At 36.0% G+C, this 72,089-nt stretch overlaps 1 protein-coding gene across 3 annotated transcripts; it reads left to right on the forward strand.

Moving 5' to 3' along the window:
• Positions 1-36,938: 36,938 nt before the first annotated feature.
• Positions 36,939-54,820, forward strand: DEPDC1 (DEP domain containing 1; the record flags this gene model as incomplete). 3 transcript variants are annotated; one of them, XM_081054659.1, is made up of 12 exons in its annotated part: positions 36,939-36,992; positions 38,830-39,095; positions 41,816-41,972; positions 42,389-42,507; positions 42,947-43,077; positions 44,524-44,571; positions 47,227-47,367; positions 48,643-49,497; positions 49,916-50,088; positions 52,094-52,270; positions 53,330-53,515; positions 54,229-54,820. In XM_081054659.1, 12 exons carry the CDS (start codon positions 36,945-36,947, stop codon positions 54,367-54,369), a joined length of 2,442 nt encoding a protein of 813 aa, XP_080910785.1. In that variant the 3' UTR covers positions 54,370-54,820. The 3 variants fall into 3 exon arrangements, with proteins under 3 accessions (XP_080910785.1, XP_080910784.1, XP_080910786.1); XM_081054658.1 differs by having other exon boundaries at positions 36,945-36,992; positions 54,235-54,820; XM_081054660.1 differs by lacking the exon at positions 48,643-49,497 and having other exon boundaries at positions 36,945-36,992.
• Between the last annotated feature and the right edge of the window lie 17,269 nt (positions 54,821-72,089).

The raw sequence follows: 72,089 nt of genomic DNA on the forward strand, positions 1-72,089 counted from the left end.
AGCAACACCACATTTTGTTGAGCATAACAGCAAACCCGTTCCTTTGCTAGGGACCTACAGTGAATAGAGGCTGCCTTGATGGACATCCTTAGAGACACTGGAGAAACTGCATGGCCATCTGTTCTGGATGAGGCAGAAGAAATTACTGCATGCAAATAGAGGGTCACATTAGACTACTTCCAAGTTGGCTTCTAACTTGAAATCCGCTAGAAAAGATTACATAGAACATAATCAATGTAAGTGCAATTTAAAAGGTCTCTGCTTCAAGATAAATATCTACATCAACTTATGAGGAAACAAATTACATGGGTCAACCCAGTTAAAAGGGACAGTAGTTTAAAAGACAATATCTAAAACAAGATTCCCTTAAGAAGGGAGATGAGAATGTTTCTGCCTTGCAAAGATCTGTTTCCTAAAGAAGAAATGGCACTTCTCCTCAGGAAACACTGGCACTGATGTTTCCTGCTCTTTAAAAATAACATAAATGTGTAGGAGTCTTTTTTTCTTTATGAAACTAATGTTTTACTGTTAGGTCTCCTTGGAGAAATATAATTTTTTTACGATTTTAACTGGCATCTGAAATCTACTTTTGTGGCTTAACAAGAGAAGCAACACTACCATCATGTGGCTAAAGAGATCAATTTAAAAAAAAAAAAGTTCCAGTTAGACATGAAATTTAAATCCACAAATAAAAGTTCTACCCAAATGCATATTCACTTTTGTATCATTTGGATAACATTCCTGTCTCTCACGAAATAATTTGAAACTTGTAATACAGGCAAAATGTATACAAAAAAAGGAAATTGTGATTAATTTTTCTCATTTAAGTTAGACTGTTAAAAGTGGCTTCCTGTTTCCTTGGGCATTATCAGTAAAACAAAACTTGAAGGGACAGAGAAGTACCACTGATTTTACTGCAACAATGCAGTCATAGATGCTTAAACAAGCAAGCAACCAAGCAAAGAACTCTAGAAAGATCATCAAGCAAAGAACAAAAGATTAGAAAGATAGATAGACAGACAGACAGACAGACTGTCTATATGACAGATAGATATAGATATAGATATAGATATAGATATAGATATAGATATAGATATAGATATAGAGAGAGGTAGTTTCACATGAATTATCTTAATTGATCCCAACAACGAGCCTCTGATGTCATTATTAACATCCCCATTTTACTCATGGAGAAACTAAGATGCAAAGATAGTAATTTACTCCTTCTGGAACAACAGCTGTCACTGGGTGATGCTATGGCAACAAAGGCCTCAGAACATCCTAGAAGGAGCTCTGGAGCCAGGATGGCCCTTCAGTGCTGTCCCACATTGAGATCTGAGACGCTGTGTCTCTGTATCTACCACTGGGTGCAGGCTGTCCCCAGGGAGGGGCATAATCGAGTGCAAGACAACTCCCTTCTGCAAAGGGTAATTCCTAGAGAGGGTACGTGAACCACCATCAGACAACACTCATAACAGCTGGGGAAAGGAGAGACTTGGTCCAGCAGAGGAGATTTGGGCAGGGAACCTCTTCATCAGCACTGATGAGTTCTTTAGTTATGAAAACTAATTATACATGTGGAGAGAGACATATTCACCGTTATTTGTACTTTGCTTAACACTTCATGTATTGAACCCATATCTTCATTAACCAAATGCTGAAAACCAATGTGTCGCAAGAATTTAAACAGTAACTACATATTTTACTCAGTAAACTCCTCTCAATAATTTCAATTGCTAGTATTAGGCTGAGTCACCAAACACTGTCCTTTAAACAATTAGACAAACAAGCACAAATACAAAGATTACAAACTCAGCTTTGCACAGTATGCCTAACAACCTAAAACGTCAACAGCATAGATATGAATTATGTCTTTATTATTCCCATACCTCCCAGAGTTATTGCTTTATTTATATTGATAGTTCTCTAGGATTTCTGAATCATTATCATTCTTTAAGTTTCTGTCGTTTGGTTTTAATTTGTGAAAGTTGTCTTTTGAAAGGTGTCTTTCCCAAAATGATGTGTTCTTTTAATTTTGCATAACTGACAGTTCCTAACTCAGTGTCCTTTTATTATAATTATCAATACAAAATAATTTTGTATTTTTGAATACCTGCATGAACTATTAGTGTTTTGTTTTATTATAATTAGCAGAGACATTTAGAGATGTCGTCTTATAGGACATGAGGAATTGAATCCCTGTAGTGAGCTCTCCTAGCAGGATACTTGACTAATTTGTCATTTTGGAACATCATATTGATGTCCTTTATAGTACAAACGTGGTATATCTTTTTTATGTATTTAGGTATTACTTAATAATGTCTTTCAATAAGTTGTGTTTTTCCATAGTAATCTTAAACTTTTTTGTTACAATCAAAAACATTGTGTTGCTATTTCAAATGATATCATCTTAAGTTACATTTTCCAGTTAGTTGTGATGGAATATAAAAATAAAATTGACTTAAATATCAATATTACATATTACAGCCTTGATAAACTCTCACTAATTTTAATAATTTTTCTATAGATTCCTTTTGCTTTTTCAAGTGGACAATTATATTTGCTGAAAATAATAATTTAGTTTTTCCTATGTATTCTAAATGTTGTTCTTTTAATTGACTTATTTTAAAGCTGACAACTAGAAAATGTTGAAGTAAAGTGATAATACCTGACATCCAAGTCTTCTATCCAAATTTTAAGGAAATTCTCTTGGGACTGATATTTGGTGTGAATTTTTGTGGATATATTTATCGGGCTAACGAAGTTCTGTTCTATAATTTGCTTTCTAAGAGGGTTTTTTTTTCAAATACTGAATTAATGTTACAATTTTTCAATTATGAGGTGTGATCAAAAGATACAGTGAATGTTTAAATTAAAAAATTCATTATAGTAAAAGACACATTGTCATTAGTTACCCTCAAAATACTCCTACTCACTTTGAACACACTTATCCCATCGTTCTTGCCACTTTCTGAAGCAGTTCTGGAAGTCCTCTTTCGTGATGTCTTTACTTCATCCTCAATCATGACAACACTCCATGTCACACATTACTTTTGGTATATGGCAATTTCTATCAAATAAAAACATTACATTGTGTCCTCATGCACCTTATTCATAGGATCTGGCACCATGTGACTTCTGGCTCTTCCCCAAAGTCAAAATGACCATGAAAGGAAAACGTTTTGAATTCAGGACATCAAGGCAGCCGTGACAGTGCAACTAAAGACACTCACAAAAGACGACTTCCAGAACTGCTTCAGAAAGTGGCAAGAACGATGGGATAAGTGTGTTCAAAGCAAGGGGGTGAGGGGTGTTTTGAGGGGGATTAATGCCAATGTGTCCTCTACTATAACAATTCTTTTTATTTAAACACTCACCGTACTGTTTGATCACACCTTGTGTATTTTGTGTCTTGAGATGATTGTATCATTCTTGTCATTTAAATGGTTATTAGAGTGAAATACATTGATTTTATAATTCTGAACCAGTACTGTATTCCTAGAATAAATCCAATTTCATAATGAGGTATTAGCTTTTGATAAATTTTATTTATTAATATTTCCTTATTTATGTTTTGTGTGTTCCTGTGTGAAACAGGTCTATAAATTTTTTGTTGTTTTTCTCATTTGGTTTGGTAACAAAAGATACTGCCAAGTTTACAATTTTATATTTTCATGGTAAATAGAAATCTTTATCAAGGTATACTGACTATTTTTCCCCAGTAATGATTTGTCTTCAATTTTATCTTGTCTGATATTTAAGTAGCAGGCAGTTTGTACGAAGAAAGCTCTTAGTGTGGCATCAACATATAATAGATATGAAATTCCAAAGTCAAGAGAACATCAAGACTAGATGGACCTGAAAACTAGTTTCACATATTTAAAAATCATTTGCTCACAAGTAGGATCAAAGCATATCAAAAGTGACAAATAGGTAGGATTTAAAGAAGATAATTTTGAAATTACAGTATTCATTGTACTACTATCACAGTATTCATTGTACACCCAATATCACCATAGGCAAAAAAAAAAAAAAAACCCCAATGTTAGAAACAATTCTCTATGTATCTTGTCAGCTCTATCCTTCCATCAAAATAATTATGGCTAATTTGAATCTCCCTGCTCTTCAAAAGGCAAGCTTTCAGAGTTGTTATATAAGAGACATGCTTTAAGGAATGTTGTTTCGCTTTTTTTAAGATTCTTCAAAGTTCCTCTATGTATGAAGGCAAAGCTTCATTAAAAGTAGTGTTCCTGAACCACTACATTCTCTAGTTTCCTTTTGTCCAATCCATTACCAGTCACTAATCATTTCTGCACAGATCTGTGCTTTCTCATTATTTCATTGACTTTCAGTGCAAGTCACGCTAAAGAATAGTAAGTGGAAAAACACCATTGCACTTCTTTTAAAGTTGTTCTCAAATTCATTTTCTCTTATGCTACTTATGTTCCATACCGCAAAGACCTTTAATGATAAATTTATCTTAGGATTCAAGGCCAATGAGGGGGATTTTATGATCTACTAATATATAATTTCTTACTAGTAAATGAGAACTACATAGTTGAGTTTATAACAATGAGATCCACTGTGCGTATCTTTAGTGTCAGAGTACATTAGTGCCATATAAAAAGGAAGGTTTAATGGTAGAGGTACTAGAAAAAAAAATGATGGAAGAATTGAATCTTCACTGGAGAGAAATTAGTAAAAGATTCCTCTGTTAATTAAAACTGTTATGCCAGAATAGTGTTACTTACAAGAATGCATAGCCCCTTTCTCAATTAACATTGTTTTGTAATAAGAACAATATGAAACTTTAGTTCCAAATCTATGTAGCATACTTCTTGCTCCCCCTATCATTTTGAGATTCTCAAAGAGGAATGCATAATTGTAGTACTAACAGTAAGTATTATCATACAACACTTTAGGTAAGTCTTTCCACTTAGTGTCTTTTCATCTTATGTCCTACTCTCTATTTGTATAACAGGGCTATCAAATAGAAGTTTCTAAAATGATAAAAAATGTTCTATATTTGTACTGTCCAATATGATAACCACTGGCCACAAGTGGCGACTAAGCATGTGAAATATGGCTAGTGTGACTCAGGAACCGAATTTTTAACTGCATTTTATATTAATAAATTTAAACAGCCGTAACTATCCAATGATTACAATACTGGACTATACAATCACGACTTATATTTACCTATTTCCCCCATAAGATGTGAACTTCTTGTGGAATTTTATATATTTTACATAATGACTTAAGCACACCAAGGCAAGTTCATGAAAGTTTAAACAAAAAGAAAATAATGTATATTCTCTGCAATGGACTGAATGTTTATGTCCCCCAAAATTCACGTTTAAATTCTAACCCACAATATGCTAGTATGAGGAGATGGAGGCTTTGAGGATGATTAGGTCATGAAGGTGGAGCCCTCATGCATGAGGGCTGTGACCTTATAAAAGTGACCCTACAGAGCTCCCTTGTCTCTTCTGCCATATGAGGACACAGCAGAAAGACGGCTGTCTGTGAATGAGGAAGAGGGCTTTTCTCAGACATCAAATCTGCCAGTGCCTTGATCTTGGATTTCCCAGCCTCTACAACTGTGAGACATACTTATTGTGTCAGTCACCCAGTTCAGCAGCCCAAACATACTAAGACATTCTTGTTCTATGAAAGACCATTAAACCATGAAACATTAAGAGTTATTTTTACACTTAATGCAAATCAATACACCACTATGAGTTCTTCATCTATAAAGTCCAGATTTAACGTGATACCTACCATATTTCACAAAGGTACATTAAGAGTTGATACGGCCTTTTATTACTATGTTGGAGTTAGGACAAAAAGTAATATTCAGATAGCAACATTATTATTGTGTTATGACCTCCCTTTTATGGTTTGAGTAATGAGTTATTTAATTACCATAATATTAAACAATTTAAATAAAACTTCTGGAGATGGCTAAATTAAATGGTTTGATGGCATAATGCTTAGAGTTAAGCAATTGAATAAAACTGTAGGGAGCATCTGTAATCAAGCCAGATTTAAGTAACATCTGATGCACATTTATGGAATAATAGCCTTGATGATAAGCTAATTTGAGAAAAGTAGGTCCAGCTGTATATCCATTAGAAAGAAAGAAAACGCTCTAGCTAAAACATAAAGCAACACACAAGAGGCAATCTAATAAAATATCCATTAGCTTAAGGGTATGTATGATTCCAACAGCAGTCTTAGCACCATCGTCAACCAAGCAAGTTCATTTCAGTTCCTTCTTTTACGTTATTGCGCCTCAGAAAAAGAGAAGGGAACAATATCCCCACATTTCTCTTGCATATTTCATGACTACATTGTGATTATAAGCTTACTGATATAGAAACTAGGAATAAGGCATATTGAATATTGTAGGCAATGTGTTACTTCAATTTATTAGGACAGGAACTTTGAAACTTTTCAAGCCATACGTACTGCAAAAGGCAATATGTTATTATTAAAGATGATATATCAAAGCAGTTCAAACTTACGTGCCCTTATTGACTGTAATAAGTACCTGAAAAATTCTTTTAACACTGTAACAACTTCATTATATGCTTTCAGATTGCAGTTTTTTAAATGTTTACAAATCTGTGGTGAGGCATGTGGAATTCTTCACTCTATTCTATATAGGATCACAATGTGGTATGTTACAAAGCTGGGTTTTACATGCCACATCAACTGGAGTTTGAACTCAACAAATAGTTCAAGTTACTTAGTAATGTTACCTATTCGTGAGTGTTTTGTCATCTATAAAATGAGTGTTATAAACCTACCAGTGAAGTTTGGAGGATTAAGCAAAAAGTGTATTTATTTAATATCTGGCATGACATAAATACTTATAGATATCTTCTTTATTATTAATTCTAAAAAGTCATTTGCCAATTTGTTGTCCCTTATTTCCATTGCTCTGGATGTTTCATTCTCTTTCTACACCACAATCTGGTCATATGATTTGATCACAAAAGGGTGTTTGAAAATTCACAAGAGGTGGCAACAGGCCTTGGGGTGTCCCGGTTTTTTGTGGAGCTACCCCAGGCCCAGTACTTGTGGCAGCTGTCCTCAGTTCACAACGTGGCCTCTCTCATGTACCTCTGGGTTTAGCACTGGTAGCAACTAACCACGTATCACTTTGTAGCTCCTACCACAAAGTCCCACAGGGTCACAGGCAGTGGCTGACCTAGCCTGAACAGCAGCCCCTCCCAAAAGACCCCAGAACGAACAAACCTGTTGAACTACAACAGAGCACAACCCAATTAGCCCCACAGCAGTACACCCAAAGAGCAGTATCACTAGGTACAAGAGCCCACTGGTGCAAATCCTACTCTGTGTGGTAGGATGTGGACGTGGCCAAACCCCACAGCCAGTCATCCTGAGAGTCATCCCACCCACCGACACACCAGGAGCAATCAAAGTTCAACTATAACAAGAGGGTACACACAACCCACACAAGGGACACTCCTGAAGCACCCAGTGCAAGTGACCAGAAAGACTGTGTCACTGGGCCCCACAGGGCACCTACTACATAAGGCCATCTGGCAAGATTGGGAGATGTAGCGGATCTACCTAATACATAGAAACAAACACAAAGAGGCAGCCAAACAAAAGACACACGCACAAAAAATACATCCTCCAAAAAAAGAAAACAGGAGAAAACTCCAGAAAAAAGGACTAAATGAAATGGAGGCAAGCAACGTATCAGAGACAGAGTTCAAAACAATAATTATAAGGATGTTCAAAGAACTCAGTGAGAACTTCAACAAAGAGATAGCAAGCATTAAAAAAAAAGACAGAGAAACCATAAAAAGAGAACCAGTCAGAAGTGAAGAAAACAATAACTGAAATGAAGAATGCACTAGGAGGAAGCACCAGCAGAACAGATGAAGCAGAAGATCAAATCAGTGATTTGGAAGACAAAGTAGCATAAAACACCCAATCAGAACAGCAAAAAGAAGACAGAATCCAAAAAAAAATGAGGAGAGTTTGAGAGACCTCTGGGACAACATCAAGCATAACAATATTCACATCATAGAGGTACCAGAAGGAGAAGAGAGAAAGCAAGGGATTGAGAATCTATTTGAAGAAATAATGACTGAAAACTTTCCTAACCAGGCAAAGGAAATAAACATACAAGCCCAAGAAGTGCAGAGAGCCCCAAACAAGATGACCCAAACACGCCCATACATCATAATTAAAATGCCAAAGGTTAAACACAAAGAGAGAATCTCAAAAGCAGCAAGAGAAAAGCAAGTAGTTACTTATAAGGGAGCTCCCATAAGATTCTCAGCTGATTTCTCAACAGAAACTTTGCAGCCCAGAAGGGATTGACACGAAATACTCAAAGTGATGAAAAGAAATGTTCTACAGCCAAGAATACTCTACCCAGTAAGGCTATTGTTTAAAATTAAAGGACAGAAAGCTTCCCAAACAAGAAAAAGCTAAAGGAGTTCATCACTACCAACACAGCATTACAAAGAATACTACAGGGACTTAAGATGAAAATAAATAAATAAATAAATAAATAAATAAACAAACAAATATAAAAATATGAATGATAAAATGGCAATAACTACATATCTATCAACAATCACTTTCAATGTAAATGGATTAAATGCTCTAATCAAAAGATAAGACAACAAAGTCCTTACATATGCTGGATAAGAACACAAAACCCTTACATATGCTGCCTATAAGAGGCTCACTTCAGATCAAAAGACACACACAGATTGAAAGTAAAGGGATTGTAAAATGTATTTCATGAAAATGGAAATGAAAAAAAAAAAAAGCTGGGGTAGCAATACTTATACCAGACAAAAATAGACTTTATAACAAAAGACAATGAAGGACCCAGTAATCCCACTTCTGGGGATTTACCTGAAGAAACCCAAAATGCTACTTCAAGGGGACGTGTGCATCCATATGTTCATTGCAGCATGGTTTACAATGGCCAAGATGTGGAGGCAGCCAGGGTGTTCGTCGATGGAAGAATGGATAAAGAGAAAGTGGTACATACATACAATGGAATATTGCTTGGCCATGGAAGTGAATGGGTCCTTGCCATCTGAGGCGGCAAGGATGGACTTGGAGGGTGTTCTGCTGGGTGGAGTATGTCAGACAGAGAAAGACAGATACAGTGTGATTTTGCTTATACGTGGAATCTAAAGAACAAAATAAACAAACAGAAACAAAATCATAGATAAAGAGAACATTTTAATGGTTGGCAGATAAGAGGGGCTGGGTAAAAAAGAGGAAGGGATTAAGAAGTGCAAATTTATTGTTACAAAGTAGTCATGTTACAAAGTAGTTCCTATAGCATAAGGAACATAGTCAATAATATTGTAATAACTATGTATCGTGTCAGATGGGTACTAGATTCATGGGGTAATAAATGGGAGGGGGTTTGGGGGGCGGGATGAAAAAGTGAAGGGATTAAGAAGTACAAGTTGGTAGTTACAAAATAATCATGGGGATGTAAAATAAAGCATAGGAAATATAGTCAATGATATGATAATAACTATGTATAGTGCAAGGTGAAACTAGACTAGTCAGGGGATCACTTTTTAAATTATATAAATGTCTAACACTATGCTGTACACTTGACATTAATATAAAAGAAAAAATGGAGTTAATAACATCACATCTTTCATTAGCTTCAATGCAGTCCTCATTCCAGCTATTAGACTGATTTCTGAGAAGGAAGGTAAATTCAATGATGGGATCCTGTCTCTATCTTTTTATTCTTTTGAGACCAGCAGTCCACTACTACTGGAGCCCTCTCCCCAAAAGAAAGGAAGGAAGGAATAAAAGAAGGGAGGGAGGGACGAAAAGAGGAAGGAGAGAGGAGAGAAGAGAGGAGAGGAGAAAGGGGAGGGAAGGGAAGGGAAAAGAAGGGAAAAGGAAGGAGAGGAGAGAAGAGAAGAGAAGTATATCTTCTCCCATTCAGTCGGTTGCCTCTTTATTTTATCGATGGTTTCTTTTGCTGTGCAGAAGCTTTTTAGTTTGATATAGTCCCATTCGTTTATTTTAGCTTTTACTTCCCTTGCCTTTGAAATCAAATTCATAAAATCCTCTTTGAACCCAAAGTCCATAAGTTTAGTACCTATGTTTTCTTCTATGCAGTTTATTGTTTCAGGTCTTATATTTATTTAGGTCTTTGGTCCATTTTTAGTAAATTTTGTACATGGTGACAGATAGCAGTCTAGTTTCATTCTTTTGCACGTTGCTATCCAATTCTCCCAGCACCATTTATTGAAGAGGCTCTTTTCTCCATTGTATGTTTTTGGCTCCTTTGTCAAATTATCTGTCCATATTTATGTGGATTTATTTCTGGGTTTTCAATTATATTCCATTGGTCTGTGTGTCTGTTTTTCTGCTGAAAAAAAAAAGAAAAAGAAAAAGAAATTCACAAGAGAGTTTGAAGAGAGAAAATTAAGTCACTTTCAGGTTCCTTTTTGGATTATACCCATGGTTTGGAAAAGCTCATGGGCCAAACTCACCCTGAAGCTTGTTTTTGTATGGCTTATGAGCTAAGAATAGGTTACAAAGATGAAGAAAGAGGACAAGAGCAAAAGAAATAAAAGCAAGAGGAGGAAAATGGGGTGGAAGAGGAAGGTGAGAGGAAGACGGGGAGGAAAGCAGATGTGACAGACTACATGCGGCCCATGCCTAAAATAGCTACTCTCTGGCCCCTAAATGGAAACGTTTGCCAACTTCTGGATGATATCCTAAAGTCTTTATGATTAAAAGTACCTTCTTATTGTATGGCACTGGGAATTCGGCAAAATTAACTTTAAGGAAATAATAAACAAAAATTTGGACGTGGAAATAACTGTTTATTAACAATGAGAAAAACAAAAGAAGATTAAACCTGTGATTATAACAAACCTGTGATTATTTTTAGACATTAGTAAAAGTAACTCTTAGTTACCTAGAGTCTGAGTTAAGATTAAATTCATTGGAAATACTGCTTAAATTATTGGAGGGCTTCCAGTTTTGCAACCAAAAAGGCTCCCTGCATCACATATTATTTGAATATCATGGTAATGAAAGTGAGAGATGCTTAATTAAAATGCCTGAACAGCAATATTAGTAGTATGTATTGAACTATTTCAGAGCTTTGGAGAAAATACACTTTCTATCTTAAGCAGGGTATAAAAACCCCAGATGGAAGTCAAACTTCCAACTACCTCCTGCTCCAGCAGAAGCTTAACTTTCTTGCCAAACCCATTTGATTTTCATATATCCAGGCATATGGAAATGAGCACAAGACGTAAAGTACAACAGAATCAAACTGTGGGCAAGAGATGTTTAGAAAATGAGAAAGGTAACCTGTAATATTAGTGCTCTTCAGTCTTAGGGATCCTGGTGTGCACCGTGAGCCCCTTTCCTGGAAACTGACTGACCACACACAGTGTGACCCCCTTACAGCCCTGCTTGTCCTATGTGATCCTGTCAGCCTGGCCGTAACTCACCCAAATAGAGTCAATCAAATCCTTCTCCTAAAATGGAGTTTCAGATTCATTAATCAATCTCTGCTAACTGAGCTCCTGTGGAGCTAAGAGAAGGTCACTTTTCAGCAGTATGTATAGAGAAGCAAGGAAAAAAATGCTTCAAACAAGGAAAAATTCAGAATATTTACAGAGCAAAGCCAGGACACACCAGGCCATCCCGTATCTAGAGAGGGTCTCATCATTGCCCTCTCTCCTGATGGTTTTTCTGTTTCTGTTTCCCATCCCTCAGGAGGCCCAGCTGACTTTCCTGCTCCCGACTTGTGTGAAACACTATGGATCCATACATAGTATATCTACATTTGTTCTATGGCACTACTCCCTAGAGTTTCTGATTAGTAGACCTGAGAATTTGTATTTCTAAAATGTTTACAGGTGATCCTCAAATGTGGAAAGAGGACCACATTTTGAGAATTACTACCCTAGGGTTATATGTACAAGAGTATTGGATTAGAGTGATGGGACGGGGTGGTTTCCTAGTTCAATGAATTAGAGAAAAGGGACTACAGTCTTTAGTTTGAAATGTGATATGAATTGTCTGATCATCCAAGTACCCATTTACAGAGTAGTGTTTCTACTCACTCTGTAATAACCTAGGACTCCAGAAACTACTGCTAGATGTCTCAAGCAATGACTTCTATTGCCATAATCCACTCAGCCTTACAGAAAAATCATGACTTCCAAGAACTAGAGAAATGGAGGGAACAAGATGCTGGTCCCTATTACTCCCAACAGCCTGTCATCATGTGTGACACCCAAACCCAAGACCTCTAACATTGTCTCTCACAGCATGGACCACTTCCATTGGAATCCTTCCCAGCCCAAAACAATTTCCATTACCCAGATGGCCAAAGTTTTCAAAAACAAAGGTTCTGTTTCATGTTCTGTGAAGGCAAGAGGCTAAGTTGCTGGAGGAGGAGGGAAAATCTCTGAACATAAAATGCAGGTAGGTAGTTTTAGACAGAAACTAAAGTAGACGTACAATAAATCTGCATGAAGCACAAGCTTCATAAAGTACAGCATCTGTCTCCCAAGCTTGAAGAGAAAACCCACCCACAACTCCTTCAAATCACAACTTTACTGTATCAAGTCGTCTTGGCATCAAAACCAACTCCTGAAGATGTTTGTTTATTTAAGAAATATTTGCTGGGCATACATATTGCAGTGGAGGATCCAGGTTTTATGAAGTTTTCATCTATACAAGTTGGGAAGAAAGGGGCCTCTTTAAAAATACAGACACACACACACACACACACGCACACACACACAATTATAAATACAAAATCATCTAGAAGAGTATTTGGAATGAGAAAATAAATCACAACAAATTACAAATGTTATCAAGTCTCAATACCAAAAACACAAAATCAAAAAAAAAAAATAATGCCCTATTTTTATTAATTAGCTTCCTTTACTAAATTAACTTTCAGTTTCATAATTTGTCATTGCTAATACCATGCAACATTTTAGTATTGTTGTCATAGTTGGGAAATTCTCAGTCATGAAGAGAAGACTTTTGAATGGGTGTTAATGAGCATCCATTTCTCTACTTACATTTCATTCAAAGTAGCTTCTGGCTGTGAACATTTCCAACTTCGTTCTCTTCTTCCTGCATACTTTACATACCGAAGCTATAGGATGAATTCATATTATAAATAATTGCCTATGATGCACTTTTATGTCTCAATCCTGCTGAAGTCAACCCAGCAGGCTATAGTAATATTCCTAGAAAACATCTCTGCATCACCATGGCTAGCAGGAATTTAACGATATGGGGGAGTGAATTCAAACCACATAAATAAATTTCATTAAATCAAGTGTGTTGTCAAATCAGTATCCTTTAAGTCAGAAAGCAAAACTGCCCACAACTACTTGTATGCCAAAATCAAGCAAGGGGAAGAGGTGAAGATGCAGTGGAAAGATTGATTGTAAATAAAACAAACAAACAAACAAAAAAACTTGCTTTAAAAAAATATTGCAAAATTTAACAAAAATATTTGAAGACTGTTAGGGCCTCTCCCAAGACTTTGGAATGAAACCATGCAAAGTGAGGGGTCCCGAAACTATGCTTTCTTTAATACACGCTAAACCTACCTCTGCATCTTATCACAAGCAAGACCATAAGTTAGCTTTACTTTAGAAAAACAGGTGATGTGTAAAGCACAAATACTCTGGAATCAAGGAGACTGAGAACAACTTAGATTCCTACTTAAACCCTATAGGCCACGAGTCATGCACTTGACTAAAGTTTCCTTATTTCTAAGATAAGGTTGGTGACAATATAGTCTCCCAAAAGACATAATTTAGATGAGTGCAGTTTTAAACTATAGAGTCCTTTATAAATATTTATAATCATTTTTAGTAATAGTATCGGTACTACTGTCAGCGATATGGTTAGTATGAATAATCAATTTAAGATTATAAATTTGCTTTTGCCCTTCTGCATTCTTAGCATCCAGTTTCTACAATCTTTGCTCCTCTCTGGCTAACCTAGACGAAATGAAAACAAAGCAAGATTACAGCCTTTCTACGCATGGAATCCTAGTACACAATTTTCCTCTTCCAATGAGGAACAGGTTTCCCTGGTAACTTGCATTACCAACCCCACTCCCCATTGGTACCAGAAATAGCCAAGAAACTGGCTGAGAATACAATTTACTTCTTTAGCAATCTCTGTAAATTCCTAGCAATTTTTTTGAAAACGACATTGTAAAAAGGTTGTATCTTTTTCCCTCTTTTTAAACATTGTTTAAATGCATTGGTACAGAGTCTTATGATTACTATTTGTGTTTTTAATATAGATTATGAAGGGATGTGCTCAGCTCAAGTGACCAAGCTAACATAACTCTAGATGACTCATGGTTGATCTCTCAGGTCAATCTATTTGGGAACCCAGTAACATTCCCAAAATTTCTAAGGCATTATAAAACACACCATTCAGTATTTTTTATCAAATTTTATTCATATTTATCTAACACACTAAATTTAGATTTAAATTTTCTCTTGAATACTTTGCTTGGAAATCAAGCTTTGAGAAAAGATATTTTAAAAGAAAAGAATCTGCCATTTTAAAGTGAGTATAAAACTTTTACAAAATCATGTAAGTGCAAAAGGGACCATTTTAATGTGATTTGGAAAAGAAGGAACAAAAATAAAAATGTTTATTGGACTGTGCCTTTTAATAATCATGAGTAGATTTGAGATAATAATCACTATATTACAGAACTCACTGCAGAAACACAGTAAAGATTTAAATATATTCCCACAGTTCTCATAAAGTAATTATTTAATAAGTAGAAAGTGAAACCAAACCATAAAAGTATAGAAATCCACACAATAAACACAATGGTATCAAAGGGACCAATTTAAGAACTTTAGGTGTTATAAAGTAGTAAGATGATGACACTAATTTCTGTATTTCCCTATTTCCAGGATCGTGCCTTTTCTATCTATTGTGTGCCATAGAGCTTAGGATCAGGTTTTCTATGTATTATCTTTTGCTTTTCATTCAATAAATATTTATGGAGTATCTACTCTATTGCAGATGCTATGTTAGATACTGAGGATATAAAATGAGAACAAAACAATGATGGTCCCAGATCTGTGGTACTGACAATTTTTAATGGAGTGTAACAGAGGTCCATATGAGATTTTTGTCCTGTTTTCCAGGAATTGCTGCAGATGCTCAAAATTATACACAAAACATGGAAAGTTCTTGCATTCTGAGCTCAGAGATTTGCCAGCAGTTGCGGCCAGACACTTATTTGTCTTCAAGACCTAATGAGAGGCAAGAATCTTCTCCACCACACCCCAATACCCATCAGTGCTGATAGTCAAAACACATAGAAGACTAAAGGTAAGAGAATGAACTGTCTTTTCAGAAGCACCGTATCCAAGGAGAAAGACCATTTTCTTTCTTTCCCGACACAAGTCTATAGGAATGCCCCTCTTTTCAAAAGCTCCTAGACATGGGGAGCTTCAAGAAAATCACTTATACTATAGTGGGATTTCTACAAGAAAAGAAGAAAAGCATTTTGTTCCCCAGTTGTATGCTTGTATAATCAGCAGACTCACTAATCTGCCCTCGTGGGTCACCATGAGCAAGGAAAAGAGAAGAAGAGGGCTAAAAGAGCGGGAAGCGGTGGAACTATACTTATGAGTATACCATTATGGCTGAAGCAGTAAACACCTCAGAAGGTAGCTGGGTTTGAGCTCTCCTGAAGAAGCTTCTCCTAAGAGGAACCCCAGCAGCGAGATGCTGTGGGACTAGCCAGGAGCTAAAGGTGCACAAAATGGAAAACACCAAGCCAGAGCCAGATCTCCCATACTGAGGAATCAATAGGAAATCTGAACAGGGCCCTCCCTTGTCCCCTGACAGAAATGACCAATGTAAGCCAAAGACCTCTCATCAATTCACAAGTCACTGCTTCCACTCACAGTTCAGTAAGGAGAGGTTCACCTTTTTTTCTCTCCTTCCTCTCTACCAGAATCTAACATAGAAGCTAGCACCTAGCAGATGGGAAAACTCTGCTCCAAGCTACTGAAGACAGATAGTCCCAGCTATGTTTTAAAAAGAAGAGAGAGCTTTGAATAGAGTTTAAGACAGAAGTCTTAACATATACAAAAGTGGAAGATGAATGCTGAAATAGAACTATTCTAATAACCGCAAGTGCCTGGAATATTAAAGAGTCTATTCACAATTCCATTAGGCAAAGTGAATGGCCTAGCTCTCCCCAGAGTCTGGCCCAAGTCACGAGCAAATCTATCAGCAACAGAAATGGACTTAAGCAGATGAGTCACTGAAAGCTACATGTGGGGTTTAAACAGGCTGAGTCCCAGAAAAGATATCTGAACTGAAGGTACAGATTTGGAAGCTCTCAGCACTTTAAAATGATAGTACCAATAAGTAGTAATATTAAAAAAACATGTATTAACAATAATAATTATTAATAATAATTCACATTTATTGACTTACTATTTGCCAGGTACTATACTGAGAATTTTATATGGGTTATATAATTTAATCCTTAGGACATCTTAATGTACCTAAGGGTACCACTTGTGTGCCCATTTAACACAGAATGAAAATGAAAATTTATAGAATTTAAGGAACTTGCCCTGGTTTCTTGCTAGCAAACAACAGAACAGGTATCTAAACTAAAGTAATTCTGACTCCAATGGTCACTTACTTAATTTAATTCATGAAACTGCCTTCTCAACATTTTCAACAGTATGATAGTAGATGTTATCATTTTGAGAGACATAAAATAAGAGTGAAGGAGAGCTCTGAAAAATACTTAGAGCAGAGAAGTCAGAAAATGGATAAAAAGTAAGAGAGATTAATTTAGATCTTTTGTAAGATGATGATGGTGAAATGATTACAGAAATATAAAAGGTTTGTTTTTAACCCCACCCACCCAGTACTGAAAGCCAATTTAGGATGGAGAACATCAAATTAAAATAGCACCTACTTGACTATTGATATGTCCTCACAGGTAAAATGCTTGTTTTCTTTAAGAAATAACACTTCACCTCTCAAAACCATTCTCTCTCTATTCCTTGATAACAGCAGCACAGAATAAGGTACATAATTAATAACTTTGTTTTACACATACACATACACACACACACACACACACACCCCTACATGGTAAAGGCACAACTAGTGAATGGGCATATACATTTTTTAAAAATAAAAATATATTATGTGAATCACATTCTTTTAACATGATTAATTTCATAGGTTACAGAACATTCTATAATTCCAGTAAAATGCAGGAAACTGAACTAAGACTGTTGAGGTCCATTTTGTAACTAAATACCCAAAACTCTTACATCCGCTATCCTTCTTATTTTACATAGCCATACCTCATTTAACTGACACTGCTCAGGAATGACGTGTGCAACATAAATCAATTTTCCAGGTAGCTGAAGCTTACCCAGTGTAGTATCAAACTGATTCTATGTTACTGAATTTAATAGAAACCTAAAATATGTTACATACTTTCAGTCCGTCCTACAGAAGGTACATTATATAAAATTTATCCTTTTCTTGATGGTCTAGAACAGGGATGTCCAAACTGCGGCCTGCGATCCATTGTTAATTGGCCCGCAGCAAATTCCAAAAATACATTTAGTTTACTTAAATAAACCAGGTGAGGCAATACGTACTTCACTTCGAGTGAGTGGCCCGGCTGTTTGTGTATTTTACTGCATATGTCCCTTGGTAAAAAACGTTGAAAAAAGTTTGGACATCTCTGGTCTAGACTCACTCTTAAAAACATCAGTGTTTGTGCTGAATTATAACATAGCATTGCCCTGAGGAATTATTCAGGTAGTTTTCCTTTTGATTAAGACTACTTCAGAGTTGGCATCGTTTTTCTGAATAAAACAAAAGCACAACAAAAAAAACACACCATCTGCCTTGGATCCATCCATAAAAGGTTTAAATCTTGGCTCTCCCATTTAAGAGTTGGATTACTCTTTAGGTAAGTGATGAATCACTTATGAGTCTTTGTTTCCCCATTAGCAAAATAGAGGTAAAATAAGAGGTGATACTGAGTTTATAAAAAGCGCTGGCCATGTTGCTGTCTCTGGTCTTGACTCCAGAATGAGATGCAGTATAGTACAGGCATTAAAAACACAGAGTCTAGAGCTGAACCATTTCCTAGCTCTATGACATCTGGCACACTGCTTAACCTCTCCATGCCTTAGTTTCCTCATCCATAAAAATGAGATCATAAAAATACTTTTATGGAGTTACTGTGAAAATGAATATATTCAAAACAGAGGAGTGGCTGAATCCTAGTAAGCACTGAGTGAATTATGATGATGACAGCTCATTTAATCTTTACAGCAATCCTGAGAATTAATATTATGATTCCTTATTTTGAAGATGAGGAAACTGAGGCTCAGAGACCTTAAATTACTTGTCAAAGTCACCTACCACTAGTAAGGAAGTGCTAACTCCAGATGCCAGGATGTACCCGCTGAACAAGGCCACTATGTGCACATTCCAACACGTGCTGCTCACCCTGTCAGCCACAGCCCAGACGTCATGCCGGACACAACCTCACCGCTCTGTGAAACACCCCTACCACTAAGTCTGTCTCCCTATTTCATACAATGCATTGTGACAGTTAAGTGCGAGTCCAGAGACACCCAGTACAGTTTCTTGCACACAGCCTTTCAATAAATTATAAGTGCTTGTTGCTCTCCATGTTTCCATTTCTGTCAGCCCTTTTGGCTACATCCAATCTTGTACACCCTGAACCTAATGAGAAATGAGATAACTTGTCAATTCAATAATTAATGCTAAGCCACTTTCTGGCCTGAAGGATACACTTTTATCTCCTACTAGGAAAAGTTCATGGCTTTTTGACAGAATTTTATTCTGGGTATTGGAGGCAGTTTCTAATATGATCTCCAATAATCCCCACCTCCTGCTCTTTATGCCTTTGGGTATCTCTTTCCCTTGAATGGGGGGTCAAGCTAGTGACTTGCTTCTAACAAACAGAATAGGGTGTCACTTCTGAGACTGTGACTCCTATCTTACTTGCACTGCCCTCTTGCCCTCTCACGTCCTCACTGTGATGAAGCCAGCGGGCATACTGTGTGGGCTGTCCTATGGAGTGGTCCACCTGGTGAGGAACTGAAGGTGGCCTCCAGGCAATAGCAGTAAAGAACTGAGGCCCTCACTGCAACAACTCACAAGGAATTAAATCCTGCCAACAACCAGTGTGCCTCGAAACAGATCCACCCCCTGGCAAACCTTGTGGTAACTACAGCCCAACCTTAATCGCAGACTTGTGAGAAACCCTGAGTCCCAGGAACCTCTGGGCCAGGCCCATGCTCCTGCTCCCAGAAACTTCCAGATAATAAATGTTGTTGTAAAGCCAGTAAGTTCTGGGATCGTTTGTTACATAATAATAGAAAAATAATATACCAGGGCTTTTTCTATTTAGGTTCAATGCCCTGTTTGTGTTTCACATGACTGACCAAGACCACACTACTAAAAATAATCTCTGACATAACTTTTGCTACACAGTATTGTAATAATCTGACTCTTTTTTGCCTATCATACTTGACTATGAGCTCCTTGAGAGCTAAAACTGTATCTTTTGCCTTTATTTTCCAAAAGCAGGAGGCTCATTATTTTATACTGAAAATATCTGGAGCAAGGTCAAAAGCCAAAGATGAAGTGCAAGCTCAGGAAATATTGGAAGGTATGGGAAAGAGGAAGAGAAGGCTTTGATCAAAGAGGGATGTCAGAGTTTGAAATCCTACAAACGAAACAATCGGAATGATGATAATATGTGAAATGCGACAGCACGCTGCTGGGCACTCAAGCCATTTTTAACTAGCCCAATGAATAGCAGCTTGTCAAAGGTAACAGCCACGTGAGGAAGAATTAGTGGTGACCACGCTTTCTCCATTTTGAGAAAGCAATCTAGAGCTAATGCTGACATCCCAATGCCCCTCTGACATTTCCTGGCCTCAGCAATGAGAGTCCAGGACCAGAACATTATACCCAGGTCCATTACCAGACACAGCATGACGAAAGGATTGGGGACCAAAAACCTTGACACGTCACTTAGAGCAGTGACACGTCACTGATTAAAAACAAAACAAAAAGTCTATGTAAAGTCTCATGAGAACTTTGAATGGTTAATATTACACTGCATTCAGTAAAACAAATTGTTCAGAGTAGTTTATCTGCCCAAGTTGGCCTGATCTTTGATGAGAATTCATTTTCCCTAACTTTCTGGGACTAAGTCAGAAATGTCATAAGCAGGTTTTAATAAATATTCTACTTTTAACAGTTTAACTAATTCCTTGCTTTGTTGTCCTTGTATTTTTGCACTTTTAATTGAATAGTCAGCAAAAATATCAGAATATCTATGATTTTCTATTTTATTATTTGTTATTTATATAAATAAGGGATAAAGTTGGAAAGAGACTATATTCTATGGCTATAAGGCAGATCAGAGCCCAGGGGATTTGGATTCAAGTCTGTCAACCCACGGTCGTTGCCAATCCAACGCCAACAGGAATCCTCAATTTGGAGTGTGGTGAAGAAGTAAACTTTACTCAGTGCAAACAGGTCCACTGTGATACAGGACGGCTGTCAGAACAACATGGCTGCAGAAGAGCTCAACTGTGTTACAGCTCAATTGTGAGAGAGCGTGGCTGTGGGACAGCACAGCCGTGAGGCAGCCCTGGGTGAGGAGGCCCTGGGGCAAGGCGGCCCTGATCTGCTCTGGTCCCCTCTGCCTGCTCTGCTCTGCTCCGGCGAGACTTCCTTGGTGTTTCAGCTCCAGCCAGGAAATGCAGTGTTCTGTCTTCAGCGGAAAGGAAAAGTGCAGTCTCGGAGCCTGAGGGGAGCTGACTTATGTAGTCAGAAGTCCCTGCCCCTAGTACCTGACTGGCCTGTCCTCATGTAAATGAGGACTCCAAATCCTTGCAGTTTGATTCGTCTATAAAAGCACTGCCCGAATTGGTCAGAATGGAGCTGCTCTGATTGGTCAGTGAAGATGCTAATATGATAGAGCTGCGCAGCTCCGATTGGATGGGGAAAGTCTGTTTTAGTAATTGAAATACAGTTCCAAAAACTCCTTTATAAAGGCTGGCTCATATGGCAGGAACACAGTGCAGTAAGGCAGTTCAGTGCAGGAGGAAGGCAGCTTAGTGCAGACTTCTCCCTGAAGTGCAGTTTATAAGAGAGGCCCGTGTTCAGTAAAGGTGCTGGGCTCTCCTTTTAAATTTGAGCCCAGTTAGCCACCAGGAGCCCTTCTTAGTGGACTGTTTTTTCTCCTCAGGGTCCGTAAGTCTCAGCTATTTAGTCAACAAAATGTGTCCTCAGACAGTACTTGACTTCTTTATGGCCTAGTTTCCTTTAATTACTTCAATTGGCATGATAACTGCTACAAAATTTTTGTCTGGATAATGTGAGATGATAAAGAATACTAAAGAATATAAAGTGAGACGAAAAGCCTTTGACAAAGGTTAAATGAGCTGTTCAATGTCAATTGTAACATGGATACCAATCTGCTTCTATGACTTCTTTCAAGAAAGAACTAACTCACCTTACTGAAGAAACTTTCTCTAAACGCCAACTTTATCAGCAATTCATCGCCACTAGAGTGCTTCTCCTTCTTGTGTGTGGTTTATGTCATCATGTGCTCATTGATAATAATTTTCACTCATGCTAAAGATACAAATGCAGAAAAGGTTTTATGTAAATATCAAAGTGAAGTTTCACCTTCCCATTAGCACTAAACCAAAGTAAATGTGTGCCCCCATGTAATTTGCTGAACTCTCCAATAACCTGAGTTGGTGTTATACATTTGGATATTGCACAACACCATCTTTCTCCACCAGCAACAATTGGCCAACACTTTCAGAATCATATTTCCCAGCCTGCGTAATAGTATTATTTCCAGGGAGTTAGAGTTTATGGGAAAGCAAAACCTCCAAGTTTCAGGAAAATCCCCGCAAGAGACAAGACCGCATGAAATGATAAAATGTAAAGCAATGTCTCATTCTGGCCCCAAGAACCCCAGGTCCTTCTATCCCACTACACCTAACACCTGATTGGTACTGCGCCATGGTGTAAGATTCCAACACACAGTCCACCCTGCCTAGACATCCCGGCAACTGTGAGTACATCATGCTGGACACTTCTGAGTGTCACCACAAACATCCTAGTGAGGTAAACTTTGCCGACTAGAGAGCCCAACATTAGCAGGTCTTTTTCCTCTGCTGTGGTGGCATGAGCTCCTCTCACTACTATTTTCTCCAAAACTCTTCTTCGTTGTATCCAGGGAGTCCCTCTACACTCAGCACAGGTAAAAACGATTAAACATTTCTTAGCTTAAGTAAAACTCAGTTGATGGTGATTTCATCTCTACTCTTTCTTAGTCTTACTTGTCCTGAATTCACTTTCCTGTCTTTTGGTGACTGGTGTGGTAAGAGACAAGGTAAAAAGGAAAAAACTGTATATAGCCCGCCATCTCCACAAGGATACCTATCTGAGGATCCTACCTCAACAGGAACATTACAGAGATACTAAATCACTAGGTCCTCAGCATTGCAGCCCCGCAATTATAATCCTCGATTACTTCTCGGGCATAAAAGCATCTGCCAATGCTTTCCAAGTCATCCAATCTTCTAGTATAGGTACTCTTACCCCAGGATACACCAGTCAGACCCCACTATTATTCCAGCTTCTAGATAGCATATAGTCAAGACCCCAAAATCTGTGCTCTTTCACAAGACAGGACACTATTCCTAGGAAAACAGCACATTCCAGCTGAGGATAAGTCTCTCTTAGGATCACCTACAGCACACCGTGAATGCCCTTATTAAAGCAGCTATCATGGTATTTTATTGAAATTATCCCAGTTTTCCCGATTAAAGTGTAAACTCTCTGAAGAAAGTTACCAGATATTAGCACTGTTTTTTCAGAGTTATACATCTGTTATGTCTTTTGAACTGAATTGAACTAAGTGAAAGTAATGTTCTGAGAAGTTGTAAATCTCTGGGTTATACTTGCTGTATTTCACATGATACAAATAGAAAATGCTCCTAAAAACTTCTTTGTAATGAAAATGTTAAGCAATTTTCAAACATGAATGCTCTAGGATATTAAATTTATAAATGTAAAACTGTCTTATTCTTTAGTATTGCTATCATTAAAATTTTCAAAAATATGTACATATCTTAATATCAAAGTACATCCAGATTCTAATTATTTGACCTAAATAAACTTTGTTTAACTTTCATAACAAGATTCTCTCACTAAAACAAAAAATCTAATACTTCTCATGAAACAAATATGATAATAGTACAAAATTAGATTATAAAAGATTGTGAGTGCTTGGATAAGCAGTGATTAGGAAGCATTATATTTTCTATATTAATTATGATTTAAAGAGAAAATACTGAAACAAACCAACTGAGTAACATAAAAGAAATTACTTTAAGTGAAAAGCTAGTCATCTCATTTTTTGTTTTAGACCATTAATCATAGGATATTCTTATGTGTTGATTTATATTAATAGAAGTTCTCATAATAATAATACAACATAAATTCAACCCTTTGTAGTGATTGCTGATGGCCCCTTGATTTCAGAGTAGACAAACCTCCTTAAATTACGTTCTGTAAAACTGACCATGCTCATAAAGACCAAATGTTATCCAAGTGTGTTTCTCTCTCCAACATTGCTCCAAACTACCCACCCAACCACAAATATACATAGAGAACTTCCGGAGGTACAACTTTTATTTCACATGAGTACAAACTAGCTCTCTCTAAAGAGACAGACAAGGTTACCTTTTGGGCAACTATTGCAATTCATGCCATGTTCGTTGATTAGTCCACATTTATTGAATAGCCACAATATGTCAGCCAACTCCTTCATAGAATCCAGTCCAATAAGCACATCCCAATATTTGAGCTCACTGCATGCTTAAGACTGTGGCCATTCAATCAGAACCTAAGTAACTTCTTGTATTCTTCACTAAACATTCCACTTAGTAGAAGACCATGTACTCACAACTTTTGTAATACCAAAGTTCTCCATCACAGTATCTAGGTCCTCATGTGCTGTCACTATTCCAGAGGTCTGGAGTTCACCTGCAAATAACCTGGAAATAAATTATAATATCTTGACCTCCCAAAGCCCTCTTGTCCATGAAGATAGAAATACTAATTTCCACCATCACCTTTCAGTCACACTCTTTCTCTCCTGAAGGCTTTGGACTCTGCAGCCTAGTCTCTTCATTTATTCATGTTGTTCAGCCAAACAAAAGTGTTTATTTTTCTCTCACTATTCTGCAAAAATGTGTTTAGGAACCAACTTGAAGGAATAAATTCAGAAATGAAACACCCAGTGACAAGGAGAAAAGAAAGCAAAAGATACATGAGAACAAGCTAGTACTAGAGACATTAAATTAATATATCATGTACTTGAAGGCCATGCTGATTTGTCTGGAAAACTGAGGATAAAATCAGTAATGAATCTAACAAAAATGGGACTGAATTTCACAACGGCATTTCACAACTAATATTTCTTATCCTTTATTCATAAGGTATAAGAAAAATGGAAGGGCTCTGGAAATAACTCTGCCAGACAAGCAAATAAATATGGGTATCCACTATCAGATGAGAAAACAGTAAACGAAAGCTGCCAACAGATACCATCAAGAATCATTATAGAAAACTATGCAACAGCCATCATTGAGAATCACCTGAAGTCTAGCTGAACTGAAGCCCTATAACTACTGACATACAGAAGAGGTCACCGCAATACTGGTAGGAGGGGCAGAGACACGGAACAAGCTGGTCCAACACCTGCATGTGATCATCCAAGGGACACACCTGGAGCACCCGATTCTGGTGACCAGGGACCACTGGGTCCCAAATACAGAACACCAAATACATAAGGCCACTTTACTAAGACCAGGAGACATAGAAGCCCTACCTAATATAAAACAAACATAGGGAGGCAGCCAAAATGGGGAGACAATGAGACGTGTCCCAAATAAAAAAACAAAGCTCCAGACAAAGAACTAAACAAAATGGAGACAAGCAATCTATCAGAGGCAGAGTTCAAAACACTGGATAGCAGGACCCTCAATGATCTCAGGAAGAATTTCAGCATAGAGATAAGATATATAAAAATGGAGATAGAAAACATTTTTCAAAACCAGTCAGAAATAAAGACTACAATAACAGAAATGAAGGATACATTAGAGGCAAACAACAGATTAGATGAAGCAGAGAAGTGAACCAGTGATGTAGAAGATAAGGTAGCAGAAATCACCCAATCAGAATAGAAAAAGAAGAAAAAAGAATCCAAAACAAAAATGAGGAGAGTTTAAGGGGCCTCTGGGAAAACTTCAAGCATACCAACATGCTCACCATAGGGGTACCAGAAGCAGAAGAGAAAAAGAATTGAGAACCTATTTGAAGAAATAATGACAGAAAATTTCCCTAACCTGGCAAAGGAAATAGACAGACAAGCCCAGGAAGTGCTGAGAGTCCCAAGCAAGATGAACCAAACACGTCCACACCAAGACACATCATAATTAAAATGGCAAAGGTTAAAATCAAAGACAGAATCTTAAAAGCAGCAAGAGAAAAGCAGTTAGTTACCTACAAGGGAGCTTCCATAAGACTGTCAGCTGATTTCTCAACCGAAAGAGATTTGCAGGCCAGAAGGGATTGGCTGGAAATATTCAAAGTGATGAAAATCAAGGACCTACAACCAAGATTACTCTACCCAGCAAAACTATCATTTAGAATCAGACACATAAAGAGCTTCCCAGACAAGAAAAAGCTAAAGGAGTTCATCACCACCAAACCAGTATTATAAGAAATGTTAGAGGGACTTCTTTAAGAAGAAAATAAAGATCAAAAATATGAAAAATAAAATGGGGATAACTACATATCTATCAACAATTACTTTAAATGTAAATTGATTCAATGCTCCAATCAAAAGACATAGTGTGGGTGAATGGATAAGAAAACAAGACCCTTACTTACATATGCTGCCTACAAGAAACTCACTTCAGATCAAAAGACACACAGAGGCTGAAAGGGATGGAAACAGATATTTCATGAAAATGAAAGCAAACAAAAAAATATCTGAGGTAGCAATACTTATACCAGATAAAATAGACTTTGAAACAAAGGCTATAACAAGAAACAAAGAAGGATCCAGTAATCCCACTTCTGGGTGTTTATCTGAAGAAACCCAAAATGTTACTTTGAGGGGATGTGTGCATCCATATGTTCACTACAGCATTGTTAACAATGGCCAAGATGTGGAGGCAGCCTGGGTGTCCATCAATGGATGAATGGATAAAGATATACACATTCAGTGGAATTTTGCTTAGCCATGAATGGAAATGGGTCCTTGTCTTCTGCAGCAGCATGGATGGACCTGGAGAATATTGTGCTGACTGCAGTACATCAAACAGAGAAAAACAGATGCAATGTGATTTTCCTTACATGTGGAATTTAAAGAATAAACAAACAAAACAGAAACAAGCTCAGATACAGAGCACATTTTGATGGTTGCCAGATGAGAAGCGGGTTGGAGGTAAGTGAGAAAGGGGAAGGGATTAAGAAGTACAAATTGGTTGTTGCACAGCAGTCATGAGGATGTAGGGTATAGCATAAGGAATACAGTCAATAATATTGTACTAATTATGTATGGTGTCAGATGGGTACTAGCTTATTGGAGTGAAAGATGGGAAGAGGTTTGAGGGTCAGGGTGAAAAAAGTGAAGGGATTAAGAAGTAAAAATTGGTAGTTACAAAATAGTCACAGGGATGTAAAGTAAAGCATAGGGAATATAGTCAATAATATGGTAATAACTATGCATACTGCCAGGTGGGTGCTAGACTAGTCAGAGGGATCAGTTCTTAAATTATATAAATGTCCAAACAGTATACTGTACACTTGCAATTAATATAAAATAATATTGCATGTCAAAATAAAATGTGAAAAAAAATAAAAAGCAAAAAGCAACATAAAAAAGTATCATTATAATAAGCTGGGTTTATGAGGATGTATATATACAAAATTATTTATTAGTAATTGGTAATGATGCATGATAACATTTATTTATGATCAATCACTTTTTTCTCATTTATATTTGATCAGAATTATATATCAATTAGGTCACTGAGAGGAGAGAAAAAGTATATAAACTTTTCCAGGCATTCAATCTTTAGAAGATATAAAATAACTTTGAAGCAGAATAATAAAACATCACTATTTACAGGCTACAGGTCCCCGGAGATCACCTTATACAGAGTAACCCACGAGTCGAAGAAAGCTTCTATCATTGCTTCATTTGGATCTTTCTCTCTGAACATTCAGTGTTGTCCTGAGCCTTCTTTGAGTTAGCTGTCCTTCTCAGGTACACCTGCAATATCTAATATTTATCCTACACAATACCAATTAAACATTATTTTATTAGCTTGTATTTCCTGCTAGATTTTAAATAACTTTCAGTGAAACTGTTACACTGACTCTTATAGCCCCAGATCTATCTAACCAAGGCCCCAGAACATAATAGGCAGACAATAAATATTTTGAAGCAGAATCCAGTAGTTCATTTCACAGTGTGCATAACACCATATTTCCTATATTCAGAATTCCTTCTAATGACTCAAGCCCAATAAGACTCAAGGAGTCTCTATGTACAGTTAAGATGGAACAACACGTATTCAGTGTTCATGAGCTTTAAAGTACCAGCTACAACAATCCCCTTACAATTGCTTGTAACTAACTGCTCCTTGTATATGTTTTATAAAGGGACAACCAGAACTGAGTTAGAATTTTGGTCATTTTGATACATATGAACACTTTGTATTTCCCCCTCTAGTCCTTAATAATACCCAAGTAGTGGATTTATAGTTATAAATCCTTTCATTTAATATAAGATTAAAGAATGACTTTTACTCCTTATGTCCATCATACAAGAATTTCATTTTAAATCTATTTTTTAAGTTATAAGAATTAATCTATCAATTTTACGGAAAAGGGAAGCAAGTATAGTAACATACAAAATGTTATTTTATTGCATCATAAATTTTTAAAGAACAAATGTTACTGAAATTGTTAGAACTAATAGATAGGATATTTTGTACTATGGTGGTTGGTTTTACCTAGTTTAAGATTTTGATTGTTTCTCCAGAAACACTGAAGTCTTTGTTTCATTTTGAATTATTAGAACACACAAAGATCTACAAACAAAAATGTACACTTTAAAACAGTAATCAGACTAAAGAGACACATAAAACAGAATTTTTTTAAAAAAATCAATCACATACTAAACCTGTAGCAAATTCTTTGAGGAGTAAACAATAATATAAAAATCATTATTTCTTTCAGGATAACAAAGAACAAATTAGTTTAATATCTAAAAAAGGACTTTCATAAAAGAGAAATTAATTTCTCTTCCTAAAAGAAAATTATTTCCAAAAAATATTTCATTCAAAAATTCCTAAATTGAGAAGCCAAAAGCTCTCATCCATAATCAATCAAACAATTATTTATTAGTAATTCACTACTACACCAAATACAGTTATAAAGCTGAACAGAGTTTATGGGGCAGATACTTGAAGACTGCAAAAGTTAAATTATAGCAAACAGATTGGGAAAGAAAACCAGAAATGAAAGTACCACTGAACTGGCAGTAAGTTTACAATAGAATGCCCTTGCCTAGACTCAATTCAGCCTGAAACTCAGAAATGGAATTTGGTCAAGAGCAGAGAGACTGCCAAGAGAATCCCTGCCGTTCTAGTTCTAGAAGCTCAAGGAAAAGGAAAGAGGTCTCCTAATACTCAGAAAGAAAGGGCAAGAACTCCATTTTTCTTCCTTTTTCTCCATTTTCCCATGTCCCAGCCCCAAGAAATCCAATGGTGTTTCGGTGACTACACAAATGTACAAGAGCCTAAAACTCTTAAATAAGGAGAACCGTCATCACCTGTCAGATGATCTGTGGCCCAAAGAGGGCAAGGCAACTCCTCCCCAACTGCCTCTGTCCTCCTGCTGCTGTGCACCAGATGTGGACAAAGTCATAGGAAGTGTGTGAATGGAGTAAAGAAAGACCCACATTTCTGACCAGAGAAACTAAAAGGGGAGCCCTGGGAAACATTACAACATCAATTATTTATGAACTCCTGTGATCAACCCCTAGATATATATGTGTGTATTTGACCTTAAAGAACATACCAAAAACTCTGAGAAGTGAACCCGGATTTAGACCTCTACTCAGATCCCACACTGGCAAGTGCGAGTGATGAACACATAAAAAGGGTCCTTTGCACTTTAAAAGCTTTGAAAACAGAACTAACATTGAAACCACAACCTGCAGAAGGCTGGTTGTAATTTGTGGTCTGAATCCAACTTGGCCCACCGCTAGCTGAAACAAAAATATCAATACTTTTTATAGGATTCAAATATGATCCAGAGTCTCATAATATTCAAAATGTCCAGGATATAACCCAGAATGATTACTTGGCATATGATGAACTGGAAAAAAAATCTCAACTCACACAAGGAAAGAAAATCAATAGATGCCAATGCTGAAATGACACAGATTCTGTAATTATTTGACAAAAATTTAAAACAGCTTTTATAGAAACATTCCAAAAAGGGCAAATAATCTTGAAACAAATGTAAGGATAGAAACTCTTGATACAAAATAGAATACATAAAAAACTATCACATGGAAATTTTAGAACTGAAAAAATACAATAACAAACTTAAAACCTTACTGGATTGGCTCCATAGCAGAGTACAGATGACAAAGGAAAGATTAGTGAATTTAAAGAAAGAGCAATAGAAATTATGTAATCTGAAACACAAAAATAAGATTTTAAAAATTAAATAGAACCTCAGGAATCTGTGGTACAACAACAAAAAACCTGATATTTGTGTCATCTGAGTCCCAGAGTCAAGAAAGAATATGTTTATATACAAGTAAATTCATATATTTATACACACACACACACACACACACATATATATCAAAGTATATCACATATGTATATTTGAAGAAATAATGGCTGAAAACTATCCAAATTTGGAGGGAAGCTATTCCTCCAAGTTCAAGAAATTCAGTGAACCCAAATAGAATAAACACAAAGAAATCCATGCCAACACCCATCATAATCAAACTGCAGAAAACTATAGACAAACAAAATATCATAAAAGCAACCAGAGAAAAATAATGCACTACTTATAGGGAAACATTTATTCAAATAGCTACAGCTGTCTCATGGAAGCCAGAAGAAAAAGGAACAACATTTGTAAAATGCTGAAAGAAAATAATGATTAACCCAGAATTCCATCCCCAGAGAAAATATCTTTTAGGAATGAGTGAAATCGAAATATTCGTAGATGAAGGTAAATAAAATAAGAGAATTTTCAGACAGGATATTTGTTTCAAAAGAGTTGTTAAAGTAACTTCTTCAGACAGAGGGAAAATAATGCCCAAACAATGCCTGCAGCATTGAGAATGAAGGAAAGGCAACGGAAATGGTAAATATCCGGGTAAATATAACAGACTATTCTTATCCTCTACAGTTCTTTAAAAATGTTTGATATTTGAAAGCAACAATTACAACGTTGTCTGATGGGGTTTTCAATGTATATAGATATAATACAAAAGGTAACTGTAATATAAGGGGAAATAATAAAGGGAACTATATGGTGAAAAGGTAACTGGATGCTTCATGGAGGATAAACTACAGGGAAACATACAAAGTATGTGTAAAGATTCCAATTGCAATGTGACTTGTATGCAGGACAATGACTTTTAAGGTCAGAAGCAAGATTAATCAATGATAGACTGAGGAGAGATGTAATGTCAAATCCTTACTCAGCATATAAACATTCTCATGATCTGATCCACACTTACTTTGCAAGCTTCATCTCACTCTTCCTTTCCTTGCACTTTATACTCTAATCATAGAAACATTATTTGCACAATCCCCTCAAAATTCCATACTTACCTACCTCCATAACTCTGCATAAGCTACTCCTTCTCAGGAGACTTCCTTCTTTTCTTTTGTCACCTGGTTAACTCCAGTTTATTTGTCAAGATTAGCTCGGGCATTTCCTTCTCACACAGGCTCTCCGAAAGTTAAGTTTCCCTATACATGGCTTTCCTATACATTCCTCATAGATTATGGTTGCCACAGTGCTTAAGAAATATATTATCTGTTTATTTATTATAGTTAGATAATACATTAACATATGTCCAATACAAAAATTTCAAACAATAGAAAAAAAATCTTTATAGACACAAAAATTAAAAATTTTATATGGAGTTAACATTTACATATTCCTTCATTTCTCCCAGATTGGTGTGTGTTCTTCCAGGTTTTTTAGTATAAATTTACATACACACATATGTGTGTGTATTTATAATTACACACACAAATTGGGTAATACTATATGCATTCTTTTGCAACCTGTTTTTCAATTAAAAATATGCCCTAGATATCTATATATCCATACATATATATTCCAAACACATACATATATATTCCATATATATATATATGTATATATATGTATACATATATATCTATGTATATATGTATACATAGATATATAGATATACACATATACATATATATTCCAAAGCATGAATATGACTGGCATACTTTAACCTGTTCCCCTTCTGATAAAAATTTAGTTTACTTTCGATTTTTTCACTACTTAAAGAATGCTTAAATGAACATCTTTGTGCATAAAATCAGGTACACTTGTAAGATACATTCCTAAAAGTGGAATTTCTAAGTCATACTGCAGACAATTTCAATTTTGCATGAATTCTGTTATACTGTACCAAAAATCCACGCCATTCATGTATTCAACAAGTGATTGTTGAAAACCTACTCTGTTCCAGGCACTACTACTACAGGCACTAAGAATTTAAGCAGTGGACAAAAACATTTGAAATCCCTTTCCCGATGGAGTTCACATTCCAATGGATCAAAGCAGATGATATACAAATAAATGTATATGTTGATGCTGATAAGATCTAAGAAGAAAAAAGAAACAGGATAAGGGGACAAAAAGGGGTAGGATTTACAATCATTCCAAAACGGCATCTCTTTTGCCACACTCTGACTTACATGGATATCATCAGTCATCTAATGTGCAAAAACAAATACATTATTTAATTATCAACTCCCTGAATATTAGTGAATGGAAATTTTTTCATATGTTACCAGACCATGCAACTGTCATTTTACCTGATTAATTCACTCAACAGACCATAAGCTCTTTACAACCAATAACCACATGCTCTTTATCCCTGGAACCTGACACATAGTACCTGGCATAAAGTAGGCTTAATGGATGACAATGTAAGCAGCATTTCATATATAAATATATTTGAAATACATGTAATGTTAATCATGTTATTACACACATGTCTAATGTCAGCTATACACACATGCAATATATGCATATATAATATTAATTATCTGGTTTAAAATTACTAAAGAATGCTATTAAATCAGTAACATAACAAAATTATAAAGCACTAAAACAATTTGGGGAAATAATGAAAAGTCCTCTTAAATCAATACACCACAAGAATAATTGAAAACTAAATGACCACATTTTAAATAATTTAGAATCAATTAAAAATGCATTTTAAATGATCTCTACTACATTATCTTTAGTTTTAACTTGGTACCATTAGAATGATCTTAACTAATGTATTTAATTAAATGCCCAAAGGTAAAATTAATTTCATGAATAATATTTAATGATCTAGAAGAACAAAATCAAATCCAGAAAAAATGTTTTTCAAACCACATTTATAAAATTTAGTATTAAAGTCAGTGTTAAATAAATGTGTGCTCTGGAACTGATGAATTCATTATAAATTACTGGAACTGGAAGAATCTTAGAAATCTACTTCAATTCCTTCATTTTACACAAGAGAAAACAAAGAATCAGGGAGGACTTGAGAAGGTCTTATAGCTAATTAGTGGCAGAGCGAGGTTAGAATCAGTATTCTTTGAGTTCTTCCTAGAGCAGTGCTCTTTCTTATACACTACCAAGCCTCTCATACCGTGTTTCCCCAAAAATAAGACCAGGTCTCATATTAATTTTTGCTTCAAAAGAAACATTAGGGCTTATGGTTCAGGGGATGTCATCCTGAAAAATGTTAGGGCTTATTTTCCAGTTAGGTCTTATTTACAAGGAAACACAGTAGATACAAGAAATTCTAAACTTATGAATGGCTTGTATTTAAAAAATCCATTTATGAATCACTTGCTGTTAAAACCGGGAATAAATTTTTCTCCTAGAAATTTTAAAACTGGGTTGAATTCCTAAATTAGTCCCCAAATATAGGTACTCTGAGGAATTAACAGTCCTTTAATTCAAGTGTCTGCACAATGAGGAAGAAATAAACATTAAAATCAGGGCTATTTTTATGGAAAGATCTTTGAACCTCACCGTCTAAGCTCCTGGCACATGCCACCAATGATTCTTGTTATAGTTAAAAATGCAAGATGACCTGCTAATCAGGTATTACTGTGGTTCTGGCACAACTTTCTAACTTTCATATTCTAACTTTGTCAGAATTATATTTTGGGGTTCCCCCCCCTTACTTATGGTATCTGCCAAATGTTTGGTAGTTGCTAGGTATCCTCCACTGGGTGCCTACCTAATTCCAAAACTGTCCGATAGCAGCTGGAAGGACTTTTATAAAACATGGAAGATTCAGCATTTTTCACTGGCTTAAATCCAACCACACTAACCACATCAAGGGGAACTGAAAGCTCTTGTTAGCTTAATGCAATCCAGATCCACCCCAGGAGCTAGCAGTCGTGTATCTCTCTAAACGTACAGACAACGTACAAAAGGGGTGCCGAAGAAAAATCTGGGTATTAGAAGGAAAGCGAACAACGGAAAGGGATGGTGTCTAATCATTAGTCAATAAATGGCCACTACACTAGGAGATAATGTTCCATGTTCTATGAATTTCCTTCAAGGTAAAGAGTCACTCAGACTTCATGCAGTTTTTCCTCACCAAAAAAAAAAAAAATTCGCAAACTGACCCCTCTTCTCTAAGTCCCCTTCTACCAATGTTACTGTCATATCCTGAGTTTACCAGATTTCCCACGTACATACTATACTATAGTTACAGAGCAGTTCACCAAAGGATTTTTTTTTTCTGATTTGGGAATTACTACATACACACACACACACACACACATACACACACTCATGTCTTAGACATGTATAATAATACAGCTGAAGACTAACTGACTTTTAATGAATCACTTTTAATTGAAAACATAAAAATCAGATTAAGCAAGGGTAAACTCAGTCATTTGATGATTGTATATTACATTAGCATTTTCAACATATACTGACTGCAATTCATTAATAAATTTCACTCCCTACAGAATAGTGTAAGCCCTGACTAAGCAGAGTTAAAAGAGAATGAAGAATGGGCATTAAAAATTCAAATAAATGTAGAAGTCTATAAAAAGACAGATGATATGAAGACCAGAATTCCCTACAGCCTCCTTCCTGTTTAGCAGCTAGAGATACAGCAATGAACAAATTAGCAGCTCAGCTCCACAGTCTTCAGAAATCCTGGCTCCCCCATTCCTAAGAAGGTAGCTTGTACTGACCTGCCACGCCCCCCGCCCCATACAAAACTCCACCCAAATTGAGGACTCAAGAAATTGACATTTTAACAAGTACCCAGGTGATTCTAATGCAGGTGGTTTATAACCCACCTGAGAAATCCTGATGTAAGGGAATAAGGAAAAGATGATAAAGTGACTCCTAAAAACTTGATAATGAGAGAAATAAAATTACTTCCAAGAACCAGACTATGAAATTGATAAAAGGTGGTAAGAGCAGAGATATGCGAAGTTACCTTATAGAAACCCAAACATCCCCTTTTCACAAAACCCTGACTTTTAGATATTTTCTTATCTAAAGAAACCATCAGTGTGACGGTGGATGATGCAGAGTGAGTCCATAAACAATATGGAAACAGTTAAAAACAAGTCTCAGAGGCTTTCTCAAGATGTGACACCAGCATCTCTTTGCACGCCTTTACAGAAGCAAGTGCTTTACCCATTGGTCCCGTTCAGAAAACAGCTGTAGCTCCATCTAAACCATCGTTTAAGTTCAATAGCTAAGGTAAACTCTACCGAGTGGGACCAAAGGTTTACCACTCCAAAATATGCCATTTAGAATACTGATTTTAAAATGTTACTAAGAAACAAAAGACTCAGAAAAAACCTTTGACCCTCCCCGCTTAGTTACCTAAAGGAATTCAGGTAGAAAAACCTGCTTAAAGGAAGGGAACATCCCCTTAGCCTCATAACATAAACTATGGCAGACAGAGAGAAATCTAGCAAGCCTGTTTGCTGATCTTTCTTTTGTGTACAATGTTTCTGGGTGGCCCAGTAAGAATTTGTTTTTGTCTACCTGTATATTGCCTGCTTTCCCTTTGAAATCCCAGATCTCTGCCTCCCTCTCCTTTGTCCAGAATGGCATATAAGCCTCAACTGCCCAATGCCTCCATGGGTCTCAGATTCTTACGGCACCCCGTCCTGTACATCCATAAGAAATGTTAGATATTTTCTCCTGTTAATCTGTCTCATGTAAGTTTGATTAGCCCAGCTAGAGTTTAGAAGGTGAGAGAAAATTATTTGTGGTGCCTTTCCACTGCAGACCATTATACCACTCCTCTCTAGAACATTTTCTCTTACCTCTTTTTGTGACTAAGTCATAACCTTTCAAATTGCTGCTTAATTTCCCAATTCATACGCCCACAGCTGCAAATCACTCAAGCAACCTCTCAATCTTCTGTACTGAATGACCGACTCCGAGCATCAGTTTCACGCTGGTGATAAGAGTGTTAATTACGAGTATGAAGTCCCAACTCTGCCAACAGGATCTGAGACTTCGGGCCAGTCTCCTCAAAGCTTGGAACTTAAGTTTTTGTCGTTTGCAAAATCGCGGATTTCTAAAACCCCGTACATCGCTCATCATGATTTAAACATAACCAGGATTCTTATGTACAGATACGGTAGATTTTCTTAAGAGAAGCCATTTGACAAGTCTTACAGAACCTTGCCCAACCAAGCCCCTTCCTGTGCTTATGGATGTCACCTGCCTCTTGCACTCTGTCACTACCGAATTCAGGGGAGTTTCATCGACGGTTCTGCACTGGGGAGAACGGCATGATGGCACCTGCTAAACTGTAGGAGGGGGACAGCCCTGCAACAAATGCCAAGGAAGCTTTTTAGAAGCAAAACCAAGAGCTTTGTTCGTTGAAAGCTACGCCCCAGGGATGCCCTGTTTGACACGCTAAGCACTGCTGAAGATTCCGTAGGGCCGGGCAGAAAAGGCTTGGGTTTGTTGTTTTCTTTTCAAATTTCAAATTCCCTGAAACCAAAAGCTGGCCTCCAAACAATCCTGTCTGGGACTAAACAGCCTCACCCGTTCTGAGTGTGGAAACAGGACTCCTCCTCGCCAGCCACCGCCAGAGGGAGAAGCAGCTCCAGGGAAGCGGGCGAGGCCCGCAGCCTCCCTCGCCGGCCCGGCCCCCGAGCCGCGCAGCCCGTGCCGGCCACCGACGCCACCAGTCACTGCGGGGAGAGGCTCCCCCGCCCACGCCGACCACGGCTCGGGCTGCGGCGCGTCACGTGATCGGCGGCGTAGCCAATCGGCGCGGGCTCTGCGGTATTCAAATCGGCGGCGGGGCGGACGGTTGCACCGAGCGACGCCGGCCGCCGGACAGCGGCTGGGAGGTGACTTTCCGCCGCCAGGCACGGCGCCTGCCGCTGACGGACCTCAGGCGGACCACCCGGGTGGGCGGGATGGAGAATCGGAGTGTGCCTCCTGGGCCCTACCGGGCCACCAAGCTGGTAAGGCAGCGCGAAACGACGGCACTGGCCAGCCGTGTGATGGCCGCCACCACTTTTACGGGAGAACGTTCGTCGTTTTCCTTTGCGCGAAGGGAGGATGCATCCCGGAGCCCCTCGTTTCGCTGACACAAGGAGATGGAAAGGAATGAACCGGTATCGCAAAACCCCTGCGGGACGGGTCCTGCGCCCGGCGGTCGGAGCATCGCCTGATGCCTCGTTAGGCGGCTCGGGTTCCGGGGTTGGCGGCGTCCCCTGGGAGGTCGGAGAATCATTCGAGGGTAGCCGCTCCCCGCGCCTCACCTTCTACCCCCATCAGGTTTCGACAAGAATTTAGAATGAGTTCCGATGCTGTGTGGCATCAGACTGGGGGCAAGCCCAAATGCGACAGCTTCGTTCGGCTGGCCCCGTCGCATTGAAGGCAGGGTGTACCAACTGAGTGCCACGAGGTGACAGCTGATTATTTCAAAACTAAACCCAGAATGTAGCGCTGTTGGCAGTCACTGTATTGGTACTTGTACCCAGTGCCGCGGTCATTTGGATCTTTGTCCTAGAGGATCCTGTGCCCCCGGTTATGTGACAACAGCAGAGACACTTGACTTCTGTGGACCTCAGTGTCTACGCTGGTCCAGCAGGGCCGATGATACATGTCCACCCGAAGAGATTTTCAGATATGTGAAAGTGTGTTATGTTCTGTAGAGTAAAAAACACTTTGTCCTCTGGATGAACTGCAGCTCGGTATGTTTCTTGAATAAAAATTCATGTACAGAACGTGGAGGTGTGGGAAGAAAATAATACAGTTATTGTGTTTTCAGCCATTCAATTTCACGTTGCGGTGTTGGGGACACTAGGTTAGGTAAGTGATAACATAGCTAAGCTGTGGCTTAGCTGCAGTTACAGATTTCTTGACCTCTAACGTAGAGGTCAAGAATCCTAACAGTAGGATTTTTCCATTAAAAAGTGATGTGCTAATTCTACACCGCCACCACCTTCATCTCCACTGTTAAAGCTGCTACAAACCTAAAAGTCTGGGTGATCTGAGGACAATTTGGAAAATGTGAGCGTCTTTTAAAAATGTAGATATATCACAATGTCATTAAATACACAGTGAACTTAAAGCTTACTTAATTTACTCCATCTGTTCTATATTCTCTATTGGAATCTTCACATAAGAGATAAGATAGTAAACATATAAACAATTTTAATATTAAAGATATTTTACCAGTGAAACTACTGCGGGCCATAATATTTGGCCAGCATAGAAATTACAAATGCAGGTTCTAGAGTCAATCAAATCTGGGTTTGATGGGTTCATCACTTACACTAGCTGTGTGACCTTGGCCAAGTAATTAAATCTCTCTGCTTCATATTCCTCATCTAAAAATGGAATAATAATAGTATCTATTCACAGCATTGTGAGAATTAAAGTGCAATAATGAATGTAAAGAATATTGTCTGACACAAATGCTACCAGCATATTAATATTATTTGAGATTTTTAAAAAAACAGGAATAAATACTTTCTCTATTGAGGACTAAAGGCAACTTTGTTGCAGTTCTTCATTATTCCTAGGTTTTCTACATAAGCCACTCAGCCAATGAAGTGATTTTAGTCTAAAACTTTTACCAAAAAATATTATTACAGGAGTAGAATTAATAAAAATAAATCAGTATGAGATATAAAATTTTCTATAGCACAAGTAAGATTAATGATTTCTTCATGAGTTTTTATGATGTAGTCAGATTTAAAGAAAAATTTTTTCTTTATCATTTATTTTGAATCAGTTAAGAAGTTTCATTTTTGTTTAATTTTTTAAAAAATATTTTCCTTTCTTTTGCAGTGGAATGAAGTTACCGCATCTTTTCGAGCAGGAATGCCTCTGAGAAAACACAGGCAACATTTTAAAAAATACGGCAATTGTTTTACAGCAGAAGAAGCTGTGGATTGGCTTTATGACCTATTAAGAAATAATAGCAATTTTGGTCCTGAAGTTACAAGGCAACAGACTATCCAACTATTAAGAAAATTTCTTAAGAATCATGTTATTGAAGATATCAAAGGTAGATGGGGATCAGAAAATCTTGATGACAACAGTCAGCTGTTCAGGTACTGAACAAAGAAATAACTGCATGACTGAATTATTTACGATAAAGTTTAACTCCACTTCTATTATACTTTTACTAAAACAGCAGTTTCTTCAGGAGAAGTAATGTTTTCTGTACAGAACTGTTCTTAATCTAATCAAGACCATTTAGAAGTTAAATGTAGTTAAAGTTAATAGCTGTACAATTCAAACTTTTAAAACGTTAGAGATTACATACGCATATAATAGGGAGGGAAGAGTGAGATATTACTTCTGCATATTTTGAAGCTATGTAACATTTCAAAGACAGATCATTATTAACCTTTAGTTTCATAGATTCAAGAATTACAAGAGAAATTGTCACAGGTCCTTGCTTTCAAGTAACATATTCTTATATAATCTAAGAATACATGTGATACGATAAATAATACCAAACTTTATATAATAAATAACAGAAGAAATATACCACAGAGTAAAGAGAATATTAAATATCTATAAAAGGCCTTGCTTTATGATTACATGTTTTCTTATTTCTAAGCAGGGTAAGTATTAGCTCCTTTTTACAGATGAGGGAGCTGAGACCATGCTTGAGCAAATTATGTTCCTTCTGTCTGAAATATGTCCTTCTATCTTGAAACACTATACCCAGTTGTCAGACTAGTAAATATATTTTTTCTCATATCAGCTCTATTGTAGGCGCCTCTGCTGAGCTTTTCTGAGTCCCTCAGGCCACATAATTGCTTTTTCTCTCATGCACCCAGGGTTCTTTGTTATATTTCCATTAAACTTGGTCTTTGAATTCAAATATCTGCTTTGTTTTCCTCTACAGAATAGTACTTTTCAAATGAAATGTCATAGAAATTGATTTTTTACCTGTTACGATCAAAGATGATTTGTGCCATAGACGTAAACTGCAATAACAAGAATATGAATAGTTCATTTTGTATAACACACTAGAACTCTTTCCTCTTAATTACTCCTTAGTCACCTTTGTGGGCTCCTTTGCTGGCTCCTGCCCATCCTTTAGCTGTTACTGGTTCTCAAGGTCCTAGACTTGTCTTCACTTCACCTCTTTCCCTGGATAATCTCATGCCATGTCTTCACCTACTTTTCTCATAACTTTCAAACCTCCAACCTAAACATCTCTCCTAAGCTTTAGACCCATTTTTTTTTTTGCCTATTAGACAGGTATTTCAAATGCGGCATATGGAAAATCCCTGTCATCTCTTAACCTAATAGTTGTCATCTAATATCCATATCTTAATGAATGGCACTATCTTCTCTATAGTTGCCTTGGTCCTTTCCCTTTCTTCTTCCTTTTAATATGATTTCATTATCAAACCATTTCTATTGTGCTGCCTCAGTAGTTCTCACCTGTCCACTTCTCTCTCCACTGAGAATATTTTCATTAGACCATTATTCTCTCTTACCTCGGATTCTGCATAACTCTTCAACTAGTCCCCCTGCCTCTAGTCTTTTACAATAGTAAATAAACTATGGAGTACTTAAAAATAAAGTTTACCAAAAGTGTGTAAGTCCTTACTTGGGAAAATTTTTAAATTATAGTGAAGGTAATAAGTGGAGAAGGATATCCTTCCTATTCATGAAAAAGAAGACTTAGTATCATAAATAAGTCACTTCTTCCCAAATTGATACATTCAGTACATTTTCATTCCAAACCCCTATATAACTTTTTGTAGAATTTGACAAGCAGATTCTAAAGTTTATTTAGTGGGGGGAAGTCAGAGCACTTTAAAAATTAAAATTCTACAAGAAAACAGAAAAAAATAAAATAAAAATAAAGTTTATTTAGTAACGTAAAGGTCAAAGTTAATTTTGAAGAACAAAGAAGGGGGAGAATTGCCTTACCTGATATATGGGCTTAAATTAAATTAAAATAAGTACTCAGAATACGGACCCATGTAGATATGGGAACTTAATATAACTTATACGTGGATTAAATATTTATATATGAAGATAAAACTCTTAGAATATAAGAATATATTTTTAGGATAGTAGAATAAGAAAGAATCTCTGAGGTCACTAATACTTATGCATAAATTTAATGGATAATAAAAGATACCATAGAGTGAAAAAACATTGTTTTTGTTTATTTATTAAAAGTATAAAAACATGAACAAGAAAGAAACACTATAGGTTAATGATTTCCTCTTAGGAAGAGAGAAAGAAATAAGCAAAGAATTTCTTTCCTTTAAAGAAACGAATGAAATCTTTGATAAAATGTAAGTTGCATTGGTTGATGGTTACATACATAGATGTATTATATTCTGTACTTTTTTTGTATCTTTGAAATAATTTATATTAAAATGAAAGAAAGAAAAGCATTATAATCAAAAAAGTAACACAGACAAGTTCTGAGAATTAGAACAATCACAGTCAAACAAAGCGCAGAAAATATATACAAATTAGATGACTCATGAAAGAAATTTAGAAAATGTAATATTCTAGAACCATTTTGTATGTGATACCTCTACAATAGAACTTGATTCTAATAATTGAATTATTCTAAAATAAACTTAAAATGTGCACAGTATACTAAAGAAAGCAGGAAACTATTAAAATATGTTTGAAAAATTTAATGGGAAAGTCAATTTATCGAATTTTCATTCCTTGGTGTCAATAAATGTAAGTAAATCCAATTTTTGTGTGATTTTTAAGATAAATAGACACTAAAAGTTTGTTTCTGATCTCATTATTTAATTACGTGTTATTCTTAAACCAGGTTTCCTGCAAATTCTCCACTTAAAACTCTTCCACGAAGGCATCCAGAATTGAGAAAAACCAGCATAGATAATTTTTCCAAAGATAAAGACAGTATTTTTAAATTACGAAACTTATCTCGCAGAACTCCTAAAAAGAATGGATTACAATTCTTTCAGGTATCCCTTTTACTAATCACTAATTTAAATATAATTACCATGTGCTTCATAATAGTATCATTAAAAGTAAATGGTTCATTAATATTTGAGGCCAATAGTTGAAATCTTAACCTACATTATATTCTAAAAATATATATGTAAATTTTTTGGAACCCATAGAAACAATAAAAAAATGGTAGTAAGACATGCTTGAAACAGTAATAGTATAATTTAAGCATGTTTTATTTAAAATTGATTTGAGGTGCTGGGGGCAGTTGCAAAACCAAAAGCTTTATCACCATATGTTACATTATTTCTTCAGGTGACACTTACCTTATAGCTCCACAGTGATGCTTTACTAAATATTGGGAGTGGTATCTGTTCAATATATCCTTAATTTGAGCATAACATATTAAACCAAATAATTCTGTTTTCAGGAAAATACAGAACACATGAACTGTGAAATAAACAATGAAGATCAAGAAAACTCGATTTATAATAGAGAAATAAGCCAAAAAGACGTTGAAGAAGTTTGGAGATATATTATTCTGATCTAGTAAGCTAAAACTAAGCTATAACCAAGTACTGAAGATGTTTAGAATGTTAACTTGATGTTTTCATCAAGATATTCAAGTGGAAAAAAAAAAAACAGAATTGTTCTCCAACCTTACAGTTTAACCTGTATCTGTGCTTCTTAATAAATGGTCTTGTTATACATAGTACTAGTACAGTAGAAATAGAATGTTTTCAGTATGATTTGCTTCTCTTTTGAATCAAAGTTGTAGCTTGTTTGGGGTCTGTTTTGGAATACTTAAAAGGTTATTAAAATAAACATATTTGAAAGTGGATACTAAATATAAGCCTGCAAAGTTTGATTGCAGAAAAAAACAACAAAATATTCTGAGGGCTTTGTTTGCCAATCAAACTCATATTTATATTCTATTCCACTTATTTTATGAAGGAAAAAAAAGTTTGTGTTCTTTTCTTCTATTTAGCCTGCAAACGATTTTAGGTGTGTCATCCCTAGAAGAAGTCATAAACCCAAAACAAGTAATTCCTCAATATATAATGTACAACATGACAAATACAAGTAAACATGGAATAGTTATACTACAAGACAAATCAGGTTGGTATCAATAAAAGAAGTTGGAATATTTTTAAACTTGCTAACAAAGGTTGTAGGTATTGTGGGGGTGTACAGAGACCACAATGTAAAAAGCAGAATACTTTAATTGAGAGAACATCAGGGAGACGATTGTCTCATCATAGGTGCTTTAGCAATCACAGTGGAATACTACTATATATAATATATGCTATTATTTTAGCTCTTAAGGTAGATTCATGATATTTTTTAAATGACAGGGTTAAACATCCAAAACGTATGTAAATATAATTAAAACTATTGATTAACCACATTTTATTGAGGACCTATAATGTGCCAGGCATTGTTGTAAAGATTTAGTGATAAACAAGAGGGAAATGGTCCATGCCTTCCTAGAGCTTACATGAGTAGTTATATACAGATTTAAAGGGCTCAAGACATACATGTACATAAAACCAAAGTAACACACAATACAATAATCCCAAGCTCTTAAGACCAGTATTCTAAAGATCACTGGCTTTGTATTTTATATTATGTTATGTTTTATATTATATTAATTACATATGTTTATATAATGAGTTGCTTTCAGGTATAAGATAGGGAAATAACTTAAGCCAGATGCATCAGAAAAGTTAAATTACAAGAAACGTATCAACAAATCTAGTCAAAATGTTGAATCATTCTTTTATAATCAGTGCTGTCTATAGAATTAATTGACATGCATTACTTTGTGTTTCTTTATGTGGGCAAGAACTTGGAGGTTTTAATTGTAGGAGCAAATAATAAATGTCAAAACGTAAGAGTTTTATGTTGTATATGCATTTGGCTTTGGACCATTCCCATTTTTCATTACCTAAAATAATTAACAGTATGTGTTCTCATCCAAGCTTTCTATTCTTTGTAACCATACACTTTTCAAGTCAAGTGTATGTGTGGTTTTTGTGTATGTATCCAAAAACTGCTAGATTTTGTGCAGCATATTTCAGTTAGAGGCAATTAAAATGTTTGAAGCAGACCTCACTGTGAAAGTACCTTGTATTCAAATACAGCTTGTTTCAGTCATAGGTCTCACTCAAATCAGTAATATTCAAACCGCATAGCTATAGTGAGTACAGAAATGCAGATAAAGAAAAGATGGTGGTAGTGGATAAAGATGAATATTAATTTTTTTCTGAACCACCCCCCCAAAAAAAAAATCATTAATTTTTGATTTTTGGGTAGCTAATTGTTTTATGTATCATGGCAAGAGTCAAACTCAAGATCCCTGTAACTTTTTAAACTTGTATTTTAAAATAGTGTCTTGGCCCTATGTCTGTGAAATATATAATTTTTAATCCTGGCAATACACATATCCATATATACATGCATATATACATACATAATTGTATGTAATAACTTAAGTTTTAAATATTCATATAGTATCATAAAAATGTGACTTATTATACAATGTTAATTTTTGTTTGTGTGTAGATGACCTTCCTCATTGGGTGTTATCTGCCATGAAGTGTCTGGCAAATTGTAAGTTAAACTATCTCCCTCTCTCTATATATATACATAGATAGATAGATAGATAGATAGATAGATAGATAGATAGATAGATAGATAGATAGATAGATATGTGTGTGTGTGAATATATATATATATATATACATGTATATATGTTTTATAATGATAGTATTTAACAATAACTGAGAAAATTTTTTAAATAATTTGTTAAAGTCCTGATAAAATTAAAGTATGTCTTTATTCTTGATGTTTAAATGAAAATGTGGAACTGATTACATTTCTTTGCATGTGGAGTATGTTATATAGCCCTTTACTTTTTCTATGCAAATGGTGATTTTATAATTCAAGTGCACCATTTATGGCTCAGTTCTCATATGTCATAAAGTCATAGGCCTGAGGATCTGAAAAAATTTTTAGGTGTAATCTACATCAGTTGCCTCAGTGAGGCCCAAACATTTCAAGTAGCAAATTATAAGTAAAGCAGCTTATAAGTGGAAAGTTTCAGTCAGAAATGAAGTCTCATAAAACCCACTCATGCCTGTTGCCAACGTACATGACTTCAACATTCAGGTGCTTCATGACATGCTTCTACTCTACAGGATATATTAATGGGACTTTTATGAAAAATGATCTGTCACTAATGAGCAAATCATTTTTCAGCATTTCATTCATCAAGCTTTTTTTTTAGTGATGAGTATTAGTTGATTTTTATAATTTAAGATCCCTGTTCAAGCACACAACCCTAATTGCTTTCAAAATCAATTTAAAAAATGTGCAGAGGTGTGTGCTTTTAAATCATCAAAAGTTAAATTATATTTTAATAATTTTGTCACAAAGGTATTTTTCTAGTTCTTATAAAATTAGTATTTTATTAATGTTCAGGGTAAATATAGATTCCCTTGTCTGACTGGGTTTAAATATGACAAAACAACAGACTAACTAGCAATAAAGTAAGTAATACAAGTTATAGATTTTATTTATTAAATCGAGGTAAACATCTTGATCATAATCTTAAGATTTTTGATTTTCTCTTTCTACCTTTCCCCCCTACCTAACTGCCCTTTACTCTCATGTCTTCACTCATGGTTAGCAGCTCAGATAAGCATACTTCCAGGGATTTCTCTGATAGCCCATTTTCAGGGATTTGTGTCCTCCATTTCTTCCCAGTTCATGTTACACCTAAATGATACCAAAGATATAACTTACCGGGTTCCAGTTTAATGACAGTATACCTAGACAGAAGAAATATTAAGATTTTTAGTTGTTATTTAATCCCTCACAATAATCCTGTGACATATGAGATTCAGTGATCAGTATACTATTACTAATTTTTTTTCTAGAGAGAAAATTAAGACTTAGAAAGTCTTCTAGTACATTAGGAGCTATGTATTCAAACCTAGATTTTTTTAACTATAAGTTCTATACTTTTAATTCCAGTAAAGTATTTTCTGTCTAAGAAAACGTTCTAATTATCAAATTGTTTATTCTATATATTAAGAATATTTCTTATATCCTCCTTAGAAAAATATTTATTTTGCTCTACATGAAGCCCATATTCGCCTTTAAGCTGTTAAATGTGTGTGTATGTGATTTGTTTTCTTTAATCCTTTTTCAGTATGTGTGCGCTCATACTTGTGGAGCCATACAAAGGTTTAGATACCAAGCAGAAAGAGAGATCATTTGGGTTTGGGAAGAGAAAGATTTGAACTTGAAAGATAGCATAGTGACTCACACCTGAATGCATACCGCAGTCACTTGAGAGACTTGCCAAAGATCATGATTTGGTATGTCAGGAATCTTTTTCTTTTTCTTTCTTTCTTTTTTTTTTTTTTTAACTATGCCTCAGAAGATTCTTATGGCCAAGATACCCAGGTCAGTGTTTGGAAACAACTGAATTAGTGAAGCAGAAGCAAATATTTTTAGGTCAGTAATCCAAGCTCCACCTCCATAGATTCTGGTCTGTATAGAGGAACTTATATTTCTATTAGGCACATTGGATGATTCTGATTATGTAGTCCATGGGCCACCCTTTAAATGTTGTTGTCCCTCAAGGTCCAAGGTATTGCTCTCACTTTACACTACTCTAAGTTCTGATTCTAGTTTTGCCACCAAGAGCTCTTTCATCTTTAGCAAGTTACTCTGCTTCAGTTTCCTCATCTGTAACATGAGATCAGGTCTTCTGAGGAATACACTAATGAGTATGCATGGTGATTTCAATGTTAAGCTAATGAAACAGAATGTAAGTGAGGGCCATACATATCAGGCAAAATTGATTCATAAACATGTAAATTTGCAAAAGACAACTTGTAAGAATTATTTGCATCATCAAAATATTCTTTGCTTTATAAAATGAAATGTGATAAAATTCCATTAAAGTAAATTTCCCTACTGCTTTTAAAATATATTTCAAATTTTACTTTATATGCAGTTTCTCAGATAAATAAATACTAAACAAAATGCTAGTAATTGCTTGCAGTGATTTCTGCTGAGAAGATGAAGAATGAGATGTGCACAACCCTTTAAATTTTTGAATTGTGACAGAATTTCAGAATTTATTAAGCAAAGCTCCTTCATGAAATACAGGTTTTACTCTTTATAAATATATTTTTAAAATAAAATATATTTTGCTTTTTTTTTTTTTTTTTTTTTTTGCCTTCTACCTCTTAGGGCCAAGAAGTAATGATATGAATAATCCAACTTATATTGGATTTGAACGAGATGTATTCAGAACAATTGCAGATTATTTTCTAGATCTCCCTGAACCTCTACTTACCTTTGAATATTATGAATTGTTTGTGAACATTTTGGGTATGTGTGGATTTTTACTTATTATTTAAATTCATTTTATTAGACTTTTCAAATTTCCCATAATTTAAGAGATTTTAAAGTATAGGTAAATAAAGAAGATGGTAAGCTATAAATTATTTTAAAATTCGGTAACACTCTGTTTGCTGTTGTATTGTTTTCCACTAATTCAGATATATCATTCCATCACCAATTCGCCACACCAATTGGGTTTCCTACAATTCAATTTATTTCTGACCATAACTATCCAGAGCTAGCCCAGACCCCACAAGTTAAGGACAAAGTCCTTCAGTTCTGATACAAACTACCCAACGTTGGCGCAGACGGCACAGACTAAGGGCTCAGTTCCACCAGACGGCCCTCACTTCAGGTACTCGCTGCAAATGGGGTCCTCAGGCTCATACTTCTGCCCAGCTCACTACCAACTCAGAGGTTCCCACAACACTCCACAGGTTTAATAATTCACTACAGCGGCTCACAGACTCCGGAAAGTGCTTCACTTAATGATTCCCAGTTTATTATACATGGTCCAAGTCAGGAACAACCAAATGGAACAGACACAGGGTAAGGATGGCCTATGCAGAGCTTCCTTCTCCAGGAAGCCACCCTCCCAAGCACATCCATGTGTTCACCAACCTATAAGCCCCCTTAACCTCATTGTTTCAGAGTTTCAACGGAGATTGCCATACATAGGCATGATTGATGGATTCACTGCAGACTGAATTAAATCTCTAACCCCTTTAGGGAGGTCTGAGATTGGCAGAAAATTCTAACCTTCTAAGCAAGGCCATCCCTAAATGACTTCATAAACTCAGATGTGCTCACATAGGCTCATTATGAATAACAGAAGACTCTTACCACTCAAGAAATTCCAGGGGTTTTAGAAGATTTATGCCAGGTACCAGAGACCCAAAAGACCAAATATATGTTTTGTTATACTTCAGCTATCTTATAATTAAGAGCTTTTTAATAGTTCTAGACAGAAAGCAGATATTTAATGTATTTAACTCAATCCATTTAATTAGATTGTTGAAATAAATGTTAAACATACTGATACCACGAATTGAAAACCCTCTAATCAGTCTTGCACTTTGTACCTGAAATGTTGCATGTGTCCTATTTGAGTGGCTTCTGAATTAAGCAACTGCTATTTGTTGAACTATACTAACAATATATACTATAGTGATGCTTTATTTTTTTAACTTTACTGTTGTTTTTGTTTTATTTTTGTCCACTGTCATACAGTTGCATCTTAATTTTTGTTTCATTTCCTGGTAGTTGTTTGTGGCTACATCACAGTTTCAGATAGACCCAGTGGGATACATAAAATCCAAGATGATCCACAGTCTTCAAAAAGCCTTCACTTAAACAGTTTGAATTCCTTCAAATCAACTGAGTGTCTTCTTCTCAGTCTGCTTCATAAAGACAAAAACAAAGAAGAACCAGATACTACTGAGAGACCGCAGAGAAGCAATCATGGATTTCAAGAAAAACCCGCTAAGAAAATGCAGCTAGCTAATAACTTAAAACACCGAAGAGCCAGTGCTAATGACATACTAGGAGGAAGCTGTCATAGTTTAACAGGCTTAAGTAGTATGCATGTTCTAGCCTCTAACATCAAACCAAGGTGCTATTCTTTAGAAGGAATTGTAGATTTACCAGGGAGTTCAAGTAAAGAGGTCTCCAGAGTCTGCCATCAATCTGTTCTGAACATAGAAGGACTAAATAATAAACAAGTTTTAGAGTCTAAGACCAAACAGGAATCCATAATGACTCTTCATTCAGAGGAGAGTATTCAAAAGCCACTCTGTGTTGGTTTTAAGAGAACCTCTACTTTGACTGTTCAAGACCAAGAGGAAATATATAATGGGAAAAGCACATCAAAACAGCTTTGTAGATCTCAGAGTTTACTTTCAAGAAGTAGTACACATAGGAATAGTTATATCAATATGCCAGTGGCTGAAATTATCATGAAACCAAATCTTCGACAAGGCAGCACAAGTGTGCAAACAGTTGTGGAAGGTGATCTCGGAGAGTATAGTACCACAATCAATAAAAGACTCTGCAAAAGTACAATAGAACTTTCAGAAAATTCTTTACCTTCAGCTTCTTCTATGTTGACTGGCACACAAAGTAAGCTTGATGCTTTCAATGCATGTAATACTAACTTTTATTTTTTACTAACTGTTTTGCTTACCTGGCTTTTCTTCTCTTAAATCAGTTTTTCCCCCTCCAAAAGGAAAGTTTCTTACTGTAAAAGACTCTTGTCATGGCACAACCAAGATTTATTTTACTAAAGAACTTACTTTTCCTTCAGTTTCACTTATTCTGAATCATTTACTTTGTAAGAAGTGTAGAATGTTAATACTCCAATGGGTTATGAAGAAAATGAGAATCTTAATCATGCTTTTGAGGAATGTGAAAATTTCTAGGAATAGTTAAAAGAAATACTGAAATATTATTTTGCCTCGTGGTAACTGTATATGCTGGTAATATGAAAGCAACTAGTATTATTGATGATTTTTTTCGGGGGGGTAACTTTGCCTTCTAGGTCTGCTGCAACCTCATTTAGAGAGGGTTGCCATCGATGCACTCCAGTTATGTTGTTTGTTACTTCCCCCACCAAATCGTCGGAAGCTTCAGCTGTTAATGCGCATGACTTCTCGAATGAGTCAAAATGTTGATATGCCCCAACTTCATGATACAATGGGTACAAGATCACTGGTAAGTCAATTTCTTAAAGAAAGAATAATCCCTGGTTCATAAACCATAAAAAGGAAAACCAAACCACCTAAATGTACTATTTGAGTGATGGTGTGGTCTTGAAATCTTAGTTTCTTGGGTTAGAAAGATACTTAAATGCTTTCCTAGCAGCAAAAATGTTTTATTAATCCTTTGTGCCCAGTCTGTTCTACTGTCACTTCTTGATCTTTCCCTTGTATGAGGACTTGGGCTCTTCACTCATCCTGTATCACTTCATTGTCAGACCATATTCTACTGCCTTTTGCCAGTTCTCGTTGGTGGGGAAGGAAGAGGAGATGCAGGCGCTGTTGAAAGCTTAAGGGCACTATAACTCTGAAGCAGAGAATTAATGGAAAATAACATGTCCAGTAAGTCAACGTGTTTCAGAGATTGTGGTAATGGGAAAGTTGTGTTTGATGACTTATGTGAATTAGGATGGCACGTCCTTGTGGACACGAAGTTGGGAGAAACTACTGTGAAGCTGTGTCAGGCTCTTGAGGCTGAGGGGAGAGGCATTTATGTGCAAATATTAATTGGAAATGAACTTTTGACTATATATAGTATCTCTATTCTCTCTCTCTCTTTCCCTCCCTCTCTCTCTCTCTCATGAGCTTCCTCTTCCTCACAGTGCAGTTTCAATTTACAAGACGTTTTCATAGCAAGGAATCTGGAGCTAAGGTCTGTTTTTCCACTTATTAAGGGCAGTTCTTTAACAATGATAGACCTAATATAGAGGAAAAATTATTCTTGACTAATTGTAGCACTGTTGAAAAGCATAGGGAAGTTTATAGGGGAAGCTATTTTGAGAAACATGAGTAGAAAGAAGGTAATTCTGGTTTTACACTTTTTGAGTTTGATATTATAGGACATCCAAATGATATTTATCCAACAGAATGTTGGAAATATGCGCCTGGTAAATAAGGATCAGGGCAGAAGGCAGACGTTTTTGGAGAGGTGTTACCATGTTTCCCCAAAAATAAGACCTAGGCGAACAATCAGCTCTAATGCGTCTTTTGGAGCAAAAATTAATATAAGACCAGGTCTTATATTATGTAAGACCCGTTATTATGTTATGTTATGTTATATTATACCTGGTCTTATAGTAAAATAAGACTGGGGCTTATATTAATTTTTGCCCAAAAGATGCATTAGAGCTGATTGTTCAGCTAGGTCTTATTTTGGGGGAAACACAGTAGTTGAAGCTATGAAAGTAAATGAGCTCCACAAAGCTGAGAAAAAAAAAATAAAAAGCTGAAGACGAGGAAGAAGATGTAAAAACCTGCCTGACATGGAAGAATAACATCGAAAATATTTCAATTCAGTATGCTCATCATATATTACATGCAAAATACTTCAAATAGAATTCCGAAATTCTAATTATTCTAGAATGAGGTGTGTGTGTGTGTGTGTGTGTGTGTGTGTGTGTGTGTGTGTGTGTTCCTTACAGTTCGTAGGTCATATGGATATGAATAAGAGTAAATGAGCTTTGAAACATAAAATTTATCTCAGAATTTGAAGATCCCTTTTGATGAAATTGAAAAATATATGTATTAATTACATAGCATTAAAAACTGTGTTCCAGTTTCAAAAGATAAATGATGCCAACCTTGTAACCACTAACGTTTAGGTGTTATATATTCTCCTTATCTGTGTGTTTGTAGGATCTACTTAATGCAACAAGGTGTTGTTCTCTAGCAGCCTTTAAGCAACATAGCTATATGTTATGAATGGAACTTACGTTATTTTTCTGCTAAAATTGTGACAAAATGGAAGAAAACCTATGCTTTTTATAATCCTTTGGAATTATATTAAAGAAATACTTAACAAGTACTCTACAAAGAATAATAGACATTCTCACCTTTCTAATATTGTCCTCATTTTTAAACTGAAGTCTGCTTATCATCTTATCTCAATACTTCAGCATAATGCTAGAAGTTACTGATAATTCTAACTTATATAAAAGCTCAGGTTTTTAATATGTTTCTAGATGATACACACTTTCTCTCGGTGTATTCTGTGCTGTGCTGAAGAAGTGGGTCTTGATGAGATCCTCGCTGCAAGATTAGTTTCTTTCTTAATGGATCATCATCAGGAAATCCTTCAAGTACCCTCTTACTTACAGTCTGCAGTGGAGAAACATCTTGACTACTTAAAAAAGGGCCATGTATGTATTACAAGTCTTAAAATTCTCTGATTTGTCAGTTGCAAGTGGCAAACTCATCTTGAACTAGCCTAGTCAAAAAGAGGCACTTTATCAGCTCACATAAATAACCACTAAAAGTCAGGAATAGACAGACAATAGGACTCTGTTTCCATCCCTCCATCTCTTATTTCCAGTTTGGTCCTGTATTTGACAAATAGCCCTTCACATGATGGGCAACATGGTTGATTAAAACTCTTGAGTTACAGATTTAATTTTTGCAACCCAAAGGGAAAAAGAGCTATGCCAACACTTCCATTTTGAAAAGTACTTAATATGGACTCTGACTGGCCCAATCTAGGTTAAATGCACATCTTCTGGGTTGTTGAGGGTGAGTGGGTTGGAGAGAGGACCATAAACAGATGGGAAGAGAATCTGTTCTTCAAAAAATATGACGATAGAGGGGTTACAAAGTGAAACTGTTATAAGAAGGAGGGAAAGAATACTGAGCAGCCAAAAACAACAGATGTTTACTATCTTTGATGTTTGGATGCCTAGCACATATATTCATGTTTCTTCCCATATGTACCATTCTAATATTGCCCTGACTTATCATTATTATGACTACCCCTACAGTTTCTTTCTCTTAGCAACAGATGTATAGGCTCTTCCCATGCCCCTCAAAAACAGTAGATGAATACTTTAACTGTTACTGTGTTATAACATGTTTTAAGAGGAATTCAAGTACCACTTCTATTGTTATTGTTTTGAAGTTAAAATAATAAAATCCATGGTTAACAGTAATGATGATAGCTACCTTTGTTTAATACTTACTGTATGCTAAGTACTTCATGTACATTATCTCATGTCATCCCAGGACATTGTACAGACCAAGAAAAGTTAAATAACTTGCTGAAAGTTACAAAGCGAATAGGTTGTGGAGCTGGTATTTAGACCCTACATAATGTGTTGAATGTTTCGTAGCAAAATAATAGGTACTAAAACCCATCAAAAGAACATTTGACCAAATAGTAACATGACCAGAATTAATAGACTTGGATTGTTTTATTTTGTTTACTACAGATTAAAAATCCTGGAGATGGACTGATTGCTCCTTTGCCAACATATTCATACTGTAAGCAGATTAGTGCTCAGGAGTTTGATGAACAGAAAGTTTCTATGTCTCAAGCTGCAATTGCAGAACTTTTAGAGAATATTATTAAAAACAAGAGTTTGCCTCTAAAGGAGAAAAGGAAAAAACTAAAACAGGTAAGAGAATGAGCATATTCTCAATCATTGAGAATATTTGATTTAGACTATTTGACTAAGTATTTCAAATAGGCTATTGCTGGTTATTATTTCATAACACTTAGAATTTAATTTCTCGTAAATATTTTGGATCTTAAATATTGGATGTATAGGCTACATATGACCACCTGCCTAGTTTTACTCTTTACCCTTAAATTTTAATAATAGTAACAGGTATATGCCTTTACTTCTGGTGTTTTGTATGATTATAGCTTGGATCAGCCTAGGAAACCAATTACAAAATTTGAATTGTGTTACATAATTTTTAGTGACTCATCATTACCATTTAGAATTTTTAGCTCTATACCAAAAACCAGCAGCCACAGAAGTTTGGTAAGTCCTCCAGGTCTGAGACACTCAAAGAAACATGAAATATGCTAGATCCCTGTGATCTTCATAGGCTTTACCAGTGGGAAGGAAGAAAGTCTGGAATTTAGGAGGATATTTAGCAAGAGAAGAGATCCTAGAAAGTTAATATTAACTGAGATCTAAGATACCTTACAGTGTACCTTTCATATATGAAAAGGCAGGGAGAAACAAGAAGAAACTGAAAGGACACTCATCTCTGTAATATATGTTGAGAAAGGTACTGAATTCTTTTAAAATGTTGTACACTAGCGTCAGCTAGGGTAATCATGTTAAATATACTCTGAAGTCCTCGACTTGTTTTTAAGTTTCAGAAGGAATATCCATTGATATATCAGAAAAGATTTCCAACCACGGAGAGTGAAGCAGCACTTTTTGGTGACAAACCTACAATCAAGCAACCAATGCTAATTTTAAGAAAACCAAAGTTTCATAGTATAAGATACTAACTGAATGAAAAATTATGGAATACTTGTGGAACTTTAGTAAATGAAGCCATATCTAAGAATCCATCTACTAAAAACGAAGTCTATTTATTAGTTAGTTTTTTCTAAATAAAATACATATAAGGATGTGCCAAACAAAATAGTTTTTATCAATTTAAGACTGCTAAGAAACTAGTGGATTCCAACTGAGAAAAAATAACAATGGGTGATACCAAATATTTTAACCAGAAACAACCTTTTGTTTTTTTATACAGCTACCATGGAAAAGCTATTATTATGTGTGCTAAAATTATACTTACTTGAATTTTGAAAACTGACATGTGTTCAGCAAGATTTAGTTGTAATTCTGTTTTAAAAGAAAACTTATCAGCACATGTGTTTATGGATATTAGCTTAAAGAACTAGTTGTTTAGAGTTACTTTTGTTTCTACTATGTTTCCCCGAAAATAAGACCCAGCCGGACAATCAGCTCTGATGCGTCTTTTGGAGCAAAACTTAATGAATATAAGACCCGGTCTTATTTTACTATAATCTAAGACCCAGTCTCATATAATATAATAACATAATATAATACCGGGTCTTATATTAAGTTTTGCTCCAAAAGACGCAAAAGAGCTGATTGTCAAGCTAGGTCTTATTTTTAGGGAAGCACAGTAAGTGTAAGAATGTGAAGACTATTTGAAAACAGTGAATTAACTCTCAACTGCTAAATGTTGCACTCATATCTTTTTCTACTTTTGATCTATTTATGTATGTGTGTGTTTTTGAAATATGTATATATATATAATAAGACTTTGGTTTACCTTAAACATTTATCCTAACTGCTTCAGTCATTTAGTTTTTTCAGTAAATATCTTTTGCATTCTTATGTTCATGAACCTAGAAGATAGAGATACATAGAAGTGTAAGGCAATCATGTATTCATTCAAAAGATATTTATTTAGCAACTGCTATGAGCCTTTCACTATTTCAGATTTGTTGAGACAATGCTGAATAAAACAAAATTTCTTCCCTTAAAGTATTTATTTTCTAATCAAGGGAGATACACCTAACCAGTAATTAAAATAACAATCCACCCCCTGAAATCAAGTCATGGGAATTCCTTCAGTTGAAGACTGACCTCTTTGATTATGGAATAATTCTCTAAGTTAGTATTTTTCAAATTGTTGCATATTAGAATCACCTGGAGAGTTTTAAAATAATATATGCTGAAGCCCTACCTTATACCAAATAAATCCAAATTTTAAGGGATGGTATATAGGCATCAGTTTTTCAAACTTTTAGGTGATTCTAACATCCAGCCAACTTTGAAAACCAGTACTTGAAATACTTTTATAACGTAAATGTCAAGCTGGTGGCACACTGGCTTTTTTATTGGAAGAAAATGCTGGTATAAATGCCTCTCCTAGTACAAGCGGTTCCAAATTTAGGTCTGATTAACTTAACACAAACTTGAAGCAGGTTTTCTTCCGTATTTTACTCTACGATTGTTTAATATCCACTCCTTAAGTGTAAAGATGTACATAATGCCTGGGATATAATAGACACTGTTCAATGACTGTTCTGATTTCTCAGTGTCGTACTATAAAATGACAATGTTCCATTTGAAATTACTATTTTTATTAAAAATTTGAACAGAAAATGAAAACTATCTTTTGCCCAGAAACCTTAGCTATAAAATTATTGGACTAAATTAGAATTCTTTCCACCGTGTTTGTGTGCTACAACTTTTTTTGTTTAAAAGTGTGTAATGTGAATGATGTTGCATATTAAGATAAAAATATTATGGGTTTTGTAACAATTTTGTTTTTGTATTTATTGATTGATATTAAATATATAAACATTATAAAAACATAGTAATCATCTGCATTAGTGATGAGATCACAAAATATAAGGTGTGTCACTTTAATAATGTGAACTTTGTGAAGTCAGCTTTGAATCCTGTGCAATTCACTATGTATCCTCAGACCAGTTACTTCTCTGAGTCCTAGTCTTCTCATCTATAAGATAAAGACTATTAATAGTACCTCTCTTCCAGGATTGGTGTGAGGATTAAATAGAATAATGCATGTGAAGTGTTTAGCACAGTATCTAGTATAGAATGAGCACTCTATAAATATTAGCAGTTATTAAAATTACTTAGAATTAAAGCACTAGAGGAGATCTCACAAAAATATTCCCAAGTGCTTTGGGCAGTCTAGAGGTTTCTGTTGAGTACTAATTGGCATAGGGCAGGGTGAAGGAAGTCAGCTGAGTATTAATCCACAAGGCGAAGGAAAGAAAGACTGGAAAACAGTAAACCAAACAATCCCTGGAACTCACAGAGCTGGGAATAGGTCATGTTCCCATCAACCAGAATGGAGAGAACTTAAAATGCCTGAGGCATTGGGTAGCATGTTTAGAAGAGTTGTGCTTTTGCAGTGCAGCCAAATCAGCCCAAGAATTAAAACTGTAGAGAGTCCGGCCGGCCCGGTGGCTCAGGCGGTTAGAGCTCCATGCTCCTAACTCCGCAGGCTGCTGTTTCGATTCCCACATGGGTCAGTGGGCTCTCAACCACAAGGTTGCCAGTTCGATTCCTCGACTCGGTGGGTTGTGCCCCCTGCAACTAGCAACGGCAACTGGACCTGGAGCTGAGCTGCGCCCTCCACAACTAAGACTGAAAGAACAACTTGAAGCTCCCTCCACAACTAAGATTGAAAGGACAACAACTTGACTTGGAAAAAAAAGTTCTGGAACTATACACTGTTCCCCAATAAAGTCCTGTTCCCCTTCCTCAATAAAATCTTTAAAAAAAAAAAAAAGGAAAAAAATACTGCTAGGGAATCACCCTCATAAATTTTAAAAACAAGCCTCAAAGTGTTCAAGTTGATCTTCAAGTAGCTTCCTGTGTGCCAAAACAAACTTCAATACTTTAAAGAAATACAACAAAATTCAGCATTCAACAATGTAAGATTCACAATGTTCAGCACCCAATAAAAAATTATCAGACAGACAAAGAAACAGAAAAAAATATAACCCATAACCAGGGAGGAAAAATCAATAGAAATAGCAATGACAGACATTTTAGCAAAGTTATTATAAATATACTCTTAGATATAAAGAAAATCATGAATATAGTGATAGAAATGGAAAATGTAAAAAAGATGTAAATAGAAATTCTAGAGATTAAAATGAAATACACAAAATGAAAACTACATGGAATGAAATTTAAAGCAAATTAGATACAGCAGAAGAAAATATCTGTAAACTTGAAAACAGCATTAGGAACTACCCATAATGAAGTATGGAGGAAACAAAACTGAAAAGAAAAAAAAAGACTCAGTGAACAGTGTGAAAATATGAAATTGAATAATGTGGGTGCAATAGGAGACTAGGAATGAGAAGAAAAAGGGAGGACATAAAAATTATTGGCCAAAAATAATGGCTGAATTTTTTCTAAATGTGGTAAAGACCGCAGAAGCACAAGTAACCCTCAGCAAAAAAAAACAAAACTTTAGGGAGGCAAATATAACCCAGTTGCTGAAAACTACTGGTAAGGAGAAAAATATTAAATACATCCAGAGAAAAACACATTTTAGAGGAACAAAAATAAATTATAGTAAACCTGTAGAAACTGCAATACAGACCAAAAAAATGATTATTTTAGATTTGATATCTTGGCTGGGAGTTGGTACCAGTTTGCCACCAATAAAAGTTTTGGCAGGACCTATAGATAATCGACCAGCCATCAGTGATAGTCCCTTCATTACAAGGCAGCCATTTGTTGAGCTTCAAAATTCTATTTTAGTCAGCTTCCTAGGACTTGTGTTAATTCTGTTTTTTGTCACGTTTCCCATAATATTGAGAAATATTTGTGTATTGGAGGTTACTGGAAAGTACACTTGGGAACAATACTTGTAAGTAAGTGATGAAGTTGGGATGGGGCAAAAGAAAAAGTTTAAATGCTCTGCATTTGTAACAGAGGGGCTGTTACAAACAGAGCTGGGATAGCCCTTCAGAATTGTCCCAAATTGAGGGAAGGTGCTGGGCCTTGGTACTTCATATAAACCAGTTACTGATTATGGGTTGACTCTGGTGAGGAGGTGTAACCTTAGGTGAAGCAAGTCCCTGTAGCCAAGCACAGTTCCTAAAGAGGAATGCAGCCAATATTCCTGGGAGTTGGGGCAATGAATGACTCGACACTGAATAGGGATCTATGCAGAACACCTCATATTCCCTATCGGGGATCCCTAACATTAAAGCAAACAAACCAAAAAAAGGTTTGTGTTAATATGAGAGCAAAGTTACGAGAATCAATGTTTTGAATTATTTTTTACTTTAGTGTTTATTGATTTCTCTTATTAAAAAGGAATGTCTATGTATTATCGATGATTTGGAAATGAAAGTTTAAATCATCTATAATCTTACCAATCACATATAACCCTATTAAAATCTTGGAATATTCTGTCTCCAGAGCTGTATGTCTCTTAATGACTCAAGAGAAAGTGGCTCCCGGTCTACAGTTTATGTGACTAGCTAGGGTTAGAGATTAGCAATAATTTTTCTTAAAAAAAAAAATTGTAATAAAGCTACAAATAAAGGGAAAAGACCTGTATTCTTGTTCACTACATACAATGTTTCAGACTTCTGTATGTGTGAGTTTTCATCAGCTTTCCGGTTTATAACTTGGAAATTCTAAAGACTGCATTCATCTTTAGATTTTATCAGGCTCAGTCTGTCTCCTGACTTAAGTGATCTGATTTGTCAGGCAATATTTTATGCTCAAGCAAAAAGTCCACATTTCATTTTCTTTCACCACCTCATTGATATTCCTGTGACCCTGCCACTCAGATTTGTATTCTGCCTGTTGCCAGGCTGCGACACTATAAAGCATTATACTCATTGTTCATTAAACTGAAAATGGAATTTCAACACCAAACCATAAATTGGAAGGAACTACATGACTTAAAAATCACTTAAATGTTGGTTGGAATTTAACTTGGAATCAGTGCTGTATAATTCCTAAAGCGACTCTATCTGTGCATTTATTTTTTAAGAAAGCTATTAGTAAGTTAGATTTGGGTGACTTCTGAGCGGCAGTGCCATCTGCAGGCCTCTTCTGATGCAACTCTCTTTAGTTTCTGGGGGTCTTCTTAAAAGGGACTTGACACTACTGAATATTCATGGCTTTATAATGTCAAGTACAAAGTGATATTAATCACAAATTTAAGAAGAGTGAATTCACAGGTACAGTTACCCACTAGGGATTTGTAAACCACTGAGTGAGCTAATAATATCAACTGCCATGTCTACACTTATAATAAAAATGTGAAACAATGAATAGGACCTAAAATATGTATGAAATGAGCATGGACATTGGAAACATGCAGAACTGGGTTCTAACTGTGTCTCCATCATCGGTTGTATGAAATTAAAAATTTTACTTAACCTCTCTGAGATGCAGTTTCTTTATTGATACAATGGGGTTATTGTTTATGACATCAAATTAGTTGACATGTAGAAAATGCTAGCAGAATGTGCATACAATATGGCCCAAATCAATAATAGTTCCTTTTCCCTTAAAACAAAGAAAAAAGTTTCAAGGCCATTTATTGCCTTTGCACCCAGTGAATGTAAGAGTTATGAAACATATCATTACCTTTTAGGAGAAAATGGAGTTAGAAGGAACCGTCTTCCTAGGATACTTATTATCCATCCTGTCCTATATCTCTTCATTTTGATGACTTTCAAAATGTAAAAATAGTTATATATGTGATAGCTGCATAGAACATTTCTGCAAGATATTTACAAAAAATTGATAAACAGCGATTGCTTTATTTGGGGGCTATGAACGAGTGTTATTTTTTTAATATGTATGTCCTTGGAGCTGTTTTAACTTCTATCATGTACAACATTACTTTCTTCAAATGAAAACACTAATAAATAAACATCTAGAAAAGGAAAATATATAAGATTATCCTTATGTAAAAAACTAAATAATTCTCTCTTCTCCCCATCCTCCCTGCCCCCCAAAAATCTTTGCTTCTGAATAAAACAAGACAGAAAGGAAAAGGTTTAACTGAGCAATTCAGATTTTGGATAAACTGTCTCTGAAATCATGACATCTAAATACTCTAAGGGACCCTGCATACAATTTTTCTGAAATATGACAAGAATAGAATAAACTGACTAAGACCTCTCCTCTCAGGAAGCAGAGGCTGAGCTAGACATATTATTTAACTACTAGCTCTGCAATTATATAGTAGACAATGATTTCTAATTGTAGACTTTTATACAAAGAACTCAGAAAAGTCTTTGCCATACTGAGAGCTTGTCATCCATGTGGAAAGCTGACACAGGTGTAGATACCTTGACAAACATTACACCAAGACAACATCCTTTACGTATCTAACAAAACATTTAAAACATGTTGTAGGCATTAATTGTATTATGTTGACCCATAAAGTCCAGGTTGAGCTGAAAGAGTAAAATCTGTTATCTGGAAGATACAGTCTAGAATAATCGGTAATCATCTTCTTATTTGCAAAGACTTCTGAATGAAATTAATTAGCCTTTGTTAACATCTACTATGCTACCATGTATTATTCACAGTAACAGTCACCAATCCCTCCCATCCTTCACCTGATGACATTCGATTATTTCCTTAGTACTCAGCTAAGGCATTCCCTCCTAAGTAGTTTTCCTTGTGGGCTCCCAAGGACTCTGCCTGTGTCCACTACTGAACTTACCACATTTTGTTAAAATAATTTGTTTATATGTCAGTCTCTTTTATTAAACCATGAGCTCTGGAGACTAGGTACTACCTCGTTCGTTTTTATTGTCTCCAATACCTATCACAGTGCCTAGCAAATACTTACCGTATTTCCCTCAAAATAAGACCGGGTCTTGTATTAATTTTTGCTCCAAAAGACACATTAGGGTGTATTTTCAGAGGATATGTTTTTTCATGTACAACAATCTATAATTATTCAAATACAGTCATGTCACCTTCTTCTGGAACATTATCATAATGTACTAAATGCGACCGTCTGGCTGACGATCTTAACTGGGGCTTATTTTCCGGGTAGGTTTTATTTTCAGGGAAACATAGTAGGAGATATTCAAGAGATGTGAAGTGGAAAAAATGACTGGTTGGCTGGCTGAATCTATCTCAGGCTTGAGGCACCAAAGTTTCCAAGTGAGAAAGAGTTGCAAATGTTTCTGAAAAGCCCTCTTCTCCAGTCTATGGTTTTCACAGAACCAATCAGTACTTTGATCCAAGGAAGAAAATACAGTTGATCCTCATTATTCACAATTCCATTTTTATGAACTCGTCTACTCACAAATATTTATTTGTAGCCCTCAAACAAAACCTTGCAGCACTTTTATGGTCACTTCCATGGCCAGAGTGACATAATATTTGAATCACTTGACATGTATGTTTCTGGTTCAGGATGAACAAGACACTCTGCCTTCTTGTTTCAGCTCTCATACTGGAAACAAGTGGCCTTTTCACAGTCCATGGAGTGCCATGTTTTTCTCATTTTTGTGCTTTTTATAGGTGATTTCACTGCTTAAATGAACCCCAAGCACAGTGTTGAAGTGCTGCCTTTTTGTTCCTAAACATGACAAGGTTGTGATGTGTCTTAGGGAGCAAATGTGTAAGCTTCATTCAGCTGTGAGTCACAGTGCTGTCGGCTGTGAATTAAGTGTTAAGGAACCAACAATATATATTAAATAATATGTCTTTAAACAGAAACACATAAGATTGATTGGATGATGAAAATAGTGTGACCAATGGGTGAAAGGAATCTAACCCTATAATTCCCTTAGGAGTAAAGGTTCAGTATTTGCTATGTCAGCATCTGTGGTGATTTTTTTTTTTTTTTTGGCCATCCTTCTTTTTAATTAAATTTTATTGAGGTGACAATGGTTAGTAAAGTTACATAGGCTTTCAAGTGTACAATTCTGTAATATATCGTCTATATATCACGTTGTGTGTTTACCACCCAGAGTCAGTTCTGCTTCCATCACCATATATTTGATCCTGTTTACCTCATCTACCATCCCCCTCACCCCCTTACCCTTTGGTATCCATTGTCTATGAGTTTTTGTCTATTTGTTTGTCTTGTTCCTTTGCTGTTTTCAATTTTGTATCCCACATATCAGTGAAATCATATGGGTCTCGATTTTTTCTATCTGACTTATGTCGCTGTGGGGACAGAGCCCCAGAGAGCAGTTTCCAGGCTCTTGGCCTCACGTGGAAAGGTGCTGGCTCGGGTAGTAGATGGCCGTCAGCTGTGGCTAGTTGGCCGTCAGCTGTAACCCTTGAGCCATTGGCCACTAATATAACTGCCACAGTTATAACTGGTGTGTTAAATCATGACATTTAGGCCTTTGTAGGAGAACTGTAGTGACTTTGACCTCCATTTATACTCAGATACCCCATCGAACACCAAGATATGGAGGCTGGGACAATTAATCTGAAAATACAGCATATCCTAGAAAGTGCTTCCTTTTTGAATCAAGTCCATCACATATTTGCTTAGTACAGCCCCAGCTATTTCTCCCTTAAACTGTTTCATACGTGTGGCATCTTAGTATTTTATTTTCCTTCTAATAATAACTCTCCAAAGCTTGTTCCACTCGGTCCCTTCTTTTGAGAGTTTATAATATCGCCTCTCTCTACTGACATGGTAAGATTTAAATAGAAGTACCTTAACATAGGTTAGTCTGAGATAGTTAACAGCATCTGACTATTATACAAATTTGGAAAATTCCTGATATGGAATCTCTATTTCAAAAAGCAGTTTTTGAGAAGAGCTGAATCCACATCTTGGATGAATTTAATAAGGATGATTTGAGTTGGACATAATTCATGAATTTATGCTTCTAAAAATAAACTACACAAATGGGAGTTACACTTGGCCTCCCGTAAAGGGAGCGGTGACAATGTATTTCTGTTTATCTCCTTTTCCCAGTCGTGATCTGTCAATAGTGTTGTCCTTTTCCTTAGGGTGCTTGAAATGTCCCTACCTATGTTCCCATATGTTGTCCAAGAGGCTGAGAAAATCCCCCCACATATGGCCCAGTGTCTCACGCTGCCATTACTAATGCAGCTTCACTGACCTCCCCCATATGCTGGCTGCCCTTCTGCATTTTTCTATTTTATCTTGTCTCTGCTTTTATGTTGCATTCTGCTTTTCTCTCCTGCACACTGCAATGTCCTCTCTGTTCATCCTCTATTCTGCTTTAGCTCTCAGCCATGTTGGAGAGAATATTTACCTTTGGGAAATAATTTTGTCACCAGAAAATAACAACTCCCTCCCCAAGTGTTTCTTCTATTATACACCCTGAATCTGGGAAACAGGAAAGAGTAAGTAGTTTTTCTTCATTCTAGAACATCCTGGGCCATAGCTACACAGCAGGGATCAAAGCAGGCACACATCAAAAGCACCCCAACCGAGAGGAGCAGCCCTGAAGCTTCAGTGCCTTCGGCTCTTATTATCATCACTGCCTGTGAGTCATGTAGAGCTCATGTCATCTTCCCCGTCTGCTGTTCCTTCTCCAGGCTTAGCAAAGAAATCTCTTCCTTACCAAACTTTCTTAACACCTCATGATAAAAACTTTTTTGACTTTACCTTCTTTCTCCCTTCCTCTCATAATTAGCTCATAAACAAATAATTTCAGTGACACTCTTTTATTCATTTGACATTTCTTAAGCCCTTACTGTGCCCTCTACCATGCTAAAAACGTGAATGGCTCACTTCCTACTCTCAGGGAGCTTTCGACTAATGGAGCAAGACAGCCAACACATAAACATATCTTTCTAATATAGTGCTATGAAGTCCGTGGTAGAGATAGGCATACGATCTTTGGGGGAGTAAATGGAAGGGGTACCATTTCTTAGATAAGATGATACCCTAGCTGAGTATTTTGCTAGACAGAGTACAGAGATGTACGGAAGGAATATTGGGAGAGTAGGGCCTTGTAGACAGGGGAAAATCAGAGGCCTGAGAAATAGAGTAATAGAAGCAAGATTTCTGAACTAAGTATTTGAAGCAGGGAGTTACAGAAGATACAAATGGGAAGAAAGTACATCATAAAAATGTACCTGAATCATATTCAAGAACTTGAACTTTATCCTAATAAACATAAGACAGATCTTTTGAGTGTAACAGTTAAAATGTAATTTCAATGCAGTTGAAACCTTTCTAAATCCAGTTGTTAAAAGAAATCCCTGATTAAATAAAACATCTCTAATGAATGCAAAATAATAATACATTAGGCACTCAAAAACTTGGTCCTAATGCAAAGAATAAAATAGAAATTTGACACAAGTAGATGGTTCAGACAAAAAAATTGAAAGTGTCCATTCAAAAATATGGACATTGCAGGGTGACCAGATGGCTCAGTTGGTTAGAGCGTGGGTTCTGAACAACAGCGTTGCCAGTTTGATTCCCACATGGGCCAGTGAGCTGCGCCCTCCACAACTAGTTTGAAGACAACGAGCTGCCACTGAGCTTCCTGAGGGGCTGCGGGTTGGCTCAGTTGATTAGAGCACGAGCTCTCAACAATAAGGTTGCCGGTTCAATTCCTGCATGGGGTGGTGGTCTGTGCCCCATGCAGCTAAGATTGAAACCGGCGACTGGACTTGGAGCTGAGCTGCACCCTCCACGACAGAATGAAGGACAATGACTTGGAGCTGATGGGCCCTGGAGAAACACACTGCTCCCCAATATTCCCCAATAAAATTTTTTTTTAAAGTATGAACATTGCAGATTAAAGTGATCTTTAAGACCAATATCCTTTGGATAATTGTTTCAACTGCACAAAACCTGAGTAGATAAAGCTAATTTAGCTAATAAAAGATTATGAGGGATTTACAGTGGGGAAAAAATCAACAAATTTGATTGAAGGTGATTTTCTGCATTTACAATTGATGCCAAATAAAGACATTGTAGCAGTTTCATGGACTCTGACAACTCTAATGCACATTTTGTGCCATTATCAGCAGTTGCAAACTAATTGAAAAAACTTGCAAGGAACACTATTAGAATCTAATAATCTGCTTTTCTATCCTGTCTGCCTTTTTTTTTTAATGCAAGATAATCAGAGTCTGGAAATAAGTAATTCAACAAGTCTTATTTAGACATCTTTAATGGATTCTTTTCTGAAATTTCATCTTTTCATAATTATATTTGATGTCTTATCAAATGTTTGGCCAAATGTTTAATTCTAAAATATCATTAAAGCTCTGTAACTTATGCACAACTGTACCATGTTTTCTTTTGTGCGAGGCTTTCCTCCTTCTCTTCCCCTTTGTGCCCTTGTACTATTCTGCTGATTACATAGAAGGACCTTCTGAGAAGCAATTTAACTCTGACAGAGGTTTTCAATCTGACATCTCATTTTACAAACTTGATTGGAATTCAAGGTTTTGAATTACCGCTTGAATACCTTGGCCTGAGCTAAAGCATTATATTCCACAGATATCCTAAAAAAACAATCTGTTTGCCCATGTGTGCAGTGGCCCAAGTCCCTGTGGTTATAAAATATCTACTTTATTGAATAGGCAGCTTTAGAAGAAACCCTTTGGGAAATTGGCATTGTTTTCATAAACCACAATAACAACATCCTCATCAAATATAAACATTATCTAGGCAATGAGTTTATCTCTTTCTCTTTTTCAGCTATTCTCTGAGTCATTTTGCTGATAGTGAATTAGCCTTGAGAAGCATGAGGTGTTGTTCATTCACGTATGTATTCACTCATTTCTAGACATTATTCTAGACACCAGGGGCATAATACAAGGACTCTGTTGCCATGGGAATGGTTCACAATTAATTACTGCTCTTTTTTGTTTGTTTTGTTTTTTTGTTTTCTTTACATTGGAAGATCACAGAGCTATCTTTCCCACATTGTGAAGTAAGTAAGGAATAATGCTCAAAAGTAGACCCACAATTAGCTTCTCATTTCTTTGAATTTAGAGTGTACAACAGCCTGTGTGTTTAAATGTGAAGGCAAGAAACTTGAAGTTGCCTAAAAGATTAGTACTTAAACTTTAGAACACATATATGGAGCACTTAACCTGTTGTCATTATCACACGCCACCCTCAGTTGGGTTTGAGAATAAATGTTGGCTATTTTGATTGATAGGTGTCAAGGCAGTGGTCTAAAATAACAAAAAGACCCATTTATCCAAAATAACTCCTTTAACAGTCAACCATAGTACAAAAACTTTATCCCATTTATGCCTTCATACATCCATTCATTTATATCACTCACTAACGCCCACTATGTGCTCTGCATTGTGCTAGGCAGTGGGGATAAAAGACTAAATAAGACACTCAGTCTTGATGTAGAGAAGCTCGCAGACATGTTAGAAAAAGGGACAAATAAATTGCCAATTATATCATGTAACAGATGCTACAATAGAAGTTTAAAACTATGCAGTGACACTTATCATATGTTGTGTAATTTCAGGGGTGAAATTGTCTATCCATTGGAATGAAATTTCACGAAGAAAGGGATATTGTTTATTTACTGCTATTTACATAGTGTATGACACTGTTTATTTCTTGTAAGTCTTAGCAATTATTTTCTTAAGTTTCTTGCCCCCTGCATTATTCAACTTCCAATACCTCCATATCACACCTAATGCTTTCAGTTATGAAACTCCATAATCTCATTTTCCCACTTCCAATGATGCACAATACACGTACCCCAAGCTGTTCTACATGAAGCTCAGATAGTTCTCTGAAATTCACTTCAAAACAAGTATTTTTTCAATTGGTGAACTTCATTTCCCAACCAAAATTAAGCACTAACGACCAGATTTACTCTCTCACCTGAAATAATAAAAATAAATAAATAAACAACAAGATACTGGACATCAGCCAATAAAGAACAATGATTCTTAAACAAGGTAAGCCATCTGATTGCACCAGCTTAATGCTGTGAAATGTTTCTAGGCTGTGACGCCCTGAAAATGAATTTAGATAGAGCTGGGAAGACTCCCTGAGTTAAAAAGATGGAGTTGAGAATTTGAGGAGAATGAAATGACTACAGTTCATTGGAAGGAGTCCTATAAAGGGGAAAATCTACAGAGAGTTAACTCCAAAGCTCTACAGAGTGTCCCCCTTGAGTATTCAGCTGAAATAGTTGTCAGTGCTCTGTATGAGGAAATTACCCAAGGCCAAGAGAACCACTTAAATCGATTAGAAGTAATAGTGCTAGCTACCCACACAGAGCTGAGAATAGTACATATCCCCACCATCCAAAACCTCCTACCAAAGGAAAATCTCATGATTCATGAAGAATTTAGTAGAATACACAGAAGAATCTTGCCTCAGTATTGGATAGTAATACAGTACAATATTGTGGAAAATTGGCCTTACACTGAATCCCACCAGCAAATCTTTAAAGTAAAACCCAAAAATATCAAACTGTTTCTGGTAATACTGAGTTCCAGAACAAAGCTCAAGAATAATGAAAGAAATATAAATAAACCCATCACTAAATGCCAGGCATCCAATCAAAAATTACCATGCATGCAAAGAAGCAGAAAAATATAAAATTTAATATTAAGACAAAAATCAATCGACACTGACCTAGAACTGACACTTATGTAGCACATAATGAGCAGACAGGTACATCAAAATGTTCAAAGTAGAGATATGGGAAATCTGAAAAAGACTCAAATAGAAATATAGAAATTCTACAGATAAAAATGTGCTAGATGGGATTAATAAAAATAAAAATAGTTCAAAAAGATTTGTGTAATTCAAAAACGGAATAAAAAAGAGGAAAAGGGGAAGAAAGAAGTGATGAACAGAAAACAAATAACAATATGATAAACTCAAAAATAACTACATCAATAATCACATAAAAAGCACATACTGTCAGATTTGATTTAAAAAAAGAAAAAACACCAACCAATATTCTGCCTCTAAGAAATTCAGTTTAGACATAAAGACACAAATAGGTTAAAAATAAAAAAGTGGTTCTTTCAGAAAATCAATAAACTTGATAAACCTCTAGCCAGACTTATCAGTTAAAAAAAAGGAAAAAGGTACCATTGCTAATACCAGGAATGAGAGATAAAACATAATCATATATTCTACAGATATTTTAAAAATAATATGGAATTATTAGGAACAATTTTATACCAGTATATCCACTAACTTAAGTGAAATGGATAAATTCTTTGAAAGACACAAACTAACAAATATCAAAGATAAAATAGATAACCTAGATTTGTATGTTTGTTAAAGAAATAGAATTTGTAGTTAACGCCCTTTCCGAAAAGGAAATTCCACACTGAAATGACTTGACTGGGGAACTCTACCACACATTTAAGGAAGAAATAATAGCATCTATATACAAAGTTTTCCAGAAAAGTTAATAGCTAATAAAAACTTCCAACTCATTCTTTAAAGCCATAATTACTTTGATGTCAAAACCACACAGAAGCATTACAATAATAACAACAACAACAATAAAAAAAACTATAGACCAATGTCTTACATAAACATAGATTCAAAAATTCTTAAAATTTTAGTATTAGATTGGTGCAAAAGTAATTGTAGTTTAAAAGATAAAAATAATTGCAAAAACCGCAATTACTTTTGCACCAATCTAATAAATAGAATCTGAAAGTTGATGAAATGATAATATATGTTTCTGGTTTATTCAAGAAATGCAAAGATGGCTTAATATTCTAAATCAAGCAGTGTAATTCACCATATTAAACTATAAAATATATCCATATGATCATCTTAATAAATATAAAAAAAGCATTTGACAGATCTAGCATCCATTCCTGATTTAAAACCCTGAACAGGTAAAAAAATTTCCTCAACTTCATAAAGAACATCTAATAAAAACCTACAGGTAACATCCTATTTAATGATGAAAGACTCAGTACTTGCTACTTAAGATCAGGAACAAGACAAGGATGTCCTCTCTTGCCACTTCTATTCAACATTATATTGGAGGTTCTAGCTAGTGCAATAAGGCGAAAAAAAAAAAAAAGGCATCCAGATTGGAAAGGAAGATGTAAACTGTCTTTATTTACAAACAATATGATTTTCTAAGTAGAAAATATGATGGGATCCATCTATAAAAAAAGCTACTAGAACTAATAAATGAATTTAGAAAAATTGCAGGATACAAGATCAAGATGCAAACATCAAATTTATTTATACACACTAGCATCCAACAAACAGAAGTTCACATTTAAAAAACAATACAATTTATAACAGCCTAAAATATTTAATAACTACTTACTAAGTGCTGGGCTCAGCAATACACTGTTTTTTGCCGTGTATAATGTGCTTCCATGTATATTGCGTACACGTTTTTGAGCCACGTTTTTGGGTTAAACTTTCAGAGAAAAAAATCTTTTGTTTTAATTTTTTAATTCAAAAGTTTATTTGTTTCCTTTTAGATACTTGTTTTTTGTATTATAAAGGAATTTTAGCATTTATTTTTTAACATATTATGGTACAAGAAATTTTATGTAACAAATAATTACAAAATTCAAGAATAGATACAAGGTACAAGAAATTGCATGTACTGGTAACAAATTTACGATATTTACGCATCATAGAAGGCCAAGAACTCTTTGTCTTTGTAAATTCATCATAAATTCAAGAAAGCCAATTATCATATTCCAGGGGATTATTTTGCATACAGATATCGTTTTTGATTTCTAGAGTTACACTTTTAATCATAAGCATAAATAAAAGAATTAAAAATATTTATATAGCTATGGAATTAGTACTACCCATATATCATGCACACCCTTATTTTTTCCTCACAAATTTGGGGAAAAATGTGTGCATTACACATGGCAAAATATGGTAGTGACAAACGGGGACTGCCTTCAAGAAACTCTCTAAGTGGGGAAACAAACCTAAAAACCGATAATACACTCTCATAAGTAGAGGAATAGAGAGAAGTGTGGACCTTTAGTTAATTATTATTAACAAATTTATCATATTAGGAAACCTATTCCCCCACTGTCTGAGAGTGACCCATAACAATCTAGTAATTTCATAAACTGGATCAGCACAGCCAGGATTCCTAATGCTATTAGAATAGCCCTTTTCCTGAGGTCCTGTGCCTGGAGTTAAGAAGATTAGTCATTCCTAATATGCATTGGAGCTTCTTTTGTCTAATAAACCAGTTCTCTGGACCAGAGAGAGAGGGAAAAAATCTGTTCTCAAAGATTTCAGCTGCCCGTTCCCCTTTGAATGTGTACAACTGACAGTACCTGAAACTTAAAAGTATACTGAGGCCTTCGTTAGCAGAGGCACATTAATCCAACTGGGCTGGCCCAGAATCCTCTTTTGCGCTTTTTTCTGTTTTGTTTTTGAATCAAGAGCCGATTAATTAAGAGTATAATCAAGATTTTAAGTAAACTATTTCAAGTATTTTAGAAAAAAAAAACAAACCCAAATTCTCAAGCCCCCATTTATGAATACAATTTCAGAATTATTCTTGTGCTCAGTTAGTAAGGCAATTCTTCTAGTGACCTCTATTAACTTGGTTGAATGAACAATTTTATTGAGTTCTAGCACTGATACACTAAGTATAGGACGCGTAAGTGTTATGGCAAGGCTACTGCCAGGCTCTACGTTTGTAAGATATCAGGTGTCAAAATACATCACACCCAAGCCAGATACCACAAATAATTTATATGCCTGTTAGTCACACGGGTGTGTGCAAAGCAAGAAGGATTCCCTGATGGAGGGGTAGGACCCACGAGCAAGACGGCACACTGATGCCCACTGGAAGAGAAGAGAGACAGAGACAAAGTATGCACAGTCAGGGGGCCATGTCTAGATAGATAGATAGATAGACAGACAAACAGACAGACAGACAGACAGACAGACAGACAGACAGACAGACAGATCTAGATAGATATTTATTTATAACTGACATATATATAAAACTGATGACATTTTTGAATGATGCCAGTTCTGGTGGCAGTGGGGAGACCGAGGGGCAGGATGGGTTACCTCACATGTGAAGTATGGGGATGAAGCAGAGTGCAGAGCTTTTGCAAGTCTATTGGTTTTCATCCTGGGGGAGCCGCTGGGGTGGCTGCCAGTTTCCATCCTGACAGCTGGGGAATGGTTTAGCCAAATGCCACTGTGCTAGGGTGATTTAATTCTATCTATCTACAATAAGCAATAAGTTCACAATCTAAAGTGGAAGACAGACATGCTAACGACTGCAACAACGTACTGTGATCCAGACACGATAGATGTACATGTAAGTTTCAAGAACAGTCCAGAAGAGAGCAACCTGTCTGAGGCTTCACAGGAAGGTGATGCTGTATGAGGGGTGTGGTGAGAACTGGGCCTTACCAGACGGACGAGGAAAGGAAGGGAGTTCAAGCGAAGGAGCTAGATGATGTGGAGAAAGGGAAGCATGAAACGGTACCCAAGCAATGAGAAGCCGGGAACAGCTGGGTACTGCTGGAGTACGAATGGAAGGGGAGTGTGGCAGATGATGACACTGAGAAACAAGCAGGGGTCAGGGTGGAGAGGACCTCACAGCTGTGCCAAAGTGCCTGTGCTTGATCCAGTAAGCAATACAGACCTCTCGAAAGATTTTTAGAATACAAGGGACATGGTCTGATTTTCCCTGAAGAGGAGTCACTTTGACATTATGGTTGGGGAATGGTTGAAGACACAAATTAGGAGCAAGAGTCAGCTGGGAAGCTTCCCGGA

The sequence above is a fragment of the Rhinolophus hipposideros genome (assembly GCF_964194185.1).
Source record: "Rhinolophus hipposideros genome assembly, chromosome: 8".
In the NCBI taxonomy this organism is placed as follows: domain Eukaryota; kingdom Metazoa; phylum Chordata; class Mammalia; order Chiroptera; family Rhinolophidae; genus Rhinolophus; species Rhinolophus hipposideros.